The 72,089-nt window shown below is 35.7% G+C and overlaps 1 long non-coding RNA gene across 1 annotated transcript; it reads right to left on the bottom strand.

Moving 5' to 3' along the window:
* Positions 1-27,099: 27,099 nt before the first annotated feature.
* Positions 27,100-54,547, bottom strand: LOC140498498 (uncharacterized). Its single transcript, XR_011965111.1, has 5 exons — positions 54,168-54,547; positions 48,394-48,606; positions 46,657-46,839; positions 31,576-31,673; positions 27,100-28,939 (listed from the first exon to the last, which is right to left on the bottom strand). It is a non-coding gene; the product is annotated as an uncharacterized lncRNA (long non-coding RNA).
* Positions 54,548-72,089: the final 17,542 nt, after the last annotated feature.

The following is a 72,089-nucleotide window of genomic DNA, read 5'->3' as shown; positions in this document are numbered from 1 at the left end:
AAAAGCCAATGAAGAGAAGACTGCCTTTAAAAGCAGAATTTGCCAAATGGAAAAAGAGATCCAAAAGCTCACTGAAGAAAATAATTCCTTAAAAATTAGAAAGGAACAGATGGAAGCTAATGACTTTATAAAAATCAAGAGATTATAAAACAAAGCCAAAAGAATGAAAAAAATGCAAAATTTCTCATTGACAAAACAACTGACCAGGAAAACAGATCCAGGAGAGATAATTTTAAAATTATTGGTTTACTTGAAAACCATGATCAAAAAAAGAGCCTATGCATCATTTTCCAAGAAATTATCAAGGAAAACTGCCCTGATATTCTAGAACCAGAGGGTAAAATAGATATGGAAAGAATTCACCAATCACCCCCTGAAAGAGATCCCCCCCCCAAAAAACTCGTAGGAATATTGTATCCAAATTTCACAGTTCCCAGGTCAAGGAGAAAATATTGCAAGTAGCCAGAAAGAAATAATTCAAGTATGGTGGAAATACAATCAGGATAACACAGGATTTAGCAGCTTCAACACTAAGGGATCAGAGGACTTGGAATCTGATATTCCACAGGTCAAAGGAGATAGGATTAAAACTAAGAATCACCTACCCAGCAAGACTTAGTATAATACTTCAGGGGAAAAATTAGAATTTCGATGAAATAAAGGACTTCCAAGTATTCTTGTTGAAAAGACCAGAGCTGAATAGGAAACTTGGCTTTCAAATACAAGAATCAAGAGAAATATGAAAAGGTAAACAGGAAAGAGAAACCATAAGGGACTTATTAAAGTTGAGTTGTTTACATTCCTTTGTGGAAAGATGATATTCCTTTTTCAGTTTTAGGGTAGTGAGAGGGAATATATATAAATATATATATGTATATATATACATATATATACACATATGTATATATATTTATATGTATGTATGTACATGTATATTATGTATGTGTAAGTGTATATGTCTACATGTATGAATATATACATGTATATGTGTGTATCTATATCTATATATACACAAAGACAGAGGGCACAGTATGAGCTGAATATGAAGGGAGAATACCTAAAACATAAAATTTACTGCTGTGTGGAATGTATTAGGAGTAAGAAAAAGGAGGAGTTAGAATGTAGCAAATCATCCCCCATAAAATAGGCAAGAAAGAACTTTTATAATGGAGGGTAAAAGAGGAAAGATAAAAGTGAATAACTGAGCCTTACTCTTATGGAATTTGGCTTAAGGAGAGAATCACACACTGAATTCGATGTGGAAGTCTATTTTACTCTGCATGAAGGCAGGGTGGAAGGGGATAGGAGAGGTAAGATAATAGAAGGGGTGGCAAATTGGGGAAAGGAATTATCAGAAGCAAAGACTATTGTGGGAGGACAGGTCAAGGGAGAAAATGGAATAAATGGAGGGCAAGATAGGACAGAGGGAAATGTGTTTAGTCTTTCACAACATAACTATTAGGGAAATGTTTTGCATGGCTACACATTTATGAGCTATATTGAATTGCTTGCTTTCTCAATGAGGGTAGATGGGGAGGGAGGAAGGGTGAGAATATGGAACTCAAAGCTTTAATAATAAATGTTAAAAATTGTTTCAGCATGCAACTGAGAAATAAGATGTACAGGCAATGGGGTATAAAAATCTACTTTGCCCTACAGAAAAATGGAGGGGAGAGGGATGGAAGAAGGGGAGGGCATAATAGAAGGAAAGACAGATTGGAGGAAGGGGTGGATGGGTACATGCTGTCCTAGAGTGGGGTTGGACAGAGACGGCGAGATAATTTTGAATTCAAATTGAATATTGAGAACTGAAAAATGAATCAATTAAAATAATAAAAAATGATTAAAAAATAAATGTTCATTGACTGTTATTGACTGTTGACTAATAATAGCTCCAGGGAGAGAAATGATGGGTCCAAGATAACTTAAGAAATCAACAGTGAGGAACTAGTCCACTGAAATCCGTGTCTTAGTTATATTTCTGCTTTTAAATTCATGAAGGCTTCCTTAATTAATTATCAAAAAAACAATGAACCTCCTTTCTAAAACTGGATTATACTGTTTGACCAGGTTTTCACAATTCAAGTAAAGGGAGGTATGATACCATGGGGGAAAGTACATTTGCTCAAATAACTTGAATTTGAGACCTGGATCTACCATGTAATGAATGTGGCACCAAGAAAAAGTCATTTAACTGCTCTCATCTGTACAGTCTTCATCTGTAAAGAAGGAATAATAATATATTATCAGCTACCTACAGTGTTATTGTGAAGATTAAATGAGATGATGTATGTGAAGACCTTCATAACTAGAAATTGTTATAATGAATTCTTGATTACTACGATAATGATGATTATCTGAATTATCTAATTCAATTGATTGTTCTTATTCCCCCAAATTGCTAGATAACAGCCAGGCTTTCATTCCATCATGTATTGGATAATAGTGGAAATAGCACTGAATGTGGAGTCAGGTGACTTGGATTAGAATCCTAATTCTACTATCTATTTAAATATCTGTATGTTTCTGGACAAGGCACTTAAACTCTCTGGATCTAAGCTTCTTCCTCTGAACAATGAACAGAATGAATTAAATGATCCTTAGGACTCTTTTACCTCTAAATTTGAATATCTTAAGACCTCATCTCTCTGAACTTCTGCCATCTGGTGACTTTATCTGGAAATATACTAGAACCAATCTGCAACTGGGAAAAAGCAAAATAAATGTCACGAAGTACATGTACTGAAGCTTATACCCATAGAAGAATCTTTGTCTGTTGCATAGAATCTAATTACTCTTACTTTATAGGGTATCCCAATAAGGTTGGTTAACTGGTTTCTATGTCTCCTACAGATTAGAAATACAAGGTAGAGGGGGAAGAATGATCTGAAGTCAATACTAACATGTTTCACTAATATGTTTTAGTAACATAAAAATCAGTAGCTATTTTGTGGCCAACAGATCTGTTAAAAATTAGTCTCAAGACCTCAAAAATTTAATATAGAATGTACAATGGTCATCACTATATTATAATACTACCATGACTGCTTTTCACAATGACGTATCTGACACATGAAAAAAAATTGTTATGTTCAATATCCTCTCTTTAGAAAGGAAAGGAAGTGTGTAATGCATTATAGAAAGATTTCAATCTATAATGGCTAAAATAGAATTTTATGAATGATTTTGAAAAGAAGTAAACCTTTACCTGTTCTCCAAACTTGACAATCTAGAAGAGTTCAGTCCTCAAGAGTTCCTTTCAGCCTTAAAGAATTCTATCAGTCTTAGTTCACAGGAGCCTTATGTAATTATATGGTGCTTAGCTGCTGAGTCATTTCTATGTGCACAGTATCCGGCACATAGTAGGTGCTTAAGTGCTTATGGACTGTATGATTTGTTTGTTGCAAAGATGACCAATGCCTCTTTTATGAGTATTAGATGACCTAGTAAAAGTTTCCTTTTTTAAAGTCCAAATCCCTCAGTGAAGAAACCATCTCCCTATTTATATATTCATTAAGAATATCACGAGTATTGATAATTGTCCACCACTCTGTTGCCAATATCCGTAGCAGAATAACCAGAGTCACCATGAGAGTTGGTAGACCTGTCTTATAATTGCACATTTTGTAGTTCACAAGGCATGTTCATACTGATATCAGAATGTGTGGTCTGTGCCAGGGATTTTAAAAAGAAAAAATGCACCTGTTTGCCCCCAAACCTCCCCACCTTCTGCCTTGCCCAACTATTCCTCCTCCTTCATCTCTTTTTCATAGAAAGCCTTCCATTTTCCATTCCTGTGTGCTTAAGAACAGGCCTCTTTCATTCACACATTGAGGTTGGCCTCTGCCTCAGCCATCTCTGTTTTTTGTGTGCTCCTCCCTGATTCACTGTGCTGCCTGCTGTTCTCAGATCCAGTCTTGGCGACTACACTCTATAGCCTTTGTGATTCTGCCGATCCTGGTCTTTATGCTGTGTCGAATGCTGCTTTTCCATTTTCTTGAATTCTTTCCTGTAAAAGATGTCTACCACATAGCCAACACTAAGTCTCATCTGGGACTATTTTTCAATTAACCTCACAGATGATTCCAAGGCCAATTGCTCAATGTGCCAGAAGAGAATTTCCTGAAGAAGAAAAAAAAAACAAGGTCGTAAAGCACTTCAGATATATCCTTGTAGGATCCAACCATCCAAGGGAACAGAAGGAATATGGAAAATACCATTCAGAAAGCATAAACCAAAAGCTCTATGTTGCAAATTGCAAAGAGCCTCATGACCCAGGCAAATGACAACCTTTCCAGGCAACACATGGTCCTCTCTGTAGTTGAAATGACAACTTTAACTAGATGCACCACTGTTCAGGATACAATACTCACAGACTCACTTCACACATCATTTAAAGGTACTTAAGCCCCAGGCTAGCCAGCCCTCTCCAGGTCTTACTTGCATTTGCTTGCCATGTAGCCATTTTGTGGCCAGCGCAATGATTAACAAACCAGTAAGCGCTCAGAATGTTTCAAATAACCATAGTTATTGGGTCTGTTTTGATAGATGGATAGTCAGCCATTATTAAGATTGGATTGCCTTTATTTGTACTGTGCTTTTGATCAAGACCACATGAGACCACAACTAGCAAAGGCAGTATTACAAAAATTGACAGTTTCTAAGCTCATGATATACTGCATGAAAAATTCAGAAACATAAATTGGCTAAGGCATTCCATCTCGTTCTTCTAATACCTACCACTACGCAGAGAATTTATTTATATTTGAAGATTTTTAAGCACATCATTTAGCTGAACCATCTTTTTAGCTTTGCTATTTTAAGGAGAAGACTTTTAATGAAGTAAAAATATCTCCATTCCACATATGGTTTAATGGGGAAAAAACTGGACTGGAGGCAGGAGAGAACTGAGTTTGAATTTTGCCTCTATCAACAACAATCATGATAGCTAGCATTTATATAGTGTCTGCTATATGCTAGGCAGTACACTAAACTCTTTATAAATATTATCTTGTTCGATCCTCCCAACAGACATGAGAAGTAGGAGCTATTACTATCCCCATTTTACAGTTAGAGAAATTGTCATAGATTTAATGACTTGCCCAAGGTCACATAGCTATTAAACATTTGAGGCTGGAGTTGAACCCAGGTCTTCCTGACTTCAGACCCTATGCTCTCTCCATTCTACCACCTAACTGCCATACTGGGTGAGCCACTTGTCTGAATCTCAGATTCTTCGTCTGTAAGATCAGGACATTAATACTTGTGATACTAAAGGAAACAATGTTTGCCAATTACTTTTCAATTCTTGCTGTTTCATAGGGATAAACTGAGGAGTTCTGTGCATAATTGACTTAATCTTATACTTTCTGACACAAGTGATATGTTATTATTCATACAAAACACAAAACAAGAAGTTTGGAAGACTGGCACAATAAAACTTATATTTGACTATAATGCTTCCAGAAAACATTAATCTTCTCTCTAAGATTATAAAATCTCCCTCTCAACTTCTACCCAGGATCTTGTTTCAGAAAATCTAGTCATCAGCTAAAAGTACTTCATACTGCACAGAAATCTAATGAAAGCTTCTTTACCTGACTGGGGAGACAGTCAATTCACTTCAGGGCTCAAGTAATTCAGTTTGGATAGCTAAAAGGTTGAACTTGTTAGATAATTGATCACTTGACTTTGGGTATTTAGAGATCTGACGATGCTATACATACAAAGCAGTTATCACAAGCTATTTCATTTTATCTACATCTTTCATTTCACTGGTGCAAGAATTCCCAGTGTTGAAACACCCATCACCAATGCAGATTGGCAACTAGTCTGTAACATTCTAATTTGAAAAACTGTCTGGGTAGCTGAAAAGTTAAATAATTTGTCCATGGTCAAAGGGCCTTAATGTGTCTGAGTCAAGCCTGTCTAACCTCAAGGTTGCTTTTCTGTCCATTATGTTCGCTGCCTCTAACTCAGAATAAAAGAAGTCTCAAATTTAATATATTCAATCATGTAAATAGTAGGTGCTCAGTAAATATTTGGAATTTAATTAATTTACTTGAAGTATATGTAGGAAAATGTAAAAGCACTACCATGACCATTTAACTATCATATTATGACAGTATTTTCCCACAAACTAATATTAACTATGTCGCTAAAATGAAATGGATATTTAACTGACTATTCCAAAACTCGAGAGAAGCCACTTGGGCAGTCTCAATAATTTAGACAAAGATACTTTTTTTCCTGGAATACTTAAGATCAAATGAATAGCTACATCAGTTCTTCTTGTTCATTTTGTCTATATATGCAGAGAGCTGGAATGCTGGATAGAGATTATAACTTTGTAATCTGGGCAAAAGCTAGATTGCATTTTAAACCAAGTGAGCTTGGCTAAAATTTTTCAGAAAAATGCAGTACCTCATGGACTACAACATATTCCTCACTTAGTTAAAGATAAACCTATCATAGAATTAACTAAATATTCAAAGACAGGCTAATTTAATTCTATATGTATGGCATTTTTCTTCTTCTATGCTACCATGGTACACCATACTTTGACCAATTCTCTAGGAAAGAAAAATAATTAGATTAATGTGCCATTTTCCAACCTTATCTAGTTATATACCCTAAAATAAACGGCAATGACTGTTAGATCTCTGCAAACAAGACCAGTCATCATGTCTCTTCTAAAATGGTTAGTCAGAAAGAAGTGAAATTACTTTCTGCAACTAATATTCAAGCAGAGGAGAGGTTTAATAGTATCAGCACTATGATGATCAGTCAAGAAGAGAGAGCTCTGCAGTTGTTTCATGGAATTTTGGGGAAACCACCTGCCCAAATCTTCTTGACAAAGTTAAAGATAAATTGCTTAGTTAAATCCCACCTCTCATGCAGTATTATATGAAAGGCATGATAACAATAAGGCCACTTATCAATAAAATACTTTATAATTTCTATCTCAAAGAACTGAGTGGCATATTTCTTTCTGATTAAACTGAAACAAATAATAATCATATCTAGAAATGACTGACGAAAGCCTTGAAAATATTTTTTCAAAATTTTAAAATCTTCTGTAAATATAGTTTCTGTCATAGTCATTGACTTGGATTTTTTCATCACTCAGCAATTATCAGTATCGTAGTTCAGTGGCTTTTTTCACTACAACATGGACTGCACCTACATCAGTTTCTGGTGCCTAGTGCTCTCCCTTCCCAGAAAGTATCTTACATTGACTTCATGTATTTTTCCCCTATCAACTGGTAGATATTCACATTGTTTTCCCCAAGAGAATGAAAGCTCCTTGAGTCCATCACTTGGTCAAGAAGCATTTATTAAATACCTACTATGTGTCAGTCATTATGTGCTCAGGGATTCTTTTTTTTGTCTTTGTATCTCCAGCATCTAGCACAGCACCTGGAACATGGCAGACATTTAATAAGCTATAAACAGTAATTCTACCTAACCAAGGATTTTGTAAAGAGTTCACATAAATTGTGATATATGGATGTGTAGTGCTATTTATTGGACTATATAAATAAGAAAATAGATGATTTTAAAAATACATGGAAAGACTTAGATGAACTGATAGAGGGGGCAAAGAGCAGAATCAGAAGAACAATTTATACTGTAACAGCAATATGATAAACAATTTAATTAATTCTTCTTTTGCATATGCAAATATCATGGTCCCTTTCAATTCTGGGCCTAGCAAGAGGGATACCTGAGTGCAAGTCCAGCCCTAGGTACTTCCACGTTGTATGACTCTGGGTAAGTCACTTGACCTCTGTCTGCCTCTGTTTTCACTACTGTAAACTGGGGATCATAATAGTGCCTAAGTTAGAGGGTGTTGTTGGGATCAATCAAGATAATATTAATAATGTGCCTAGCACAGTTCCTGGCACAGAATAGAAGCTAGCTAACAAATACTTTCCATTCCTTTCCTCTTCTTTCTTGCTATATAATTGCCATTCAACCAATTTATTTAACAAGTTGATACTGATGTTTAGGTTCTAGGTCAACAAGTGATTAACATTATGAGTTAGTATATCATCAGTAGAACCCTGCACTATGAGTAAGGAGACCTAAATTATAATTTCCAACTTTGGGGAAGTCATTTACTGGTCTATGGACTCAGTTTCCTTATCTAAAAAATGACAATATTGAGCTAGATGACCTCTTAGTAACTTCCTAGCATACTCTATGAAATCTAACAAAAGCAAATAGAATAAAATAAGATTCACCCTAATCATAACTAAGTTAAAACATTAGATGACTAGCCAAATCTAATTGTGGTTGAATCTCCCCAGCCAAAGTGAAGTAGTGAATTGAGATAACAATTTAGATAATTCGGGCAAAATTCCTTTTTAATTCTTACTAGTGAAACATACTCATCTGATTTATTTGCGTTATTGCCTCATTTCTTCGTTTCATTCTTGCTGTGAAAACTCAGATTCTGATGTGTGTGTGTGTGCATTTGAGTGTGTGTATGTATATGTGTGTGGACACGTGCATTCTCACAAATATGTATGGTTGTGTCTTGCAGAAAATATTGATCACGGAAATCTTTATTTTTTTCCTATGTATTTACCAGTGCCATAGAAATAAATTTTAAACAGAGAAATATATTGATGCTTAGCAAGATTGAGGGACTTTGATTTATGTTGTCAAATGGCTAGGTGGCATTAACGCCACAGAAGAATTAAAAAAAAGTCTCACTTCAAAGGATACCTGATACAAACTGTACACACTGTTCAAAAAGTACTATAACTCAAATGGACAAGTAAAACTGGCCTTTCTTCATAGAAGAACAACAAAAAAATGAAATGAGACATTAACTTGAAGAATTACTTTATTTTTTTGCATATAGGAAATACCACACTACAATATAGTGCAGAATGATCGCTTTAACATCTCATAAAGTTGTCAGAGGTTATGGTAATCTCTGAATAGCTTTTAAAATTGAGATCTTAATGATATCAACCATGGAGAAAAAAGATAAAGAAAGGCTGAGCATTTTTTTCCAAAGGCAATGAAGTGATTATTTGTTTCAATCTTGACTCCCACAAAACCCACAATATGAAAAACATTATCATTCCTCAAATAAAATATTAATCCTAGGATCTTAAAAGACATGTAAAATGGATAATATAACTTAATCCGGTTTTATTATTTAGGAAAGTGAGTGAGTCTTAGAGAGACTAAATATGGAAAAGTGAGAAGACAATATAATGGAAAAATCAAGGATCCCTCAATCTCAAGCCTCTTACGTGAGTTTGTGCAACGTGGTCCTCATGTAACATACTATGAAACACCTTGGTTCAGGCCCTCATCACCTCACAGCAGACTATTTTATCAGTCCGTTGGATGATGTCTTTGCCTCAAGTCCCTTCTCATTCCAATCTAGCACCCACTCAGCTGTCAAATTGATCTTTCTATAGAAGAGACGTAACCCTATCACCTCCCTGACCCCCCCCCTTATTAATTCTTTTGACTTCCTCTTACCTCCAAGATCAAATATAAGATCTTCTAACTTTTAAAGCCCATTTTATCTGACCCCTTTCTATCTTTCCAATCTTCTTATACTTTAATTCCAACTACGTGTGATCCAGTGACAACTGGCCTCCTTGCCACTCTTTTCACATTACATTCTATCTCCTAGCCATGTGCATTTTCACATGTTTCTCCCATGACTGGAATTCTCTCCCTCTTTATCTATGCCTTCTGGCTTTCCTAGCTGCCTTCAGGTCCCAACTACCATTTACAAGAAGTCTTTCCTGATTGATTATTATTTTTCCTTCCCACAAAAACTTATCTCCAATTTATCCAGTTTATATGTTTTGTACATAATTGTTTGCTCCTATTTAGAGTGGGACCTTCTTGAAGGCATGTATTGCTTTTTCCCTTTTCTTTGTGTCCCCAATGCTTAGCAAAGTGCCTATGACATAGTACGTACTTCATAAATGCTTATTGAATTGATTTGTCTAGAAGGAAATAAATCATTAAGAAAGACATTTATTCATTAGTAAGGATGCCTTTTAAATGAGAAAATACCATAGGATGGAAACTGTAGGAAAAATAGAATGTAAATTTTAAAAACTGAAAATCAAAAGTACATGAATTACCAAAAGCAAGAGTCATGTTTAGCTTTTCCTGTTCTCACTATTTATTTCCACAGATGTGATCAAAAGCCCTGTCCTATCAATATTATCTCTGAAATATCTCTTTTATTTGGTCTCTCCCAGCAACTCCTAACCCAGCTCCTTAGCTGAGGCTATAATGATCTCTTCTGGGGACTCTTGTGATAACCTGACAATTTTTAATAGCTACTAGTCTCTCCATTTCTCTCACTCCATTGCATACATTACTGGAAAATAAATCTTCCAGATGTATGTTCTGATGACATTTGGCTTCTCAACATTTAATTGTTCTATATAGTGTTTACTGAATGCATCTTAAACATAAGTTTAAGCAGGTATTCCAGACGTTTTACCCTCTGACTTCAATCTTCAATCCGCATTTGGAGTTCATGAATTCTCTCTCTGGAAGTAGCATTTTTAATCATGCATTCTTTGGAACTATTTTGGATCACTACATTGATCAAGGCAGCCAAGTCTTTCACAGTTGATCATCATTACAATATTGCTGTTAGTAGGCACAATGATTTCCTGGTTCTTCAAACTTCACTTTGCATCAGTTCATATAGATCTTGCTATGTTTCTTTTTTTTCTGAAATTATCCTCTCCTAAATTTTTATAGCACAATTGTTCTCCATTAAATCATATGCCACAACTTGTTCAGCCATTCCCAAATTGATGAGCATTCTCTCATGTTTTAATTGCCACCTCAAAAAAGAGTTGCTATAAATATCTTTGCATTATATAGATCATTTTTCTTTTCACTTTATCTCTTTGGGGTGTAGTAATAAATATCTCATCAGAATTAGTACATTTCATAACTCTTTGAGCATTGTTGGAATTGTTGAACCAGTTCACAACTCCATCAACAGTTTAATAATGTACCTATTTTCCCTCATCCTCTCAAGTGATTGTCATTTCTGACAGGTGTGAGGTAGTACCTCAAAGTTCTTTTAATTTTCATTATTTTAATCAATAATGATTTATTACATTTTCATATGACTATAGATATCTTTGATTTCTTCTTCTGAAAACTACCTGTTCATATCCTTTTGTTTAATTATCAGTTAGGGGATAGCTCTTATTTTTATATATTTGATTCAGTTCCTTATATATTTTAGAAATAAGACCTTTTTCAGAGAAACACTGTATTTTTTTATTTTACTCTATTGTCTATGATAGCTTTTGTGAAATTGTAATTTCTCTGAATATTCTTTTAATTGTCTATTTTTGCTTTTCTGAGATCATGATCATTAACTCTGACTTTTAAACTGCAGCCAAAGCATGATAGATTCTGCTCCAGGCCTTTGTTTTAAATCTCTGTGTATCTTTGTTTCAAGTTTATCTCTCATAAACAATATAGTGTTGGATTTGGGGCTCTAATCCATTCTGCTACCTGCTTCCATTTTGTGGTAAGCTCATTCCATTCACATTCACGGTTATGATTACTAACTGTGTATTTCCCTACATCTTATTTTTTTCTCTTTATCCTTTTCTCTTTCTTTTTACCCTATTCCTCTTCAAAAGTCTGCTTTCTTTCTGACCACTATCTCCTTAATGCACCCTTCCTCCCTATCCCCAACTCTCACCTCCTTTATCTTCTATTTCCTTATTGGGCAAGAGAGATTTCTATGCCCAACTGAATGTGTGTGTAACTGAATAACTGAACAGCAATAATGTTAAATTATGCAGTCTTTCTAACTTTTCATGACCCCATGGACCATAACACACCAGCCTCTTCTGTCTTTCACTATCTGTCAAAGCCTGTCCAGCTTCATGCTCATTGTTTCCATGATACTATCTATCTACCTCATCCTCTGCCATCCTCTTTTCTATTTGCCTTCAAACTTCATTGAACATCAGGGAATTTTCCAATGAGTTCCCTCTTCTCTTTATGTTGCTAAAGTATTTAAGCTTTAGCTTCAGTGTTTGACCTTTCCATGAAGAATCTAAATTAATTTCTTTAAATATTGACTAATTTGATCTTTTTGCTGTCCAAAAGTCTTTCAGAAGTCTTCACCAGCACCATGATTCAAAAGTGTTGATTCTGCTGTGAGTAACTTTCCTTTTAGTCCATACATTGTTCCTGGAAAATCATAGCTTTGACTACATGGAATTTGTCAGCAAGGTCTCTAATGTTTTAATGTGCTGTCCAGATTTGCTATAGCTTTTCTTCCAAAGAGCAAGTGTCTTTTAATTTCTGGGCTGAGCTGTAAGTCAGTTTTTACACTTTGCTCTTTTACCCTCATCAAGAGGCTTTTTAATTCCTTTTTGCTTTCTGTCATCAGAGTCTGCATATCTGAGATTGCTGATATTTCCCCTGGCAATTTTCATTCATCTAGCATGACATTTCACATGATGAACTCTGCATATGAGTTAAATAAAAAAGGTGACACTATGCAACCTTGTAATACTTTTCCAATCTTAAACCAATTAGATATTTCATGTTTGTTTCTAACTGGTGCTTCTTGGTCTACATACAGGTTTCTCAGGAGACAAGTATGATGAACTGTGTGTGTATGGATATACACACATACATACATTCATACACATATACAAATATGTATACACATATGTTTATGTTTGTATATACATATATACATACATGTATGTGTATTCTTCCCTCTTTGTACCAATTCTGGAGATAGTAAGGTTTAAAGATCACCTGCTTCTCTGTCTTCCCCATTTCTCCCCCTACTGTAAGCTTTTCCTTGTGTATTTCTTATGTGAAAAAAAATATTTCCCTATACTATCTCTCACTTCCCCTTCTCCCACTGCATCTTTTTTCTTGCCCCTTCTTTTATTTTTTTTCCTGAGATCTTAACACAATTCACTCATAGTCATGTTCTCTGTCAATGTAGATGCCTTCTAACTACCCAAATAATGATAAAATTCTTAGCAATTGTTAAGTATTGCTTTCCCATATAAGAATGTAAGCAGTTTAACTTTATTGAATCCTTCACGATTATCCTCCCATGTTTACCTTTTTATGTGTCCCTTGAGTCTTGTGTTTGAATGCCGAATTTTCTAACCAGTTTTTGTCTTTTCATAAGGAATGCTTGAAAATCCTCTATTATGTTAAATATACATTTATTTATTTCATGTTTACTTATTCATGTTTATTTATATATCCATTTATCTATCTATCTATCTATCTATCTATCTATCTATCTATCTATCTATCTATCTATCATCTGTCTGTCTGTCTGTTTGTCTGTCTATCTCTCTGTCTATCTGTTTATTTGTTTGTTTGTTCTTTCATTTGTTTGTTTGTTTATTTTTGCCCTGGAAAATTATACTCAGTTTTACTGAGTAGGTTATTCTTTGGTGTAATCATAGCTCTTTCACCTTCTCAAATATCATATTGCAAGCCCTCCACCTCTTTAATGTGAAAAATGCTAAATCTGTTGTGATTCTAACTGTAGCTTCCTGATATCTGAATTCTTTCTTTCTGGCTGCTTATAATATTTTCCACTTGACATGGTAGTTCTAGAATTTGACTATAATATCCCTGAGAGTTTCCTCTTTCAGGAGCTGATTAGTTGATTCAATTTACATTTTCCTCCCTGGATTTAAGATACTAGAACAGTTTTCCTTTATATTTTCTTGAAATGTGATGTCTAAAACTTTTTTTTAAATCATGGCTTTCAGGACATTCAATAATTCTTACATTATCTCTCCTTAATCTATTTTCAAATTAATTATTTTTCTGATCAGATATTTTGATTTTTCTTCTTTTTTCATTCTTTTGATTTTGTTTTATTGTTTCTTGATTTGTCACTGAGTCATTACCTTCTACTTGCCCAGTTCAGATTTTTAAGGACTTTTCTTCATTGAGCTTTTGTACCTCTTTTTGGCTGACTGTGCTTTTATAGAAGTTCTTAGGCAAAATTTTGACCCTCTTTTACTGTTGGTTCAATTTTGCTTTGTAAGTAGTGTTTTCTTTAGTATTTTTTGTGCTTCTTTTACCAATCTATTAATTCTGTTTTTATGAATTTCTTGCATCACCCTCATTTTCCCCCCATTTTTCTTCTACCACTCATTTCTTCATTGTCTTCCAGGGATTCTTGTGTCCAGTTACATGTTTTTTTAAACTTTTGATTTTAGGTGTTTTCACGTTGTTGCTTTCTTCTGTTATCTTGATCTTTCCTATCACTGTAACAACTTTTTTTGGTCTTTTTTGTTGTTGCTGATTGCTCATTTTTTCAGCCTATTTACTGTTGTTGAACTTTATGCTAAAGATTTGCTCTGCTCAACCTGGGAATGAGGAGGCATTGTTGCAAGCTTCAGGCTTTTTTGTGCTGTTGTGTTCAGATCGATTTCTGGGGTCTACAAGTTTTCAGTGCTTCTAAGGAAGAGTTATGATCACTACTCTCCTGATTTGCACTCAGAAAGGTGCCTGCTCCCCTGCAGCTACAAGCTCTAGTGCTGCTCTCTGCCCTGGATTTGTGTCCAGGTTCTCTGTTCTCCTGCAGCCACAGGTGCTAGAACTCTTCTCTTCCTTGGAACTGTGACCAGGGCCTCTGTTCCCTTATATCCTGCTGCAAGAAGGCTTCTCTGTCCTGAAATTGCAACCCAGAACTGTATATGGGCAATAGAGTTGACAATCACCACAGACGCTACTGATTACCAGCAAAGGGTCTGATATAATCTTTCTGTCCAAGTGACTGACCTCCTTCCTATCTCTGGACTGAGACCTCATGAAATTGTTACCACTACCTCTAAAACCTGCTGCTGTTTCTGACTCCCTCCCATGTTTTCCCTGCCTGGGTATCATAACTCTCTCCTGAAGACCTCCTAAGTTGTCTTAGACTGGAAAATTTCTCTCTCTGCCCTTTTGTTAGCTCTAGAGCTCTAAAATTGGATTTGCAGAGTTATTTTAAAGTTATTTGGAAGGGAATTATGGGAGAATTACTCTTTCCACTACACCACAATACAGTGGCAAGAGAACTGATTTTGGATAGCTTGCCACATAAAAGAGTTTAGATCTATCTGTGAAGACAGATGTAGACCAATAATCAGTAAATACTGTAGAAAGACAGAGTTTGAGTTCGTTACAAGGGAGAATTTCTCAACAGTTCGTTAGATTTGTCCAAAAAAAGTAGAATGAACTCTTGGATGAATAGTGAATTCTCTGTATATGGCCACTTGTCAGTAACACCATAGAAGGAATTCCTGATTGTCTGTCTTTTCCTTCTCCTTTCTTTTCTCCTCTCCCTCACTCCCCACAAGATATTTAATTTAAGTGATTCTTATTAGTCATTTTTTCTCCATGGCTCTCTACCAGGTTTCACTTCTCCTCTCTGTTAGTTTTTTGTTAAGCTCTTCAGCAGTTTTTTAACTAATACCTTCTGATAGAAGCCGTAGTTAGTAAATCTTTCCCCCTTATGGTAGAGCTATAGGTATTTGTATTTTTACCACCACTTATAGGCTCATAGATACAGCCTTCTGCTGAAATAGTATCTTCAGCACTATTTTACATATAACCTATTCTCAATCTATTGGGGGTATGAGAATTTTGGGTATGAACATCACAAGGGCTAGGCTGATTAGTTAAATGACACTATGAAAGCTGATGATCTTTGTCCTATTCCCTCCTCCCTTCTCCTACATCAAGCAACAAATAATAGCTTCCTTGTCTGGATTCTTAATAAAACTATAGGTTGGATTAGTTAACCGCTAAGATCCCTTCCAGCTCTAGCATTTTTTAATTCTATCAGATCATAAGTGTTTTTAAGTACTTAAATGTGTATAATTGGGGGAAAGATTTCTTTCTTTGGTCCACATTACTGCATGAGTTTCACACACACACTCATATGATGGAAACCCCTATAATAATGGGGTATGTATATAATATAATGTAAAAATATAATGTATAAATATTTATTATGTTTGATAGAATCATGGATTTTATGACTGTGTGTATATATATGTATATATATGTGTGTGTGTGTGTGTACATGGATATACATGGATATATAGATATATATTTATCTATATATTTGTGTGTGTGTGTGTATGTGTGTAGACACAGGGCACAGGGTGAGCTGAATATGAAGGTATGATACCTAAAAAATAAAATTAAGTGTTAAAAGGAATGTACTAGGAGAAAGAGAAAGGGAGAGGTAGAATGTAGTAAATCATCTCACATAAAAGAGGCAAGAAAGAGCTTTTACAATGGAGGGGAAGAAGTGGGAGGTGAGAGGGATTAAGTGAGCCTTACCCTCATTGGATTTGGCTCAAGGAGGGAATAACACATTTAATTGGGTATGGAAATCTATCTCACCCTACAGGGAGGTGGAGGAGGGGGGAAGAAGATAGGAGAGTGAAGATATTAGAAGGGACAGCAGATTGGGGGAAGGGATAATGAGAAGCAAACACTATTGGGGGGGAGGGACAGGTCAAGGGAGAGAATGGAATAAATGGAGGTCAGGATAAGATAGAGGAAAATCTGGTTCATCTTTCAAAACATGACTGTTATGGGAGTGTTTTGCATGGCTACACATGTATGACCTATATTGAATTGCTTGCTTTCTTAATGAGGGTGGGTGGGGAGGGATGAAGGGAGGGAATAAGATACTCAAAGCTTTAAAAATGAATGTTAAAAATTGTTTTTCCATGCAACTGGGAAATAAGTTGTACAGGCAATCAGGGTATAGAAATCTATCTTGCCCTACAGGAAAATAGAGGGGAGGAAAATGGGAGAAGGGGGTGATAGAAGGGAAGGCAGATTAGGGAAAAGGGTGGTTTTGGCGTGAGGGAGGGGAGAAATGAGGGAGAAAACTGGGAACTCAAAGTGTTGTGGAAGTGAATGCTGAAAATTGAAAATAAATAAATAAATTATATTTAGAGAAAGATCATCAGCTTAGAAGTAGATTAGAAGAAGTGAGGATCACAGATCATAGATTTAGAGATGGAAGAGACTCTTCGGCTATTTGTATAGCCTAACCCTACCTTTTAGGGTTGAATAAACAGAAGCTCAGAGAGTGGTGACTCTCCCAAGGTCACGTAAATAGGAAGTGGCAGAAGTTGGATTTGAGGCCAAATCTCCTGACTTCAGGTGCTGTATTCTTTCTACTAAATCACGTCTCAGAGGCCAAGTAATTCAACTCCCTCATTTTACACTTGAGGAAATGGAGGCCCAGAGAGGTAGAGTGACTTGTCCAGGTTTCTCAACTTGTTGTTGTGTTTGTCCTTAGTTCTCTAAAAGGACCATGACATCAAGACAATGACATGACTTTTCACTGAGGGAGGGCTGTGCAAGGTCATCAGCCTCACTTTCTTCTCCTGAGCCATCTGGATCCAGTGTCCTGATATTCATCAGGACAACTGGAGATGGCCCAGGATGCAATGTGAGACCCTGGCCCTTTCAGGCTTAAGGTCTTATAGTATTCTCATTTTGAGTGAGACATACCCATTCAATGAATAGGCTTCTTTAAGTCTTTAAGGCTTTAACCTTTTAAGGCTCAAGGGATGGCCACTTTAATCCAAAAAAAAAAAAAAAAATCAAACTTGTAGAACACCCTCAAGGGTTCTGGGTAAAAGAGAAACAATTACTATTTGGTATTTAAATCCACTCTCTGCTAGGTGGGTGGGGACTAGTTGTCCAGTCTATGAGCTCCAGAGCAGGGATTTGAGGCTTGATCTTTGAGCAAAAAGGAAACTTTTGGAGGTGGAACACAGGATGAAGAGGAGGAGGAGGAGGAGGAGGAGGAAGAAGAGGAAGAAGAGAAAGAGAGCTGCTACTCACTCACAGGTTGTGTTGATCACTTAGGGAAAGCCAGGTGGCTCAATGCTTAGAGCATGGAACCTGGAGTCATATGGATGTGAGTTCAAATCCAATGTCAGATATATATTAGTTGTGTGATCCTGGACAAGGCACTTTACCTCTTCCTGTCTCAGTTTCTTTAACTGTAAACTGTGGATAAAAATAGCACTGACTTCCAGATCAAATTAAATTAAATGAAAAATCAAATGAAATAATATTTGTAAAGCACCTAGCACAGTGCTTGATGTGTAGTAGGTGCTTAATAAATGTTTGTTGTGTTCCCTTTGGTCTCATCCCTTTTAAATAAAACTTTCCTATGTATTATCACAAAAAAAAAAAAGAAAAAGAAATAAATCACTGGATCAGTTTCAGTGCAGTATGGTCAAGCCACGTAACTTCTATCAATTTCTATGAAGTAGAACAATGATATCTTTAGCTCCTATAGCATGCAGTTGTTATAAAGAAGTCACGGAATTAAGTATGCAAAGCTTTTTACAAATATTCAAGTCCTATATAAATGTCAACTATTGGATTCTTAAAAATACAAATAAAAACACAAAGACTAGTTGGTTGGTTGGTTGTCTTTTGTTCTCCAAGAGAATCAAAATGACATCACCATGCTAAAGTCAAGTTTCAATCTGTTCCGACTATGACTGATCAGACCAATATGAGTTTTGAATACTCTACCACAGGTTGGGTACAAATGGTCCATGTGAACATTTGGGGTAGATACTACAAATTTGCCCATCCTGCATTTCCTTTGAGTTTTGTCACTTTCTGCTTGCTCACAGAGAATAGAACCTTCTCTGATGTTGGCACCCCAATGCTGAGTGGTCCTGCTCTAGTTTCTCCCATGTTATACAATCAATTCCAGAGAGACCTTGAGAGTGGCCTTGTATTGCTTCTTCTGACCACCAGGTGATTGCTAACCCTCTGTGAGATCTCCAAAAAATAGTCTATTTGGCAAGCATACGTTTTGCATTCACACAACATGGTCAGTCCATTGAAGTTGCACTCTCTGAAGCAGAGTCTGAATGTTTGACAGTCCAGCTCATGAAACAACCTGCCAAGTGATCATCAGAATCTTCCTAAGACAATTCAAATTGAAGCAATTCAGTTTCCTGGCATGGCACTGGTAGATTGACCAGGTTTCACGGACATACAACAATGAGGTCAGCACAATGGCTCTGTAGACCTTCAGTTTGGTAGTCAGAGCAATGCCTCTTCTTTCCCATACTTTCCTTCAGAGCCTGCCAAACACTGAGCTAGCTCTGGCAATATGTGTCAACCTCATTATCAATGTGTACATCCCTGGGAAGTACACTACCAAGGTAATTAAACTTATCTACAGCATTCAAGACATCTCCATTTGCTATAATCGATGGTTCCATGTATGGATGATGTGGTGGTGGTTGATGGAGCACTTGTGTTTTTTTGATGTTGTTAGGCCAAAATTAGCACAAGCAGCAGAGAATTGATCCATACTTTGTTGCATCTCAGCTTCAAAGACTGCATTGAGGGCACAATCACTTGCAAGCAGAAAATCTTGCATTGTCACTCGTTCCACTTTGGTCTTGACTTTTCAAATGGAAAAATTTACTATCACTGAAGTAGCTAACCTTGATGCTGTATTCATCCTCACTGAAAGCATTTGGAAGCATGGCTGAAAACATCAGGATAAAAATCATAGGAGAAAGCATATAACCTGATTTTACTCCGTTAGTGCCTGGGAAGGCACGAGAGAATTGTCCATTATCTAGAACCCTGGCAAGCATGCTGTCATGAAATTGACGCACAATCCTGATGAACTTCTCTGGGCAACCAAATTTTGACATAATTTTCCATAAGCCCTCATGACTAACAGTGTCAAAGACCTTGGCCAGATCTACAAATGTTGTGTGCAGACCTCTGTTCTGCTCCTGGCATTTCTCCTGGAGTCATTGAACAGCAAACAGACTGTTCCCTGACCCTTTCGGAAGCCACACTGACTTTCAGGTAGATGACTGTCTTAGAAAGTGATGTATCAGTCTATAGTCATTGTGGGCAAAATTCTTGTCAGAGTCCTCCTTAATAGGCTAGAAAGACTATACTTTATACAGAGAAGATGTTTAATAAATGATTGTCAGATAAGACATTCTTGATTGATTTGAGGCTAAAAAGGTATAGAGGTAGGATATAAGTGAAATTAAAGGAACATAGGGAAGAGAAAAAATTATATGGAAAGGAGAATGGAAGAAGAATGATGGGGAAAAAAGAAAAGAGAAAGAGGCAGACAAATTCTCTGACTGAATGCAGGGTGGGGGGAAACTCCCAAAACACTGAGATTGTTAAGTCACATTTTACACTTGGGAAGTATGTTGAAGGTAATGTACTCTAACCACTCACTCATACAGGAATTATTTCCGTAAAATCTCCTCAAAAATGGTAACCTAGTCTCTCCTTCAGTACTTTCAAGAATCGAGAATATCTCCAAGTACTCCAAGTCCCTGCTTGCTGCGGCTGTCTGTGCTATTGTTGGACAGCTCTATTTGTTAGAAAATTCTTTCTCATTAGGCTGCAATCTGCTTCCTTATGGCAGACTTCCCATGGAATAACACAGAATTCATCAACTCCTGTCATATGTAAACCCTTCAGATATTTCCAGATAGCTCTCAGGCCTCTCATTAGTCTTTTCTCTTAGCTAGATTTCCCTAGCCTCCTCCTTCAATTGTTCCTCATGTGATCTGGTTTCCTGATTGTTTGCCCTCCTGGTAACTCTCCTGGATGTACTTCAGCTTATCAATCTTGTTAATATCCATCTTAAAATAATTGAACACAAAACTTTAGATGTGATTGGAATAGAACAAAACCTCTCATGATTTACACACTATACTTCTATTTATGTTAATTAAGATTGCATTAGTTATGTTAATAGTCATATCACACTGTTGGCTCATATTAAACTTTCAGGCAACCCAAACTCTCAGTCTTGTCCTTTTTATTTTTCATATCAGCTACAGTTAAACCATGACTCTGCCATCTTGGATTTCTGCCACATCTTTTTAAACTTCAATTTAGTAGTCTGCATTAATCTCTGATATATTTTATCTTGTTGGCTTAGACCTACCATTCTTCCTATGCCATATTTTATTCTGCATAGTATCTATGATTTTATAGCTTTATTGGCATCATCTTTCTATTCTTCTTAAGTCTCATTCTATCATATTTTATTCTGCATAGTATCTATGATTTTATAGCTTTATTGGCATCATCGTTCTATTCTTTTTAAGTCTCATTCTATCTTTTGTCAGGCTTTTATGATTTTGGCATTACAAAAAGAATTGGAGAAGAATCATCAGAATCATTTAAAAGAAAATAATGGAAATGGAAAGAAATAAGCTGAAAGGAAAATACAGAATTAGAAAAGAAAAACAATGATTGGAAGAAAACAGTAGCTTAACATTTTAAATTTATCCATCAAAAGAAATCTTTGTCTTGGATAAACAGGGAATTTGGTTAAATATAGGGAAAAATATCTCATAAGAGCTACCCAAATATTACAGTTAGACTTGAACTCTTAAGAAACTCAGGATCTTCACTTGTTGTCTACCCCTCCACTCAGAACTCAGAAAATGGAGTAGACCAGCTCAACTTAGACTTAGAATAGGAACCTAGATCCTATATTTTTAATTCTATTCTCTCCCATCACCTCAAGGACCTTACTCCACTACCCTATCTCTTATTTTCAAACTTCTAGTCTCTACAAACATGTTCAGGTCTTCTGGATTCTAAACACACACACACACACACACACACACACACACACACACACACACACACACACATACACCACCACCACCACCATTACCACCACCATCACCACTACTACCACTACCACCACTACCAACATCAACAACAATAACAACCCCAGAATCTTATCTTGGACCTGCTACCATGCCAAGCTCCTATACTTTCTTATTTTCTTTAATAAAATTCTTGAAAGGGTAATTTGTAATTACTGTCTTAACTAACTATCCGTTCTTAAAATCTGGTTCATTCACCTTTCTAATCAAACTATTTAATTAAAAGTAACCAAGGATCATAAAACCCAATGATGTTTTCTTAAGTTACATCCTTCTTGGCTTTTATTTTGCATTTGACACTGTAGACGAAATCCTTTTTGTTCATTTTTGTTCCCTTGTTTTCTGTGACATCTTTGTCCTCTGCTTCTCCTCCTACGTCCCTTCACTCATTTTTTAATCTTATTTTTAATTGCCCTTTTTGAGACTCTTTTGCTGGTTCCTCTTCCCCTTCCTAACCAAAAGCTCTGTCATTAACTTTCTTACCATTTCATAAACTTTCTACCTCATTCCAATCTGCTGGCTTTTATGCAAATGAATTCCAAATCTTTACCTCCAGTTCTTGAGCTCTTCTAGCCTGAGTTGCTGTTTTGAATCTCCAACTGCCTACCGAACATCTCAAACTGCATGACCCCTGATACGTAAACTGATTCTTATATCCTGCAAACCTGTAAGGAGGAGCGAAAGGAGAAGGAAACTTGTATTCAGAAGACATGAATTCTAACTGATGCTGATTTTGGGGGAAAATAATAATAATTATAAGTAGCTGTCATCTATTAAGTATTTACTATATACTTGATATTGTGCTAAATACTTTACAAATATTTTCACATTTGATACTCACAAAAACCCTGGCAGGTAAGTGCTATTATTGGGTTGTGGGTTCGGAGCTATGTGTATGTGCGTCTTTCTACTCCGCCATCTTGGCTCCGCCCTGGTAAGTGCTATTATTATCCTCATTTTAAAGATGAAGGAACTGAGGCAGTTTCAATGACTTGCACAGGGTCATGTAGTTAGCAAGGATTTGAAACTGGATTTGAACTTGGATCTCTCTATCTCCAGGCCCAAAGCTCTGTCCACTGTGTCATATACCTGATCCAAAATTTGGAAATGAATAATGGACCAATACAATCCACTTCAGGTTTTTATTTTTTTTAAAATGGGAATCCTGAATGAACAATCTAATCTCACTCAGATGTCTGCAGCTGACTCAGACATATGCCATAGGTCAGGAGAGGGTGGCTGTTCCCCCGTGCGATATCTGTTCTATCAGATAAACCACATGTAGGAATTCGGGGGATGGGGTGGTAAATAAATCTCACTCCTTAAGACCCCTTCGTTTATGAAGTGTAGACAATCTAGTAACTCTAAGGATTGCAAACTCTACTGATATTTTTTAGACTAACATTTATTATATGCCTACTAAGCTTAAGGCACAAGATCAGGTGATGAAAGCACACAGAAAAAAATAATTCCTGCCCTCAAGAACCTTAAATTCTACCAGGAGATACAAAAGTTAAACAAGAGAAGTTTATAATATTTGATGATTTAAAAAGAGATCATTGACAATTAGATGGACCATTATATATGATAGTTTTTTGGAAAATAACAACCCTATTCAAATGTCCTGTTGTGAAAATAACTATAAATCTAAGATATAGATTTATAACTTTGATTTTACAAAAACTGAGTTTAATCTTGGATACATGTTACAAATTGTTATTTGGTTTTTGCTCCCACTCAGGGTTTCTTGAAAAGTAGAATATAGCTGGTGTACACTAGTACTCAAATACTTCTATGGAAGAATATATCAGAAAAGGGATATAATGCTAAGAAAGAGCAAGGTTTAAGTTTGTGATGGGCTTATCTCCTGCTGCTCCTTGGACCAAGAATTCAGTAGAGTCCGCCAGGAGGCTAGGTCAAAGAAATTGTTTTTCTTTTTCCAGGAGGTCTGGTTTAAGAGATCCTTTCCTAACAAATCATTAGATGATGTCCTAAGTTATTTTCATCTTTAAAGCTTAGGATTCCTTTCTGTAATATTTTAAAAGTTACCGTTGAGTGCCACAAAAATTGTGTTATCTCCAGTGTGAATTTGTCTGCATTGACAAAACTTCTCTAAAGAAGGCTGACAGTTATAGTCAACCATTTTATCCCATCTCCCACTTTGATAGAAGTGTATCACTCTGTGAACAGGTCAGGCGGATCCTGCTGTAACTGCACACCCTATTGTCTTCTCTCTATTTTTTTCTTACTTCTCTCTATCCCACCTTTCAGCATTTATTCACTTTTCTTCCCACAAAAGTTTTATTTATCATGAAAACAAAGGTGGTGGATCCCACGCAAAGGTGGTTGGGCCAGCTAGCTCAATCCTGTGGCTTGGCCCTGAAAGCCTTGGTGTTGGCCCAAAGAACTGCTCCTAGGGATGGGTATAGTCGCTACTCAAACAGGGGTCTGGTTGCCATGGTGTCTGCACTCATCTTTGTCTTGCTTTTCTTGGAGAAACCTGTTGACCAGGTGCCCCAGGAAGCATCCAAATAGGTGCTGAGGTAAATGGGATTCAGCTCTTCATCCTTGTGGCTGTCTTTCTTGCTCTTGGGATAAAGGGTCAGCTCCTCGTGGCGATGGTAGTGACACTCCTTGGCCTCCTTCCTCTCCAGCCTTTTGTATCTGGGATCTACTGATTTTAACAATGATTCATAGGCAGTCTTTATTTCCCTCACATTTTCGTGTTATCCTTCCCATCCTCCAAACCTGTGTCACCAACTGCTGGAGGTCAGAAGCTATGTACCAAGAAAACTATTATAAGATTAGTTATCCATATTTTCTTTTACTTTATTAGATGTGTTCACTAATCTTTCCCAAAATAATGAATACGAATTTTGAATATGTTTATATTCAATATTATAATAAGCTCCTTGGGATAGTCTAGGTCTTATACTTCTCTATGTATCCTTCCTAGGGCCCAGTACAAAGTTTCTTAGTAAATACACATAGATAAATTAATTATATAGAACTGAACACATCAAACTGATGGATTCTCATGTTTTTTACTTGAGTTCTCTTAGGCACAAAAGATTCTGGGGTCACAACTGTTAGACTTCACACAGAACCTTCTTTGCAACTATCTAGAAGCATCGTTATGTAAGTATTGTGTATTATAGTTATTTGTGTTGACATCAAAAATGTTCAAAGAATGTGGGCTGAATGAGTTAGCACACCTTCTAAAGCAAGTCAATTGACCCTTTCCCTCAGGCACACCCAGCTCATGGTCTATGAGTGCTGATGGCTGATATCTTATCATAAATTTTATATTCTCCTGAATGCTTACTATAGGGGTCTTCACAAAGTAGGCATTTTATTAATATCTGTTGAATAAATGAACAAAATGTTAATAGGCTTTGAAAAGAATATGGGGTTTCAAAAAAGTTTAATGGTACTTCAAGGGATTGATTGAAATCTGTTTGCAATTTTGTCATTCAATTTATTGTGACCAAAAGGGTTTAATCACTTTCATCCTCAAATGATTTTTATTTAAAGTACTCCTGTATTGGAATACAAGTGTCTAGGACATAACTTTCCATACATAGTATAATTACCATCTGCTTAGCTCAATGGTTTGCTTTGTGAATTTCTATTTCACTTTTAAATCCAACATAATCATATTGTATTTGAAAGATTCATAAAATGCATACTGTATACATAGCAAATCTCTCAGGATTATACCACTTGTGTGGCATAAGAACAGGCTTAATCCTGGATTTGCAGGTTTCTGTGATGTCATCCCCAACCAATCAAAGATGGGGAATAGGAGCAGGAGGAGGCCATTTTCATGGATGCAGGTGTGTTAGTGTTCAGATGGTTGAGTCATAGCATTCACTCTCCTTATCTCCAGGTGGAAGGATTTTTTGAAGCATTCAAACTGTGCTTTGCTTCATTGATATAAATATAGGTATATGTTGTTCCCTACAAGCTACTTTCTAGTGCCTCTAGAGAAACAGCTGCAACTTACTCAAAGATTTTTTAAAATGAAGAAGAAAAGTAGGTTATAAAACAAATTCTTATTTTCCAAAATAGATTTTGCTTTGTTAAAAAAATTGACAAATTGTTGATAATTACATAAGATGATGATGAAAATGTGCTAGAACTTTTCTGTACTTTATGTCTTTGTGTTTGATGATTCATAGTTGTCTTGTATTGACAAATCTCTCATTCCAACTCTGACAGTCATAGGGCTGTGCCTCAGTTTCTTCTTCTGCAGTGTGGGGATAATAACATTTGTACAATCTACCCATAAGGTAGATTATTGTAAAGAAAGAATTTATGCAAATTTTGAAGACTTATAAGCTATTGGGAATTTTTTTTCTTTCTTCCACTCTTGTTTTTTCACATTGCCATATTTTCTATTCTTATTTTTTCATTTTGCCCCCTTTTGCTCAGGCTTTTTCTCTGCTCCATGAACCAGATGTTATAGTATTTATAAAGAAGAATTAATGTTTATGGTACAGAGATAATATAGATAGTAGATAACATAGAATCATCTATTGTATGAATACCTAGCAAAGAAGTTCACAGACAAAACTCTTTAAATAATTTTTAAATTATAAATGACTACACAACTAATCCTGAATAATGTGTGCTAAATGCTAGTGGAATATCCTATTCCTTTTCTCTCTTACCTCTTTCTCAGTCTTAGCCCAGTGACATCCAGCCACCCTTTGAGATCTAACTCAAATGCCACCCTTTTCATGAAATCTTCCCTTATCCCCTCAGTCAGAAGGGGTTCTCTTCTCAGCATTCATAATTCAGTGCTCATTCATTTCTTATCACATCCAATTATGTATTATAGGTACCTGTGATTGTAGCTTACCTCTCCTATAGGAGAGTGTAAGCTTATTAGCACGGACAGCTAGCTACCTAGTACTTTGCTCAAAACAAGCATTCATCAAAATGTTATTGAATTTTAATAGAAGAGAATAAAGAATAATGGATAATCTAAAATGATTTTGATGTGTCTTTGGAATAAAATCAGCTACATTTAGAAAAACATACACTCATGGAGTTATGTATTTGCATATTCACTTGCATTTATATTAGGGTTCTACCTTCTCCTAATTTAATATTAGAATTGGTAAACAGGACCAGGTGGTTCATGGAGTGGAGAAAAGCCAGAACAAAAGAGAATAATATGAAAGACTATTCAGTTATTCATGGATAAGATAGAGCTGAATAAAGAAAACAAATCCTAACAGCTTGCATTCATATACAGCTTTGAGATTTATATAAGTACTTTCCTTACATTAGCCTACTTTATAGGTAGATTATGCAAGTTATCATTATTCCCATGCTACAGAGGAGGAAATTGAGGTACAGCCTTATAACTGTCAGAGTTAGGATCAGAACCCCAGATTCTTAATCCAATCCAGCCTCCTTTTCACTCTGAATCCTGGGTTCAGAGTTTCCAGTGATAAGGCACAACTCAGGTCATTATAAATCAAATGATTTTCACTTCTCCTGAGTCCTCCCTATTTCAAGTTTGGACTTCAGAAACTTAATAGCAGTTTTCAAAAAGAATCAGGCTAATTGTTACTTCTGCATCAGTTTATTTCCTTTTTGGAATGTTAAATTATTCTAAGGTTCCTAATGATGAAGTTAAAAACAAATAGAATTTGTCTTTCAAATTAATTATTATCTGGAAAGACAAATCTGACCAATCAAATATTACACCATGCCCTCCCCCATTTTGGTACTGAAATGATGATTTCTGCAAAATCTCCTCTTGTGATCTGAAATCTATGACCCCATATCAGCTAAGACTGGGGCTGTAAGAAACCATGCACAGTTCTGTAAATGAGCCTGGCAGTTCTCTTCTCCTTTGACCACAAAAATGACAACTTTACTGGGGAAGTCCAGACTAAGGGTTAATGAGCAATCCTATGTCATGTTGGAATGAATAAAAAGCTGTCTCAGATCTTTCCTTGATCTACAGTGCCTACTAGCAGGAACTGGGAGTGTCTCATAGGCATGCAAGCACTCATGTTGATTTCTTCTGCCCATTTGAGCATTGCTGACTATCTTTAGAGACTGTAAATGCTTTTCCATGGCCATGAAAAAAATATAAAAAAAGATCTTATTGAACACAGGGAACTGCGGTGATTGAACTTCAACTTAAAAAAATTTGACACAAACTGCAACCTTACATGTCACAGATTCAAAAGGGGCATAAACATTTTATCTCCAGCTTATGTGTTTGTAGCAACTTGGAGAATAATAATTATATTTATAATACTATATGCCAGGAATGGTGTTAAGTATGTTATAATTATTATCTCATTTGATTTTTACAGCAATGCTGGGAAGCAGGTGCCATCATTATCCCTATTTTACAGATTAGGAAACTAAGGTAATCAGATGTTAAATGGCTTGCAGTTAATAAGTGTCTGAAGTTGGATTTAAATTCAGATCTTCCTAACTCCAGGTCTGGTACTCTTTAGTAATAAGCATAAATTTCCTTGCTTTAACCTGCATAATAAAAGCTAAGACTTTCTTTGCTCCACAATTTAAAAGAAAAATGACTGAATTTAAGAGTTTAAGAGGACCTTTGTGGCCATGTAGCTCAACATTTATAGGAAAAGAATTCTCGCTATGAAAGATATTACAAGTGGTTCTTCATCCAACATCTACCTGAAATTCTCTAAGGAGAGGGAACCTACCATCTTTAGAAGCAGTTCATTGCATGTGGGATATAACAAAATTTTCTTTTGTATCAAACCTAAATTTACTACTTAATAACTTCCATCCAGTACTCTTGGTTCTATACTCTGGGTCCAAATAGAACAGGGCTAAATCTCTCAAATATGACAGATTTTAAAACACTTGAGGACATATGTCGCCCCTCAGTCTTATACCTTAGGTCTTCTCTTTTCTAAGTTTTCCCAAATAGGATGCTTTCTAAATGGGTCCTACTGATCATTTACAGAAATGCTGGTTTATAATTGCATTGAATAAAAATCTATAGATTCTTCAACTTTTTGTGTTGTGGATTTTTTCTCTGTTTGGTGAAGCCTGTGGATCCCTTTGAGGCAGCTAGCTGCCGGAATGGATAGCGAGCCAGTCCTGGAGTAAGGAAGAATCATCTTTCTGAGTTCAAATCTCTGGGCAATTCACTTACTCCTGTTTGCCTCAGTTATTCTCATCTGTAAAATGAGCAAGAGAAGAAAATGGGAAAACATTCCAGTATCTTTACCAAGAAAACGCCAAATAGGGTTATGAAAAATCAGATACAATTAAAACATTACTAACAACAACAATAAAATTAATCCCTTCTCAAACTGATGTCATTAACTGAATCAAATAAAATACTAAGGATTGCAAAAGTTGTAAGTTCTAAGAAGAGTTCAAATCCTGCCTCAGGTACTTACTACATGTATGATTCTAGTTGAAGTCCCTAAACCTCTCCTAGTCTCATTTTCATCATCCTTAAAATGGGGAACATAGTAACACTTAAGTCACAGGGTTGTTGGGAGGGGAGCAAATGAAATAATATGTGTATAGCACTTTGTAAATCTTAAAAAGCTCAGTTAAGTCTAGCTATTACTATTATATTGAAATACAACCAGGAAAAAGATAAAGTTGAAGAATCTCAGGCTAAGAATCTCTTTCTTTATATGCTATTTCTCTTATACATGAAAGTATTCCTTTGGAGTTTGTTTTTTAAAGAAAACAGAATTCTCCATTTTTGTCAGTTTAGAACTGCTAGTATTAATCCCAATTATTGAGATAATCGAGCAACTATTCAAAATACAAGCATTTCAACGGTGGCTGCTTTATCACAGGCATTGTTCTAGGGGCTGGAACAAAAGCAATTTAATGACCTATTTTCTCCACATTACCCATTTAGGACACTAATCTGGAAAATATAAGACTACAGTCTACTTAGGTAGAACAAGGCAATTCGTTCCCAAACAGCGCAAAGATAAAATGCCTAGATTAATGAAGGAAATTATGATGCTTTTTGACAAGGCAGGAAAGTCTGGGTTTAAACCTTGCCTATGACATCACTGATGAAACTGGGGATGATTAGCCTAGAAAATAGCAGACTTTCAGGCACTAAAAAAGTCTTTATTTAAAATAGACAACTAGAGATTAGATGTCTTCATTTTCTAACTTTAAGTAAGAAAAATGGAGATCACTTAGTAATAAATCATTGATTAAATTTCTTTCTTCCCCTAAATTTATAGGAAAATCTTGGCTAACTCAAAAACATACTCAAATTCAAAAATTTAAAATATTTTTCGGACATCAGAATATGGCAGAAAGATTAGATTAGTATCAGTACTACTTTTTCCTCAGCAGGTGTATTTAGGAGGAACTGGTGGAAATTGCACAGAATCAGATTTAAATTTGTTGTAAGGAAACATTTGCTAATAATTAGAGAAATTAAAAAATAGAATGACCTGTCATTGAAGGGGATAGGTTCTTTTTCACTAAAAGTGTTCAGGCAATGGCTGGATGATCATTTGGTAGGTATATCGTTGAGGGATTTTTGCTTTTGACATGTATTAGATTAAATAGCTACTGAGATCTTCACTTCAGAGATGTTGGAATTTCCGTGATGTAGGAAAAGAGGTAAACATAATAGAAGCAAGTCTTGGTGGGGAGAGGTTGGGAAAATAGGAAAATAACTAAGGAAAGAGATTTCAGTTTAAATTTCAGGCTGCTGCACAACTCCACATTTAATAATCATTCTTCCAATAGTCAAAACCCTTTTGCATTAAATCTGAGGACAGATATTTATTCATTTATTTTAATATTCATTAAAAGAACAATACATATGAAGAGTTGCTTTGATTTAGCAACTTTGTGCAAAGAGATCCAAAAGTGCTCTTTCCCCTGAAACAGATTTCAATCCTTCCATAATTTATAGCCTGGGATTGGTGCCTGAGGCTCAGAAAGATTTAATGCTTTGCCCTTGGTCACAGGGGTGATGTGTTAGAAGTGGAATTTGAACCCAAGTATTTTTGACCACAAGTCCAACAATTTTTAATACACACTATTATTTCTCTTATTCTTAGCATACACTGAAAATACATCTTTTAATAAATGATCCTTGATTGAATGAATATTGAATAAAGAAAAGATATGGTAAGGAAAACAGAGAACAAAGACACATTGCAAAATGCACAATGATCTTATAACAATGTGCTTTTTAACTACTGAAATTTCAAAACTCACAATTTTTCAGTCTGAAAAAGAATGATATATGAAAAATGTCTAATCTTTATTCACTAGCTTAAAGATTACAACATATTAATCACTGTCTTATGCTAGTCAGTATATAAATGTATAAATAGAGAACAGGACTTTCCCCACCATGAAATGTAGTTTTTTCATTCAATTACAATATTAATTTAATCATCTGTCAAATGAAATACACTCTGCTACTCACTAAGAACCTACATGTGAAGAAAAGATCAGTCCCCACCCTCAAAAAGCTTATAACTTAGGAGACAAATAGATATGTATAATGAGATATGAATATTTATCTTTCAAGTTAAAAGCTATATTCAAAGAAGTCAAACATGCACACATAAATGAGATATTTGGGGGAAAGTGGACCAGAAAACTAGGTCTCTGAGGTGAGGTGGAGGGAGCGACTTCCACCAACTTGGTCCTTGAAGAACTAGTAGGATGTTAGCAGGGAGAGATATGAAAGTTGACAAGAATTCTCCTCTTTCAAAAACAATTCATTTCATTTTGAAATAAGTTATTTTAGAAATTCATTCTTCTTAATAATGAATTCCTTTAATGTATATAAATTAGAGCTACATACCCATAGTTAAGAAAGGAAGGGTTTTCTTGCATCTTCAGAAAGGTGACAAATGACGGTCTATTTAAAATAGACAACTGGAGATTAGATGTCTTCATTTCCTAAATTTAAGTAACAAAAATAGAAATTGCTGAGTAATAAATTATTGATTAAATTTCTCTCTGCCCTTAAATTTATTGGAAAACCTTGGTTAATTTGAAAGAACATATCCAGAATCCTGAATAATAGTTGAAAAAAAAGACATAGACAGAACACTATGTTTGGCATTGAGTAAGTCAAGACTTGTACTGTGAAGATAGGAGAGCAAAGGAGAAAGGTAGGGAGAAACTAGCAAATGATGAGTGGTAGGAAAGAGTAAGGGGAGTGGGTCCAGGGGAATTAAGAAATAATAAGGACGAAGTTATCATGGATTTGAGTAACCCAAAAGGAGCAATTTTGTTTTTCTTTTTTATGAAGGGGAAACTAAAGAGAAAAGACAAATACCATGTATACATGTAAATGGGAAGAATGATAAAGATAAAAGAATAGTAGCCTCCATGAAAATTCAAGCTTCAAAAAGAGAGGTAACTTTAATGCCCTGATAACCCTGAAGAATTATTAAATCATCAAAGCAAGGTTAAATTGCAGGAGGCACATTGTAGTTACTAAGTCAGAAAACTGTTTCAACCATTTTGAGAAGAGTATTCAAGAACAGTTGAACCAAACTAAAAAAAAGATGTTTAGATTCATAGAGCTAATTCTCATGCCATTTTTCTTCCTTTTTCTTCAGAGCACCCTATTCCCAGAGCATTCTGGTTGATTAAGGTTATATAGCACATAGCTGGGTACTTTCAACTTTGCAGAAGTCATGAGTGGTTTGGGGACTCTTGCAGAGTTTTTATGTCTGGGAAAAAAAGTGATCCTTCTCTCTATTTCAATATCTGTTAATTACCTCACTGGGACCATGTCATCCTTTACTGGAAAACTGCATTTTGAAATGTGTCTTGAGGGAGTCATTTAAGAATTTTTTTTGTTCCACACAAATTAAAGGGTCTTAGGGGAAGATCTATCTTTATCTTGCTAGCTCCCAGATGTCTTTTTTTCCAAGTGAAAGAAATTTAGATCATCTGCAAGGGAAAGCCTACCTTAAGTCTAGTCACTTTTGAAAGCTCAGAAATAAGTGGAAAGTTATAGGAGATGTATCTTCATTCATTCATTCATTCACTCATCCAATGAGCATTTAAGTACCTTAAGGATGCTGGTTCTTGAGGGGAATTTTTAAAGAGATAGTCCATTCTTTCAAAGAGCATATAAACAACTTACTGAAATATGCACAAAATGAGAGAACATATAAGTTCCTCATAACTTAAAAATATTTACTGCATATTTAAAAATCAATTTTAAGTACAACAAAATCTATGAGGAGCTGTTTTGCACTTAATATAGAATTGACAAGGATGTTTCCTCCTGCATTTGCATCAGGGATGTTTTGAAAGATTAGGAAGTATTGAAAATATGCATTCATTCATACATACATATTATGTTCAGCCAGTAAATGAGCACATGCACGGTTGTGTATGTTATAGTGAAAGGCATTATTAATTAGGATCTTATTTGTGCTTCTGAGGTTAACTAAGAGAATTTGTTCATTTAAATAATTTCTGTGGCCATTGTTCCATGTTAGTAAAATATATGTGATTTAATTTAAAGAGTATTGTGGACTTTAACATTTTTGCTGGGATTCTGCTTCAGTCAATAGTTTTGCATAATTATAATTCTCCATTACCCATGGGTTCTTCGTTCATCTAATAAATGATGAACTTTCATAAAATATCTACAATGAATTTATGAATAGGATAATAAAACTTTTCTACTTGCATGCATTAGTCTAAATTCCATCTTTCTCACTGGTCTAGGTCTTAGGATCATAGATTTAGAAATGAAAGTACTTTAGAGGTGATCTATAGTTCAACTGGCTAGATCATTCATGTTGTAGATAATAACAAATCTGAAGGCCAAGGGTACAAAAAAAAAAAAAAAGATTTGTCCAAGGTCTCACATGTAGCAAGCGATAGAAGCAAGATTTATACTCAGTTTTTTTTATTTACTTTATTGTACGTGTTTGTGTGTGTGTTAGTGAGTGTGTGTGAGAGAAAGAGACAGAGAGAGAGACAGACAGACAGACAGACAGAGAGACAGAGACAGAAACAGAGAGACTAATAGACAGACAGACAAAAAGACAAGAGATTTTTGAATGAGGACCAACCTTAATGTCCCAAACAAAATATAATTAGGAAATTAATCTCTTGTGGATCTATTTACATGTTTATAATTTACCCTAATCATCTCTGTCCATTGTCTTCATTACAGTCAGTCAACACACATTTTATTAAACATTTACTGTGTTCCAGGCACTGTGTTAAGCACTGGGTGTGCAAAGACAGTCCTCAAAAACTTGTCCTCAACTTTGTTCTCAAAAACTTCACAGTATAATAGGGGAGACACAATACAAATAACTTTTCATGAACAATCTATATACATGACTATATGTCATATTCCAGCCCCTGTGATCCTTAAGGAAGATGCTGCTAGATTGTGTGTTATCCTTATTGTATTTCCATAATACTCTAATTGTTTCTTTCTGGCTGTTTACAATATGTTCTCCTTGACCTGAGAACTCTGGAATTTGGCTACAATATTCCTTGGTGCCAGGCCTAGAGGTCTGTGGGCTACCTGAGTCTTCCCTTACCTCTATCGGAGGTCTTCGGTTGGCCAAACCGGATGCTCGTATGAGAGAAAGGACGTTCCAGAGTCGAACAAGGGTTGAGCTTTATTTCAGGGTCTAGTTACAAGTGCAGGGGAATTCTTCCTTAGGAGGGAAAGAAGAATCTCCCAAGGAGGCAAAGATCTTACAATAAGAGATTGGAAGTAGAAGTGTAAGTGGGGAGAGAGGGGGAGGGGAGAGAAGAAAGAGGGAAAGCGGAGCCTTGTGTCCTGTCCACTCCGTGCCCCTCCTCCCAAGAGAGCTTTCAGGCTTTCCTGATCCTACTTAAGTTCTCCAGTCGCATAGTTTGCATCTGAATACCGTGCCTGTTAGGTGTGCCCAGATCCGGGACAATCTCGAGGGCGGGGAGAGCTCTCTCCCATCATGTTTCTCGCGGGAAGAGGCAGAAATACACGAGATAGCTCGGTTCACCTCGATTCCCATTCGTTTCCTGGGGGGTCTCGTGAGAACTCTAAGATTTAGAAGTTCCCACCTTTACCCGCCCGAGACTGTCCACATGGAATTGAGCTTCCATCCCCAGCACCTTGGAGTTTTCTTTTTGGGATCCCTTTCCAGATGTGATTGGTGGATTCTTTGAGTATCTATTTTATCCTCTAGTTCTGGAATATTAGGGGAGTTTTCCTTGAAGATTCTTGAAAGATGATGCTCTTTTTTTGATCATGGTTTTCAGGCAGTCCAATAATTTTTAAGTTATCTCGCCTGGATCTATTTTCCAGGTCAATAGTTTTTTTCAATGAGATATTTCACATTGTCTTCTTTTTTTTATTTCTATGGTTTGCTTTATAATTTCTTGATTTTTCATAAAGTCAGTATCTTCTATCTGCTCCATTCTAATCTTTAAGGAATTATTTTCTTCAGTGAGCTTTTGGACCTCATTTTCCATCTGGCCAATTCTGCTTTTTAAGGCATTCTTCTCCTCATTGGCTTTTTGGATCTCTTTTGCCATTTGGTTTAGTCTATTTTTTAAGGTATTATTTTCTTCAACATTTTTTGAGTTCCCTTAGCAAATAGATGACTCAGTTTTCATGATTTTTCTTGGATCACTCTCCTTTCTCCTCCCAATTTTTACTCTGCTTCTCTTACTTGATTTTCAAAATCCTTTTTGAGCTTTTCCATGGCCGGGGACTAATTCACATTTTTCTTGGAGGTTTTGGATGGAGGAGCTTTGACTTTGTTGTATTCTTCTGTTTGCATATTTTGGTCTTCCTTGTTACCAAAGTAAACCTATAGTCTGATTCTTTTTCCAGTTTTTGCTCATTTCCCCAGCTATTTACTTGACTTTTGAGCTCTTTGTCAAGGTAGTTCTCTGCTTACAATGTGTGTTGGAGGTATACTTTCAGCCACTGGATCCTAACAACCTGTTGGTCTAGAGCTCCAGAAACAGCCACTGCCACTGCCCCTCATGCTGCTGTTGTTACCTCAGCCTCCTCCACCTCATCTAAAACCCTGGGGTTGGGGCCAGAAAATTCTAGTTTCTCATACAAGTCCCACAGGTTTTTTCCACTGACCTTCTTATTTGTCCTCTGCATTTTGGGGTTGTGAAGTCTGAAAACCACCACAGGTGTAAGAGATTCAGCTATCTCCCTGTCTCCAGGTTTGTTCAGGTCCCACCTGTGCCAGTATGACCCATGCTGGACTGCACTCTGCTCCCAACACAGCACAATAACTGCTTCTTTGCGATCTTTCAGGCTGTCTTGGACTGGAGATTTGCTTCACTCCATCATTCTGTGGGTTCTACAGCTCCAGAATTTGTTTAGGGTCATTTTTACAGGTACTTGACTGGGTTTAGGGGTAGAGTTCTAACAAGTCTCTGTGCCCCCAAAGGTAGAATTTTAACCAGAACTTGAAGGAAGCCAGGGAAGCTAGGAGATGAAAATGAGAAGGGAGAGTATTTCAAGGAAAAGGGAAAATCCGTGAAAATGGCTGAATTGGGAGATGGAGTGTTATGTGAGAGGAACACCAAGGATGCCACTGTCACTGGATCACAGTGTATGTCGGGGAAGGAAGAGAGAAAGATTTAAGAATGAAGAACACTGGAAGAGTAGAGATGAGGGTAGTTACTTTGAATCCTAAACATAGGATTTTATATTTGATCTTGGAGGTAATTTATTGGGTAGTGGGATGATGTGGACAGACCTGCATTTTAGGAAGATCTCTGACAGCAGAGAAGAGTATAGGCTGGAGTAGGAAGAAACACACATGTCTGTGGACAGAAATACAAAAGGATTTCACAATTTTGGTTGAATTACATACATTTAGTGCATAAGAACTAAAACTCAGTTAAATTTTTGGAAAAATACACTATTTTTAGAGATAGAAAGGACTATTGTTTAATTCAAAGGCTTCCTTTTGCAGATAAAATGTTAGAATTATAGGATATTAAAGCAAGAAAGGGCTACTAGAGATCATTATATTCATGCTCTTCATTATATAAATCAAGAAATTGAGGACCAAGGGTTAAAAGGACTTGTCAACAGTCACATGGTTTTATAATAGAGCCCAGAATAGAATCCCTACCTCTTGAAACTGTCACTAGAGTTTGTTTTTTTCCCACCATACTTTGCTGCAAAGAGATTAGTTGAAAAATTATTACCTTTTCTAACAAAATTATATACGAATGTTGTTCTTGATTCTACTATTCCTCCCTCCCTTTATTATAAATGTTTTGCATTTTTATCTTTTGCTGTAATAAACACACAGAAGGGTTAAAAAATTGTCTAATTGAGACTTGAATTCAGTCTTCCTAACCTTCAGAATTACTGGACTGCTAGACCTTGACTGGTAACCTGAAACTAAAATGATCACATTTGCAGGTGTCCATATGTGGTTAACACTCTAAATTAACAGCTTCAAATAAGAATTTAAATTAGATTTAATGGGATTACTATGGTAAGCTAATTAAATACCAAATGATTCTTTAAAAGGTATTTACTGTACTTTAACACCTATGTAATAAATGTAAATAGCTTGCATATTGTGTTTGCTAAACTTCAGTAAACGGATTTTTAATCATCAATTTAGGTGTAGTTTGTGGAAAAGACAATGTATTACATTTCAGTTACATTTAGACTGACAGATAAAATACTCCAGGTAAAAACTAGCAGGAATTAAGCATTTTATGACATTATTACCATGAATAATAATAAGAAAAAAATAAATCCTTCCTTTCTGAATGAACCTATTCAAAACTTAAATGTTGCTTTGCAATTCATTGATTGTCTCTTCAGTTATTTTCTTTGTGTTACTTTAACGAGCAATGCCTCATTGGAAATTTGACATACAACTTTTTAATTTTTTTTATTCAGGACAAATGTCAAGGAAATGACATTGACACTGGATGTCTTTTTGAATAGGAAAATATTCTATAGGATCTCCTACCACTTTTATTCTCATGAGTCTATTTAGGAGAGACTAAATGCCCTTAATCCTCACACAAACTGAGCCTACAAACATTTAATTTTCCTAAGTGGAGTGCTAAGTGGCCACATGGTGTAAGTATAGAGAGATCTGGGTTCAGGTTTTGACCTGACAGATATCAACTGTATAACTTTTCAGTGCTTTGGCAATTCTTTAGGAATATTAGTTGTAGAAGGTTCTGAGATTTATTAGTAAAGGGAATTTCTATATCAGAAGATTCCTATACCAATGAAATAAAAACTTCATTCCAGTCTATATGAACTTGACCCATGGTCCTTTATGGAAGTCCTATAGCAGTCTAGGGGAATATTCTGCTGGGGTCCAAGTTCATTAAAAAATATTATAGAATTTAATGACAGACTATTACTAGCTGTATCATTTCACAGAACAGGGGGTGAGTAGTCCAGGAACAAAAACAAAATTGAGGAGAGTTGTGCTTGAGATTTATCTAATTAGCTTACTGTCAAGACCATTTGTAGGTGAAACCAAAAGAATTGTAACAAAAATTTTTAAATGATGTGGACATGCAAGTATCATTTTTAGTAAAAACAATAAAATTGCATTATATTGCTAAGCTGTTTATAGTTTTTAGAAAGTATCCTGTGCATGTTATCTCATTTGATCTTCAAAATGACCCTACTAGCTCTCTTCACTAAGTTAGTTACCCATTGTGAGGCAACAGCTGATCAGATGAGCACATTGGAGCTCTCTGTGGATGTCTTGTATTCAGGTGATGAGGAATAAATGTTTGTAATACTTGTCTTTAGTCCTCAGTGTTTTAAGTCAATCAAGTCTTGAGAAATGTCTCAACACTTTCAAGGAAAAAAAAAACTAATCTATGTTGTATTGGAGGAGGAATGAAGGCATTGTTCCTACTATAGTAAGTATCATGAGTATCCCACATGGAGGATGTGGAACCTGAGTCAGCTATTAAAAGCAGGAAAGGATTCAGTAGATGGATATACAGAGTGTCTATTTGTAGATTAGGTGGATAATGTTCAACAAAGACAGAGGGTTAGGAGAGAGAAGGATCAGAACAGAAGATCATGGTGGTCTAGTTTGACTTAAATGTGAAAAACAATGATATGAAAAGAAGATGGAAAGATTGGTTGTAGCCAAATTGTAGAAGGTCTTAAATGACAGGATATATTGAGCTCAAGGTTTCCAAATGGAGAACTGGAGTGAAAAAAGTGATACTTTAGGAATGTTACTTTGTCATCAGTGTTATAGATGAATCAGTGCAGGTGTGGCTGGAGTTTCATAAATTGGTTCAAATGGCTGAAATGATCAAGCATTTCACTGCAACTGAGATTTCAGCAGTGTTTGTTATAACATTTGACTAGATTGTAAAACATTGTTATCTTCTCATCCTTGCATAGTTCTTGTCTATGTGCTCCCATAGATGTCCTACAAAGGACGAACCCATAGTGCTGGATTTTTGCCCCTCAGCCAGGGTTTCTTAAATGTTTCTTCCTATACCCTGTCAGCAGTCTGATGAAACTTATGTAACACTTTTTCAGAATCATTTTTTTTAAATGCATAAAATATATAGGATTACAAAGAAAACTAATTATATTGAAACAGTTGACAAAATAATAAAAACAAACATATCATAAATATGCATGACTTTTATGATTGCATGAAGCAACAAAACAATATATTTAAAATAAAGAGAAGTTAAAACTAAATATAAAACTAAATTATATATTTTTTGAAAACAGGGTGAAGAACATTGTTGCTTAGGGTGAATAAGAATATTAAACTATGGATTGGTCTTTGACAAGACTATATTGAACATCCAATACATTTTGATTTTTTTTTTGTTTTGATGAATACAAGCTGAAAATCCCTATTTGTAAAGTTATGTTCTTGCAAATGGAATTAAAACTTTCCTAGCTTACTTTACAAGTTGAGTATAAACTTTTCTTACAAGAATTCCCTAGTATTTTGTGAATTAAACTCCAATGGTAATACTTTTTTTCTCTAACATCAAGAATTTTATCTTTGGCTAGGTCAATATTTGTAATACAGTTTATGTCAGAAAGGAAAAGAATCTCAAATCTTTTGTTCAACTTTAATGTCATCAAAATAGAAACAGTTTTTTTTAAACTTCTAAGTATTTCCAGGTTTTCACAAATTTCTCTCTTCAAATAAATTGAAGGAGAATTTTGTATCTCAACTCCACATTGGTAAAACACTTCCTTAAGCATTTGAAAGTTTTTAAGGATGTCAATCTCTACTTTCTTCTTCCATAATGGCCATTTAACCTGGAATGTGTGGAACTTTTGAGAATCATCCATAATGTTTAATTCACAATCTTGAAAGATTTTTCTCATTTATGTGATTAAAATCCATCATGTAATCCAGTCCATAAATAAAATATTATATTTCATTGTGTTTCAAGAGTGCATATTCTTTCACTTTTAGAAAAAATAAAACATCACCTTAATTAAAATTCATATTTCAAGAGCTTTTCTAAGTCAACTATCTTCTGTGTAGTAGAGAAGTGCTTCAAATTCTGTTCCCACTTTTAAAAAAGAGATCATTCAGAGACCTCTTTAGATAAAGTTGGTGAATCTTATGGCTGTCCACATTACTGTTATTAGGATTATTAGAAGATATTTTGTGGTACTAGCTAAGAAGTAGAGGGGTAAATCAGTGGAATAAGTTAGGTACATAAGAAACAGTAATCGATAATAGCAATCTTTTTGATAAACTCAAGGATCCCAGCTTCATTGATGAAAACTCACTAGCTGACAAAAACTGCTGGGAAAACTGGAAAGCAGCATAGCAGAAACTGGGCACAGAGCAACATCTGACACCATATACCAAAATAAAGTTCAAATGGGCTCATAATTTAGATATAAAGGCTGATATTACAAACAAATTAGAGGAATAATGAATAGTTTTTCTGTCAGATTTATGTTAGAAGGTGGAAATTATAACCAAATAAGAGATAGAGAACATTATGAAATACAAAATAGTCATTTTGATTGCATTAAATTGAAAAGTTTTTGCACAAACAAAGCCAATACAACCAAGATTAGGAGGGAAGCAGAAAATGGGGAAAGAGTTTTTATACCTAGTGTCTGTGAGAAAGGCCTCATTTCTAAAATATATAGAGAACTGAGTCAAATTTACAAGAATACAAATCATTTCCCAATTGATAAATGGTCAAAGGATATGAAAAGGATGTTTTCAGAGAAAGAAATTAATGCTACTTGTACTCACATGAAAAAATGCTCCAAATTGCTATTGATTAGAGAAAGGAAAATCAAAACAACTCTGAGGTACCACATCACCCCTATCAAATAAGCTAACATGACAAAACAGGGAAATAACAAATGCTAGAGAAGATGTAGGAAAGTTAGAACACTAATTCATTGTTGGTGGAGCTGTAAACTGATCCAACCATTCTGGAGAGCATTTTGGAACTATGCCCAGAGAGCTATAAAAATGGGCATATTTTTTTGACCCAGAAGTACCGCTTCTGGGGCTGTATTCCAAAGAGATCACAAAAAAGTGGGAAAAGAACCCACAAGTACAAAAATATTTATAGCAGCTCCCTTTGAGGTGGCCAAGAACTGGAAATTTAGGGGATGCCCATTAATTAGGGAATGGATGAATCAGTTGTGGTACATGAATGTAATGTAACACTATTGTGCTATAAAATATGAACAGGTAGATTCCAGAAAAGCCTGGAAAAATATATATGACCTGATGCTGAATGAAGTGAACAGAACCAGGAGAACATTGTACACAGTAACAGCTACAGTATGCGAGGACTAACTTTGATATACTTAGCCCTTCTCAGCAATACAAGGACCTATAAAACAATTCCAAAGGACTCATGGTACTAAATGCCATCCACATCCAGACAAAGAGCTATGGAGTCTAAGTGCACAGTGAAGCAAACTATTTTCCTTTGTTTTGTTTTATTTTTTTTTTCCCTTTCTTGTGGTTCCTCCCATTAGTTTTAATTCTTCTATATAGCATGACTAATATGAAAATATGTTTAATAGGAATGTATATGTAGAGCCTATGTCAGATTGCATGCTGTCTTGGGAATGGGAAAGTAGAGTGAGGGTGAGAAAATTTAAAACTTGTGGAAGTGAATGTTGAAAACTAAAAATAAATAAACTTTAAAAAAGCAAATGGGAAATGTTTAGTGAAGTAAATAAAAATATAACACACACACACACACACACACACACGCACACACAAATACATGCACACAGAAGATGCTTTGCTTCCAGTTGTGCCGGATTAAAAAGCAATGAGTGACAGTGATATGAAGAGCTTCCTTTCTCACTAAAGTAGCAAAACCAGGTTCATCATTAAGTTTCTGTCCATAACTCAATGAATATGAAGTAATTCTATCCATTCAAAATTTTATTAGACAAACTAGAACCCTCCCCGCCAAAAATTATCTGTTTCCAAAACATTGACAGCCTTTTTAATTCACAAAAGGTAATCTAATTTCCAAAAGGTATTCTAAAACATACTGCATCCTTTAACAATGAAACTCCATTCAGTATTTATTTTCCTTCTATCCCAATCCACAAACCAGTTCAATCATTTCCAGTATTTATGACTTAACTAAAGCTTCTCCAATTGTATGAGGTTTCTTTAGTTTGGTTATCCAACAAGCAATTTAAAAGGATGATTAAAGAAAAGGTTTTTGTACCATGACAAATATGACTGGAAATATTCTAGCTTTTTCAAATTGATCTTTATTTCATACTACTCCTCAACCTCCCACCTACCCTTGATGCATACACTCTCTGACATTTTAGAAGTGTTTTCAGCATGGACAGGCATAAAGTGCTCCTTAGGTTTTTCTAGTTTCATACTCCTGTTCACAAGAATTTTCTCACCCAAATTAAAATGAAATAGAACAAAAACCAAATAACTGAAAAACCACACATTCCATCATATTCATTATCACAATTAAAATTATGTAATACACAATCTTCATCATACTTCTTTTTCTTTGACATTTCAACTTAAATTGATTCTATAAAATGTAAAATAAGCTAAAATAAACTATTTGATTCAAATGACATTTTAAAGTTAATTATTTTGCACATTTAAAATCAGTTGCTTGAGAAATCTTCATAGAAATTTGTAATTTGTATGTCAAGTAAAGTATAAGATATTCAAGAAATGTGGTTGTCCAGTAAGTAAAATAAGGCAGATTTTATAATTCATTTGAACTTTTAACAATTTTAATTGTTTTAATCCTTCCATGACTCAGACATTACAGTCATAGCCCAGGAATCATCATTTTTTGGAATTCAGAGTATGGAATTGCATGACTGCCTTATTGTTACTACTATTAGCATTTTATGAAAGCAATCAGGGTTAAGTGGCTTGCCCAGGGTCAGATAGCTGGATTGAAGCTGGATTTGAACTCAGATCCTTTTGACTCCAACACCAGTGCTCTATCCACTGTACCACCTAGCTGCCCCCACTCCTATTTTTTTAAAGAGGTAATTGGAGTTAAGGACTGTTCTTTTTTTAAAAATAATTGTTCTCCCTTCATAGTAATTCAAGTACTTAAAACATTTCCAAAGGACTCATGATGAAAAATACCATCCATATCCAAAGAAAGAACTATGGAATCAGAATGCAGAATGAAGCAGGCTATTTTCTCTTTTGTTATGTTTCATTTTGCTTTGACTTTTCTCATGGTTTCTCCCATTCATTTTAATTCTTCTGTGCAACATGACTAATGTGAAAATGTGTTTAATAGGAGCATAAAGCCTTTATAAGACTGCATGCCATCCTGAGGAGTGAGGGAGGAACAAATTTGGAATTTATGGAAGGAGTTGTTGAAAACTGAAAACAAATAAATGAATAAATTCAGAAAAAAAGAGCAAAAATAGAAATAATTGTTCTCACTTCTGATATCCATAATCTTCTTGAGGATTTATTTTAAAAATACATGTTATCTTCACACAATAATGCTGCATGGATACCACTTGTACAATACATTATGTATGCCTGCCTTTATTTCATAACAATACACAAAAAGAGATTAAGAAGAAAAAAATCTCTTTTTCCCCAGAAAACTGTTCAGGACTATGGAATTTGTTCAAAGAATAAAAAAAAAACCTATTTCAGTCATCAAATGTGTCTTAAATTGTCTGGTCTATGCTTCTAGCCTGTGTGTCTATATTACAAAAGGCCATATAAGTTTATAGATCATTGGGGATTCTCATCGGAACTATTAGTTTAATAAAACTTATAAATGTGAAAAATTTTCACCTTTTTCTACATATTGATCAACAAATAATCTTGGATAGAAGATGTTAGAAAACAATATAGATGACTGGGCCATCACTATTTGATGAGCTATTACTAGGCACAGAATTGCCTACTATATCCCTTACTTACGTGTGGAGAAGAAGACTGTGACTACATGTACTTTAGTGTCGGGTCTAACATCATTGGTAATTTTGAGTGAGTGATAAGCATAATGATATTTTAAGATACAGCATTAAAATATCTGCTATTTCTATATTGCTAATGCTTCTATGAATGGTTGCTCATATTCATGAGTGAAGGAAATGGTAAATTCCAGTTAGAGGTTAATAAAAAAAAGATATATGTTTCCAATACAAATTCACAGACTCTCGAAACTTATCCTCAGACCGTTTGAGGTCAATGGTCTCCAGAGGAAGCATACCTGCTTTACGTCTTTATGCATTCTATGGTTACCAGTGCAGTGGCTATACATTGGTTCCCTTACTCTCATTATATAATCTGTCCAGTCAGTCTTTTTTTTTTTTTTCTGACAGTATAGTTACTCAATAAGATGCTTTGCTTCCCTTCTCTGCATTATATTCCTTTTGAAAGCATGTTGCAGCTACTCAGTCAGTCAACTAGTATTTATTAAATAGCTACTGTGATCCAGGTACTATAGACTATTGTGTACATAATACATTTTCCCCCAAGGCTCTTTGGACCACCAACAACTTTGATTCATTGTGGATTGTGGTGTTGCAACCAGGCAGAATTACCAGGAAAATATTTGCTCTATAAAGATGGGTTTCACTTTTCATTGTTTTGAAAGTCCTTGTATTAAAGTGAAAGTTTCAAAGAAGCAAATTATTATGCTTGACATCAGGAAGAGATTTCTAATGATAAAAGCCATCCAAAAGTTGAATGGGTTCCTTGAGAGGTGCTGGACTCACTGGAGGTCTTTGAACAGAAGCTAATGACCATTTATCCAACACAGACACACATACAGACACACATGCGCACATACACACACACTATATGTGTATGTATATATATATATATACATATATATATGTATATATATATATATAATATGTGAACTAGATGGTTGCTGAGGTTTCATTCAACTTGGAAATTCTGAGTGTGTCATGATGTGTGATTGTGGAAAGATTTTTTCCTTAGCTCAGTATAGGGGCACATACCTATAATCTGTGATACTGGGGAAACTGATGTAGGTGGAAAGAAGGAAGGAAGAAGAAAAGAGTGAAAAAAGGAAGAGAGAGGCAGGGAGAAGGGAGAAAGGATAGAAGGGAGTGAGAAAGAGACTTTTTCTTTTTTTATATAATATTATACTTTTATTATACAATATTATAAAAAGCAATTTAACCCAGGAAAAAGTAGATGAAAATAAGGCAGAAAGGGCAAGCCAGGGATCCAGAGTACTGTGTATAAACACAGATGAACAAACAGGGATACACAAACAAACCAGAAAGGTATACATGGGCAAAGAGGGCATGTCTGCCAACATTCCAATTGGCACAAGTCAAATGTGCTGAATTAACAGAGAACTGATGTTCTCTTTCCCTGGCTGCTCCATGTGTGCCCTCTGTATGTTTAACAAAATCCAAGTAAAAGCTACTTAAAAAGAAAAAGTTTAGGTTGACTGAATCTACTGAAGGATTTGTTTTCACCCATGACATCCTTGAACACATTTAAAAATTAACTAGACATATTGCCAAACCAAAACCACAGCTAGATTTTCTCATCCTGACATGATGAAAAAAAGGCATTTTTCCATAGCCAGTTATTTTTCCAATAAAGCTGTTTTCTACCTTAGGGCTATTTCTTAGCCAATATTATATTGGAATTTGGATAATTACACTCAAGTAGAGTGTTCGTTGGTTTGTAAACTTACATCAGATATGACAACGGCTTTCTTTTTGTGCAATACTAAAATAAGCTATTTTTTTTTTTTACTAATAAAGCTTTCAAATTCAGTGAACATTAAAAAATACTTTGGATGATTTTCCCATTGGCAAAAGGATCAACAATTAAAAAAACCTTCCTGACAGCTAATTTTGAAGATGAAAATGTTAAGCTCATAATTATTATGGCATGTTCAAACAAGATGTCATTAAAATGAACACTTACTTAAGACTATTCCTTTCACACAAAGGCTGCCAACCATAATTGTTAAACTGCTCTGAATTGCATTTAGTGTCTTGGCAAAGTCATATGAGTGTAATCCAGTGTATATTTTTTTATATTACAAGTTGATTTTTTTAAAAAAAATGACATTGAAATAATTAAATTGGAATGTTAACGAAACAGTTTCATTCTTCAGAATGAATTACATTGTCATTATTTTTTCTCCCTTCATAATTTTACCTACGAAATTATGGAAGTCTTCAAATCTGAGTTGGAGGGTAGAACTATAATTTTAACTTTCCAAACTTAAAATGATATACAAGCAGCAGAATACTCCAAATTTCATCATAATTATGCCACATATCATTGAGATTTTAATAACAATAATTCAGTAATAGCCAGGTTATAAAACCTCCTGAAAGCTCTCCTTCTTATGAGAACGATTGTGTGATTCCCTGATCAACTAAAAAGTATGGATAGCTATGTGTACTCTACATGGTACTCAATACCTTGATGAATGGGTCAGGAGGGAAGAAAGAGGCAGAGATTCCTCTATAGTTCTCCAATGAAAGTCAACCTCGCAAAACATTTACAGCACTTGTATGAATCAAAATGTGAAAGATTACGTTGTCTCCATTTGTGCATTAATCCTTTCTTTTGTTTCCCCTTGTAGTTTTTTCTTGTATTGTGGTCTGCAAAATAGATACATATGCATACATACACATATATGAAGATGTACTTATCTATCTATCTCTATCTATCTATCTGTCTGTCCGTCCATCTGTCTGTTTGTCTTCCTGTCTGTCTGTCTGCCTATCTTTCTGCATTTGTGAACATTTTATGCCCTGGAACATGGTCAGGTGTTTTATGTTTTTTTTGTTTTTTTTTTTGCAAATTTTATGAATTTTCATGTAAAATTTAAATGTCGGCTTACTTATTTCCATGCAGGATTCAGTTCCAATTCAGCATATCTAACATCCTGCTTAGATCCTTTCCTTCTTTCTTGTTTATTTTTTCATTAGATTTGTCTAGGTTTAAAAGAAGCATTTTGAAGTCTCTAAATTTTTATCATTATTACTATTAGCTTAGTTCTCACTATATTTCAGTCAGATTTTCTTTTATGTGTTTAGATTCTATATTGGCAGTGTCAAACTCAAATAGAAAGGGAGGTCATTAAACCATACATAAGGGTAACTGTGGGTTGCATATTGACTTAGAAAACCACATATTCATATTAATGATGTTTTATTGCATTTTTATTTATTCTGTTAGATATTTTCCAATTACATTTATATCTGATTTAGGCCCCACACAGGAATGTTGTGGACTCCATGTGACCTGTAGGCATTTGACACCTCTATTCTATAACATTTACTACATATATATTTAATAATAAAATTTTCATTATCTTTGGAACTTCTAAGCATCATATAGTTTTTCTACTATGCTTAACCTTGTCTATGTTTACTATTTCTTTATCCAAGATCATGATTGTCATTTAAGCTTTTTTTTAGAATCTGTAGAGGTAGATCTTTACTCCAGTTACTCGTTTTAATTCTGTATGAAGCTTTAAGTGTGTTTCTTATATACAAGAAATGTTCAAATTTTACTTTCTTATTCACTGTTCATCTCCTTTTTATGGGAGGGTTTCTTCCATTCATAAATATGCTTGCCAGATTTGTGTTTTCTTACAAAATATCATACAACTTTCCCTCTATTTTGCCACCTTAGACATTTAAAAATAAAGCAGCACTTTTGAAGAGACAATGATCTTTTTTCATCCATTTTTGGGAGGACGAGTAGGGATGGGGAGAAGCATTTGTTTATCACTTAGCTTTTTCAGATCTCTCACACTTATTTACCTTTCTTTTTGTTGTTTTATTTTTACATTTCAGAGATTCTATTCAGTTTGTGTTCTTTCAAAACAGGAATACTTGAAAATTATCAATCTATCAAAAATCCATTTTTCCTATAGCATTAAATTTAGGTAGGCCAACTGTTCTTCTTTTATATAAGCACTTTTCTATTGTCTTTTGGTATATTGTATTCTTTTGTTTTCTTTCCAATTTATTCAAATTTTCTGTGGAAATTCATTGGTAGATAAGATGTCCCTTCCTTTCTTACTTAGAGATCATGATTTTTACCAACTTTTTTTTCTTTTTGAATTGACCCACTCCAACCAATCCTATGTAAATATTAAACTCATTAATCAAGTAGGTAAAATCAATCTTAAATAGCTTTCTTACAACACATTCTTGTTGGGTTTTATTTTCTTCTCACAATGCTTTTGTAACTTGGGAAGAAGATGACATATTTGAAGTGTTGACTCCTTCATGAATTCTTTATGTATTCTTTATTCAGAGGGTTCTTTCTTTTAAGATCACCTAGAACAGTGTGTGTCCTCTCTCAAAGTCATAAGCAAGACTAGAAGCTCTCTTCTTAAGGTCTTACACATAACTCTAAAATAAAAATAAAAAGTTAAAAATAAATGTAATTATATTTCAATGAAGAGTAACTTCCTGAAATGAAAGAAAACTGCAAACTTTAAAAAGCATATTCTCATTGGCAAATGCATCTTTGGGAAGAAAATAAATGAAATGTACTTTTCAACAAGAACCTTGTAGCACAACAAGCAATTCCAACTTTTTTTTGGATGGGGGATCCCAAACCATCAAGGAGAAATGCAATTTATTTAATTTTCTTTGGAAAAATAGCAATAGCAATGGATACTGATATTAACAGTTAGCATTTACATTGCAACTTTGTGCCAGGCATTGTGCTAAGCACTTTGCAAATATTATCCATTACAACCTCAGAATAACCCCGAAAAGCAGGTGCTATTATTATCTTCATTTTATAGATGAGGAAACTGAAGCTAATAGAAATAAAATGTCTTGCCCAAAGTCAGACAGCTAGTAAGTGTGTGAGGCCAGTTTTGAACTGAAGTCTTTTTGACTCCAGGCCCAACATTTAGCCACTGTTCCACTTAGCTGCCCCATGAAGTCATGAGCAAAAAACCAAATGTTACCCATTGTAAATTAGTCTTAATTGGTCTTAAGTCTCACTGAAGATCTTTTTTTTTTATCAGACACAATTGACAGTTGGTAAATATGTTTTCTTCTACTTAATATTAAATGTTTGGATTTATTAGTGGGATTTTTTAATTTCCTGAAAATAATCTATATGCTGTCCCAGGATTTTGTTTCATATCTGCCCTTTCTTTTGTTCTAGCATGAGTAATTTTAAAAAATGATTTACTTTTACACTTCAGAGATCTGAGATGTGATAGGTGATGGAACAGCTTAATGCTTCATAACCTGGGCTGTAAAGTATCTCCATTGACCCTTGTGAACTGAACTGGGGCAGCACAGCTGAATCTCAACATTAATACCTCAATAATTAATGATTAATCTATTAAAGTTTAATGATGAGTTGATAAGTAATGTTTTAGCTGCCATGTTATTTGATTGTAAATATAACAAGTTGCCCAGAAATACTCTGAATTTTTTGTTTTTCCATCAGAGTTAAGCCAAAGAGAGACAAAGGGAAGCAAAGGATGAGAAAAATTGAGAGAAAAGGAAGCACTTTTAGTTACACAGATCACTTCCCCCCAAATCCACTCCTGAACTTTTCTATTTCTGTTGAGGGTACCACCATCCTTCCTCACCTAGGTTTATAACCTCAGAGTCATCTTTAACTCCATTTGGTTGTTAAATTTAATATTTTGACCTCCATAACATCTCTCACATTCATTCCCTTCTGTCTACTCACACAGCTACCACCCTATTCCTGGCACTCATCACTTGTTACCTAGACTATTGTGAGATCTTCATAACTGATTTCTCTGCCAGTCTTTTCTCTCACATTTATGATCTATCCTCCACATTGCCACTGAAGTAATTTTGTTATTGTTTAGTAATTTCAGTTATGTCTGACTCTTTCTGATCCCTGGACAAGTCAATTAATCTCTGTCTTCCACAGTTTCTTCAATTTTAAAATAAAGGCAAACAATGGCACCTGACTTCCAGACTGAGAGGGATAAAATGAGATACTACATATGATTTCCATATCATTCAGTCACATCTGATTCTGTGGACATTGATCCATGGGGTTTTTTTGGCAAAGATACTGAAGTGGTTTGCATTTCCTTTTCCAGTGCATTAAGGTAAACAGAAGTTACATGACTTGCCCAGGGTCACACAGCTTAGTAAGTATCTGAGGTTGGATTTGAACTCAGGTCTCCCTGGCTCTACCTACCGAGGCACCTAGCTACCTCTCAGAATGATTGTTCAGTTGCTTTTAAGTCATGCCCAGCACCTCATGACTCTATCTGGGGGAATTTTCTTGGCAAAGATACTGAAGTGGTTTGCCATTTCCTTTTCCAGATTATTTTGTAAATGAGGACACTGAGGCAAACAGGGTTAAGTAACTTCCCCAGGGTCACACAGCTAAGTATCTGAGGCTGGCTTTGAACTCAGGAAGATGCATCTTCCTGACTCCAGGTGTAGTGCTTTTTGTACTATGCCACTTAGTACTTGCAAAGTGCTTTACAAACCTTAAAAGCCTTTTAAGTGTCAGCTATTGATGTTCTTGTAGATTTTCCTGTAGCTTTCTCTTCCAGATAATTTCCAAATTCAAATTCACATGGGAGATTTGGGTTCTCACATTGCAGTTAACTGCAACTTTCTTTGGAGCTGTTGGGGTAGTCCTGAGAATTCCCAGAATTTTCTATTGCTATTCATTGTGAGTCCACTTGTGTGTTTTTTGTTGATTGTTAGCCACATTTAATTAGATTTTTTTTGAAAAAAATTACTAAAGTAGAATGGCAAGGAGTATTATTAAAGAAATAACAGTTCCTCACCCTCAAACAGGAGGTGTAGTTTTCCCTTGCAGACAGAAGGTCCCTGGGTAGAGTGAGCTCAAGCTTATACTAAAAATGGTAATTGGGCACATTTGAATAAAATCTGTTTAACAAAGGGGTAACTCAAAATTTCTTTTTCCTTAAAATCCCTGTAGTCTCATAAAATTTCCCTTAAGTATTACCTCTCTCTTGGGTTCTTAGGGTCTGTGCTTTTGCAGAACCCTGAAGCTGCCTTTCTTCAGTGTATCTATTGGTCCCCACTACATCTTCCAGTTATAGATATTGCTGTCAGTCTCTCCTGCTCCAAGATTGCTATCACTAACCCCAGTGGACACTGCCACTAACACTAAGGGGATCTCCAGGTTATCTGATCTTTCAAAGTTCCCAAGGTCATAATCTTGTAAATTCCATCTCTTTACACCTGATTTCCCTTTTACAAGACACCTTCTGTCTAAAATAAATTCAAAGTTGTAAAAAGTTTCTCTCTCTCTCTCTCTCTCTCTCTCTCTCTCTCTCTCTCTCTCTCTCTCTCTCATTACCTTGGCTCCTACTCCCATAAAATTAGGGGAATCTTTTTTCCCATGACATTGTTCCTTCTCACTTCATCTCAAACCACAAATTTATAGATTTGGAAAAAAATATTACCATTAGTGATGGTGTAATATATTGCCAGTATCAGGTAATGAAAAATAAATATATGCTTTTGAGCAAGTTATAGAAGGCTGTGATAGTGCTCTCAGGCAGGGTCACCTCTTTCCCTGCCATGCCCTCTCCCTAGTCAGTCTGAAGAAGGGTTGCTGAGGAAAAGAAATAAAATTTGAATCCAGGATGGAAATTTCCTCAGAATTGTGCACTGGGAAAAGCAAGGAGAAATCCATTCCTCCCACTATCAACAAATTCTCTCTTCTTCCTCTCTGGAGCAGTTAACTAATTTTTACTTTATCCTCCTTTCTTTGCTTTCCATATACGATGGTCAAATGTTTTGGGGAAAGTCTCTTCTTCAAGGCTGTTACAATACCAAGTAAAATGAGCTCTCTTCAATGCCTGTAATTGTCAATCCCAAGGATTCTCTATCTTCCTGGGATGGTCTTCCAAAGCTTCTGTAAATATAGAGAGGTCATCCTTAGCTTGTCTCAGACTTCAGAACCCAGATTTATAGTCCTCTGTATTTTCAGGGAAATTGGTTTTACTATCTTGATTGGTCTCAGTAATGTCAGTCTTTTATATCACTTTCCTATTCATATAAGCTTTAATAATTTAAAACTGCACAAAGACTTTGGACACCCTATATAAACACAATCAGTTTTCCTTAAAAATAAAAATAAAAGTAGATAGCCTGTACTTATGTTCTATATATTCTCATGCTTTCTGTTTCCCTAAGCCAAGACAGAAACTACTTATGTCATAAAATAGGAGTTATGAGAGAATGAAATTCAAATTCTTTATTATTAGAGATGGCTTAAAAGAAAATGCTTTTCATTAAGGTGAATAAGTCCAAGACAAAGTAATGATGTTATAGTCTTATGTCATCAGAGTCAAAGAGACAGAGAGAGAGAGAGACAGAGAGAGAGACAGAGACAGAGAAGACAGAGGTACAGAGACAGAAAGACAGAGACAGAGAATGAGAATTGGCTGGATTAAAGGCCAGTTGGACTCAGATGCCACTGTTTGAAAAGTAGAATGCAGATATGTGCAACTGGGTATTTCACCTGCCATACTGGTACCCCAAGTGATTAAGCTGGTTGATTCCTTTGTGTAATGTGACAAAAATAAGAAGCCAAAGGGATCCAGGTTTGATAGCGCCAGCTGCACAAGAATGTCAAGTGTATCTCTAGTGGTAGATTTCTAATTTCTTCACTCTCTTCCCTATCTTTAAAGACTTAAAATTATTAGGACTCAACATATATCTTTTTTTAACATCTCAGGAAAAAGTCAAACTTCTTTTGATAGCAATTAAACAGAGGGATAGATAGTACCCTGGCATTTTAATCCTGCATAATGAAGATATAATAATGTAAATAGTTATATTATTATTATTATTACTATTATTACCATACATATACATAACCCAAGTCTCATAAAAATGTCATACGTTGATTTAGAGAATACCGTATATTCTCAAATTTTATTGAGAGCATAGTAAACCCTCTAATGTGAAGAAATATGAAAGCTTTCTTTCCATTTATTTGTTCAATTAATAATCATTTATTAACTACTATGTGAGCAGTACATGGTGTTAGGTATTAGAGGGGATATAAGGAAGGGCATAATTTTATGTGTCAAAATAAAATAACCTAAAACTTTTAAAACTATTTGCTTTTTCACATAATTAATGCCCTTTGATTTTTCATTTCTTGAGTTATATTAAAGGTGACCCCTTTGTATCTCTCAAAAATTAGTTTCAAATAATTTGTTTCATGTCAAAATATTTTTATTGCCCCTGTTCCTAAATTATCTAAATGAAGCTATTTATAAATAGTTTTGCCTCAGATCATTGCCTTGGCTATCTATTAGTTGAAAAGAATACTTTAGAAGGTTTACGAATGCTTTACATAGACTCCCTTTTCTTTGGGGAAAAAAAAAAGTTAATTTCTCCTCTTCAACCTTAGGGTGATGTGAATCACTTTGACCTTTGATCCCTGAGATTAACTTGGTTCCTAGACAATACAGAGTCTCAGTTCCAAAGCCAAAAGTCCCTTCAAGCTCAAATAACAGACATCCTGGCTTCTCAGCAGTTCCCTGATAAGCTATTTGTTTGCAGTGACCACTTACAAGCACCATAGCTCCAACTCCAGGTCAGTGAGGTACCTGAAAGTGAGAAGGACAAAGAACACAAAACACCAAACTAACAATCATTTCTTGGAGCCAGTGTGAAAAAGCAAGCAGGGGAAGGAATTTCTTCTCCCCTCACTGGTTCAATTCATGGCACCAGTGGAGTGATCTTCACCTTCTGTACTCTGAAGGAAAGAGTATGAGTCAGAAAGAGGAAGACTTTCAGTCTGGCCAATTTTAGAGATGTTCTGGCTATACAGCCATTCAAAGGAGGCTATCCTTATCTCAGGCAAGGGGGTGAAAGGTGCCTCCATGTAGGCAATCTGGGCACACCTAGACTAGCCCTGTTACAAATGGATTTAATACCTCTCCATGCTGGTGACTTACCTATAAATGTGTTCCAAATATACTCTGACTAGGTTGGAATACAGCAGAATGACTTCTTTTCCAGTTGTGAATACATTTGTGTACTTTGTAACTGTCAGTGTGGCATCATGGATAGAAATCCCATCTCATTTCCTAACTATTGTCTCTGCTCAGGTAACTTATAAACCTGTCAGAACTCTGGTGCTTATCTCTAAAATGGAGAGAATAACATTATTTATCTCACAGGATGATGATGAGAATCCAATGAAATAGTGACTTCAAGTTGCTTTCCAAACACTAAGACATGACGTAAATGTGATGTAATATTTTGTTTTCCATATCATATTATTGACTCATACTGAACTTGCAGTCCACTTGACCTTTTGCACATCAAATGTCATCTAGTTCCATTTCCTCCATCCTACTTTTCTACAGTTGATTTTGAATGAAGGAGCATCAAAACAAATACATGAAAGACTTACTGTGTGCTGAGCGAGGAACTGACAATTCAGGATAAAAACCCCAAAGCAAAGACAATCCTTGCCCTCAAGAATTATCTACAGCATACACTTTATCTGATCCCTTTCCCTCTCTCCAGATCTTAGCACACATTCTTCTACTTATATTTAGCTACTTTGTGTGCATTATTTTTACTTGGTGAATTCCTTTGGACATTCCCTTTTGTGGAAAGTTCCTGAACACTTCCATTCTCCCTTCAGGCCTGCTCATGTCTTCCTAGGCTTTAAAATCATGTCTGCTGCAGTGCTTACTCATTCAGGAACTTCGATCAGCACATGGGGCCTCCTTGCCTTGTAATAGCCTCCCTTCTCTGCTGCCTGCTCACCTAGAAGTATCGTTCCCTGGACTTGCCCAGCTTCTCCTCTTGGTGAGTTTCTCCTGGGGCCTCCATGTTTTAGAAGGGCTCAATTTCACCTGGTTTCATTCTCCTCCCAGCTCTTTTCTTGACTTTCTGGCTTTCAAAACCATACCCCTACCAGGAAGACCTTTATCCTTTGTTTCTTCCCCCTCTGACTTTCTAGCTCTCTTTTATGAGTCATCTTCTTCCATTAGAATGTAAGCACTTTGAGGGCAAAGACTTTCTTTTTGCTTGTACTTATCTCCCTAGTGAATCCTAGCAGACATTAAATGCTTTATAAATATATCTCGCCACACACCCAACCACCTACACACTCACATGTGTGTGTACATGTATACACACATGTGTATGTGTACATATGTGTACACACAAATATATATGTATATGTATGTATGTATGTATGTATGTATGTGTACTTGTCTCTCTCATTAGAACATGATATCCTTTCATTCTTTGTAGTTGTATCCCCAGTGATTAATATAGTGCCTGGCATATCATAAGAAATTTACAAATATTAGCTGATTAATTGATTGAAGAGCTTACCATTTATTGGAGGAAATAGGAGATAAAGAGAGTGTTGGCCTGGGAAGGACACTTTGGTTCAGAAATTTATTCATTTAATATTTTTCCCAATTACAAGTAAAAACATTTTTTATCTTTTCTTTTTAACATTTTGAGTTCCAAATTGTCTCCCTCCTTTCCTTGCCCCTTCACTGAAAAGGCAAGCAATTTGACATAAGCTATACTTGTAAAGTCTTATGAAATGTATTTCCACAGTAGTCATTTTGTGAAAGAGGATAAAAAAAGGTAAAGTAAAAAAAAGTGTGTTTTAACCTTCAGTCAGACTCCATCAGAGCCTTCTCTGGAGGTGGACAGCATTTTTCACCTAAGTCCTTTGTATTGTTAAGAACAGCCAAGTCACTCACAGTTGATCATCATACAGAATTGCTGTTATGATGTACATGCTCTCCTGGTTCTTCCAATTCCCCTTTGCATCAGTTCAGGCAAATCTTTCCAGGTCTTTCTGAGAACATTCTGTTCATCATTTCTTATAGCACAATACTATTACATCACAATTGTGTACCATAACTAACAAAGACATTGCCCAATGATAGGAATCCCTTAACTCTCCCATTTTTTTCTCAGCACAAGAACTGCTATAACTATTTTTGTACATATAGGCTCTTTTCCTTTTTTTGTTTTTTTATATCTTTGAGATACAGACCTAGTAGTGGTATTGCTAGGCCTAAGGGTATGCACAGTTTTATAGCCCTTTGGGCATGGTTCCGAATTGCTCACCAGAATGATTGAATCAGTTCACAACTCCACCAACAGCATACTAGTGTCTTAATCTTCCCACATCCCTTCCAACCATTGTCATTTCCTTTTCTTCTATTTTAGCCAATCTCATAGGTGTGGGGTGGTACCTCAGTTTTTTTTTTAATTTGCATTTCTATAATCTCTAATGATTTAGAACTTTGATTATATCATAAAACTGTTCGTATATATCCTTTGACTATTTATCAATCGGGCAATTACTTGCATTTTTATAAATTTGATTCATTTCTCTAAATATTTAAGAAAGGAGGCCTTCATCAAAGAAAGTTGATGGATTTTCCCCCATAGCTGTGATTACTAAGTGAGTATTTTCCTCCATTATATTTCTCACCTGTTTATCCTATCTGATCCTTCCTTTCACACTGTTCATCCTTATCTTGATTACTTCCTTCCCCAATCTGTCCTCCCTTCCATTAGCAGCTCACACCTTCATTTTTACTTTCCTATAGCATAAGATAGATTTCTATACCCAATTACATGTACGTGTTATTCCCTTTTCCACTCAATTCTGATTAAAGGAAGGTTCAAGTGGTCCCATGTACACTTCCCCCCATCTTCCCATGTACTGTAAAAGCTTTTTTGTACCTCTTTTTATGTGAGATAATTTACTTCATTCTACTTCTCCCTTCTACCTTCTCTTCTTTCTTATCCCTTAATTTTATTTCTTTTTTAGATATCAACTATATTTAGATATATTAGATATATTCAACTCACATCTGTGCCCTTTGTATATGTATATTGTTTCTGACTGCCCAAATAATGATAAAGTAATTAGGAGTTACAAGTATCACCCACACAGTTTGACCTTATTGAACACTTTATTTTTTTCTTTCCTATTTACCTTTTTCATGTTTCTCTTGAGTCTTGAACTTGAAAATCAAATTTTCTATTCAGTTCTGGTCTTTTCAATGGAAATGCTTAAACTCCTCAATTTCATTTAATGTCCATTTTTCCCCTGAAGGATTACATTCAGTTTTGCTGAGTAGATGATTCTTGGTTATAATCCTAGTTCCTTTGCTTTCCATAACATCATACTCCAAGCCATCTGATTCTGTAATGTAGAAGCTACTAAATCCTGTGTTACCCTGACTCTGGCTCCATGATATGTGAATTATTTCTTTCTAGTTGTTTTCAATATTTCCCCTTTGACCTGGTAGCTCTGAATTTTGATGAAAATACTCCTGGGATTTTTCATTTTGGAATCTTTCAGGAGGTGATCAGTGGACTATTTTTTAATGATTAATTTATTTATTTTTAGTTTTCACATTCACTTCCATAAGATTTTGAATTTTAAGTTTTCTCCCTCTCTCTCTCCTCCCCCCTCCCTAAGACAGTGTGTAATCTGATATAGGTTCTACTTATGCATTAATATTAAACATATTTTCACATTAATCATGTTTTAAAGAAGACTTAAAACTAATGGAATTCATCACGAGAAAGAAGAAACCAAAGAAAACAAGAAAAGAAAAGGAGAGCAAATAGTATGCTTCCATGTACATTCAGACTCCAAAGTTCTTTCTCTGGATGCAGATAATATTTTACATCATGAGTCTTTTAGAGTTGTCTTAGATCCTTGTATTGCTAAGAAGAACTAAGTCTGGCAAAGTCAGTCATTGTACAATGTAACTGTTACTATGTATGGTGTTCTACTGGTTCTACTCATTTCACTCAGTATGAATTCACATAAGTCTTTCTAGGTGTTTCTGAAGTCCACTTGCTCATCATTTCTTATAGTACACTAACATTCTGTTTCATTCATATACCACAACTTGTTCAGCCATTCCCCATTTGAAGGACATCCCTTCAATTTCCAATTCTTTGCTGCCCCAAAAAGAGTTGCTCTAAATATTTTTGTACATGTGGGTTCTTTCCCCCTTTTATGACATATTGGGATACAGCCCTAGAAGTAGTATTGCTGGGTCAAAAGGTATACACAGTTTTACAGCCCTTTGGGTTATTAATTTACCAATAGTAACCCAACATAGAAGAACTGAGGTTTGACTTTTATCATTTAAATGATACCAAATATCTCACCTTGTAGGTATCCAGATAAAGTGGGAAATAAAGTAAAGTTTATGCTTTAGGAAAAATAAATTTTTTTCCATAGTCAGACAACTGGAAGAAAAAAACATTTCATTTTGAAGTATATTACAATTTAATAAATTTTAGAAAGAGTGTAATATGTGGAAATAAAATAATAGTAGATGAATTTTTCAGATAAGCTAAAGAAAGAAACACCTCATTGCCAGAATGGTGTTTGTGAAAAATATTTTCCATTGATTGAATATTTTCAAGTTGTTACATATATGAACTTGAAAGAAGTTTAAAAGATAATTATAGGAATTCTCTAAGTGAAATCAGACATTCCTTATATTATAGAATTTCAGAGCCAGAAGGAACCATTCAGAGTCAGCTACCGAACCCAAACCCCAAACATGGAGTTTTTCTCCAGCATCCTCTTCAGATGGACTTCAAGCTCCTTCTATTTAATTATGTAAAACATTTCCATATTAGTCATTTTGTACAAGAATACTCAAATAAAGGCAAAAATGAAAGGAAGCATAAAATAGCCTGTTGCAGTCTGTATCAGTCCTCATCCCTCATCCCAGGCAGAGAGTATACTTCATTATTAAACCTTTGGGATTGTCTTAGATCATTGTATTGCTGAGAACAGCTAAATCATTCACAGTTCTTCACCAAACAACCTTGTAGTTACTGTATACAACATTCTCCTGGTTCTTTTCCCTTCAATATGAATCAGTTCATGTGAGTCTTTACAGATTTTTCTGAAATCATCCTGCTTGTCATTTCTTAAAGCACAATAATATCCCATCACAGTACTATTCCACAGATTGTTTAGCCATTCCCTAATTTATGGGCAACTCTTTGATTTCCAATTCTTCACTCCCACAAAAATAGCTGCTTTTGGGGGGGTGGAGCCAAGATGGCGGAGTAGAAAGACGCACATACGCTACCTCTGAACCCACTGCCCATAAAATACCTGTAAAAAAAAAGAACCACCGGTGACTTCTGGAGCAGCAGAAGCCACAGAATGGAGCAGATGAGATTTCTGCGCCAGAGAGCCTGAAAACCTCTCACGAAAGGTCCCTCATGCCCCGGACCCGGAGCAGAGCCCAACCCTGCCTCAGCAGCGCAGCGCCAAAAGGAGCAGATCCAAGCAGGCTTCAGGGACGGAATCTCCAGCAGCCATGCGGGTCCCCCACCCCCAGGTGACAAGGATCGGTGAGAGGGTCTCTTTGGCGGGTTGAGAGGCGAGTGGGGTGCCACCATAACTCAGGCCCCCTCGGGAGGCAGCAGTGGAGGCGGGAGCAGACCGGGGCTCCCCAAGCAGGCAGGACCCTGGATCCATTGTTGAAGGTCTCTGCATAAATCCGCTGAGGGAACTGAGCCTATGAGGCACCCCTGCCCTGACCTGAGCACCTAAACTTAATGAACAGCAGCCCTGCCCCCGCCCAAAGCCCTGAGGCTGGGAAGCAGCATTTGAATCTCAGATCCCAAGTGCTGGCTGGGCAGATCTGGAGGTGAGGTGGGGGTGGAGAGGACACTCAGAAGTCAAGTCACTGGCTGGGAAAATGCCCAGAAAAGGGGAAAAAAAAAAAGACTATAGGTTACTTTCTTGGTGAACAGGCATTTCCTCCCTTCCGTTCTGATGAGGAAGAAAAATGCTTACCATCAGGGAAAAACGCAGAAGTCAAGGCTTCTGTATCCCAGCCCACCCAATGGGCTCAGGCCATGGAAGAGCTCAAAAAGGATTTTGAAAATCAAGTTAGAGAGGTAAAGGAAAAACTGGGAAGAGAATTGAGTGACATGCAAGCAAAGCATGACAAACAAGTAAACACCCTGCTAAAGGAGACCCAAAAAAATGCTCAAGAGAATAACACCTTGAAAAATAGGCTAACTCAATTGGCAAAAAAGGTTCAAAAAGCCAATGAAGAGAAGAATGCTTTCAAAAGCAGAATTAGCCAAATGGAAAAGGAGATTCAAAAGCTCACTGAAGAAAATAGTTCTTTCAAAATTAGAATGGAACAGATGGAGGCTAATGACTTTATGAGAAAACAAGAAATCACAAAACAAAACCAAAAGAATGACAAAATGGAAGTTAATGTGAAATATCTCATTGGAAAAACAACTGACCTGGAGAATAGATCCAGGAGAGACAATTTAAAAATTATGGGCCTACCGGAAAGCCATGATCAAAAAAAGAGCCTAGACATCATCTTTCATGAAATTATCAAGGAAAACTGCCCTGAGATTCTAGAACCAGAGGGCAAAATAAGTATTCAAGGAATCCACAGATCACCGCCTGAAAGAGATCCAAAAAGAGAAACTCCTAGGAACATTGTGGCCAAATTCAGAGTTCCCAGGTCAAGGAGAAAATATTGCAAGCAGCTAGAAAGAAACAATTCAAGTATTGTGGAAATACAATCAGGATAACACAAGATCTAGCAGCTTCCACATTAAGGGATCGAAGGGCGTGGAATAGGATATTCCAGAAGTCAAAGGAATTAGGACTAAAACCAAGAATCACCTACCCAGCAAAAGTGAGTATAATACTTCAGGGGAAAAATTGGTCTTTCAATGAAATAGAGGACTTTCAAGCATTCTTGATGAAAAAACCAGAGCTGAAAAGGAAATTTGATTTTCAAACACAAGAATGAAGAGAAGCATGAAAAAGTAAATAGCAAAGAGAAGTCATAAGGGACTTTACTAAAGTTGAACTGTTTACATTCCTACATGGAAAGACAATATTTGTAACTCTTGAAACTATTCAGTATCTGGGTACTGGGTGGGATTACACACACACACATGTACACGCACATGCACACACACATAGAGACAGAGTGCACAGAGTGAATTGAAGAGGATGGGATCATAAAAAAATGAAATCAAGCAGTGAGAGAGAACTATATTGGGAGGAGAAGGGGAGAAATGGAATGGGGCAAATTATCTCTCATAAAAGAGGCAAGCAAAAGATTTATTAGTGGAGGGATAAAGAGGGGAGGTGAGAGAAAAACATGAAGTTTACTCTCATCACATTCCACTAAAGGAAGGAATAAAATGCACACTCATTTTGGTATGAAAACCTATCTTACAATACAGGAAAGTGGGGGATAAGGGGATAAGCAGGGTGGGGGGGATGATGGAAGAGAGAGAATGGGGAGGAGGGAGCAATTTGAGGTCAACACTCATGGGGAGGGACAGGATCAAAAGAGAGAACAGAAGTAATGGGGGACAGGATAGGATGGAGGGAAATATAATTAGTTCTTACACAACACTACTATTATGGAAGTCATTTGCAAAACTACACAGATTTGGCCTATATTGAATTGCTTGCCTTCCAAAGGGAAGGGGTGGGGAGGGAGGGAGAGCAGATTGGCAGACAGGGGAAATTAGAACGCTCGGTGTTTTGGGGTGGGGGGAGGGGACAAAAGGGGAGAAAATTTGGAACCCAAAATTTTGTGAAAATGAATGTTAAAAGTTAAATAAATAAATTAATTTAAAAAAAAATAGCTGCTTTTAACATTTTTCATCCAATACGTCCTTTTCCCTCTTTTGGATACATTTAAGATACAGGCCTATTAGTGGTCTTTCAGCTTCTATTTAAAGACTTCTAATGATAATTGGCTATTCCTTAAGGAAGCTAATTTCATTTCATGAGAGTTCTAAATGTTAGGAAGAATTTCCTTATATTGATCAATAAATCTACCCATGTACCACTTCATTGTTATCAGTTCTACCCTAAAGGCCAAAACAAATAAACCACTTGAAGTCCTTTCACATATGGTAAATATTCAGTTTAAAAAAAAAAAATGACTCCTTGTTATATTTCTTTTTAAAGATAAGTTTTATTGGTATATTTTTATACTGCCCCAGTATCACTCCTTCCTCTCAGAGAGAGCTACCCTATATAACAAGTAATATACTTTGAAGACAAAAGGGGGAAAAATCAGTATTACTTATCAACACATTCAGCAAGTGTGAAAATTTATTCAATATATAGCACACGTGGACCTCACAACTCTACAAAGGGATAAGGTGGGTATGCCTTCTCATATTTGCCTTACTCACTTTTGATTTTTTTGTACTTTTACCTATTTAATTTGTTTTTGTCATTACTTTGTTCTGCGAACTTCACTCTCCATCAGTTTATGTACATCTTTCCATGTGTCTCCATATGTGTCACATTTAACAATTTTTTACAGAACAGTGATATTTTGTGATGTACATATAATACCATAATTTATCTAGCCATTCCCCAATCAATGATAATCTTCTTGGTTTCTAATTCTTTGGTATCACAAAAAACTATTGAATATTTTAATGTACATGACATTGTTATTAATGTTCTCCTTGTATAAAGTTAGAAATGGAATCTATGGTGCAAATGATATGGCCAATTTAGTCCTTTGATTTGCATAATTTCTAATTGATTTTTGAAATGGTTATACTGATACACAATTTCAATTCAATAATTCAAGTCATTTGCTAGCCTACAATGTACCAGGCACTGTGCTATGCACTGAGGATACCAGATAGATAGGTAGATAGATAGATAGATAGATAGATAGATAGATAGATAGATAGATAGATAGATAGATAGATAGATAGATAGACAGATAGATAGATAGATAGACAGATACATAGATACATAAATAGATAAAGATGTAAAGAAAATAAAAGAATCAAAAGACAATCCCTGCTCTCAAGGAGTTTACAATATAATGGGAGAGACAAAAAGCAAACAGATATGTACAAAGAAAGCTACATAAATAGGAAATAATTAACAGAGGGAAGGCACTGGAATTAAGGAAGATTTGGGAAGGCTTCATATAGAGTATGTTCATCCTTTTTGCAGAAGAAGACCATGCCATCAGAGAAATAATGACATGACTTGCACTTGACTTTGTTTTTGAGTGAGGGAGGGCTGTGCAGGTCACCAGCCTCACTTCTCCTCCAGAGCCATGTGAATCCAGTGACCAGATATTCATCAGGATGACTACAGATGACCCAGGATGAAACAACTGGGGTTAAGTGACTTGTCCAAGGTCACACAGCTAGTGAATATTAAGTGTCTGAGGTGAGATTTGAACTCAGGTACTCCTGACTCCTGTACTGGTACTTTATCCACTGAAACACCTAGCTGCCCCTTCATATAGAGTATGGATCAAAGAATATATTGGGAGGTATAAGGTGTAAGAAAACTGGAAAGCTAGCATGCTTATGTGAGGAAGGGCTAGTTATGAAGGGCTTTGATCAACAAACAGGATTTGTGTGGAGTGTTAAGGGCTCACTAACAAATGGGCTCAATTGTTTCTTCCTTTAAAATATAGACAAGATTCTTCACTTAGAGAGGGAGGGGCAGAGAAGCCGTGGGAGGTTTGAGGAGGAAGGAAAAGATTTAGAAGAACCACTGTGGAGAATAAGATAGTGAGTTGATTAAAGAGGTAAAATAGAATTGCCCAGCAGCAATGAGGGCCCAGTTGAGGTTATATGATGTAAATTTATAGTGGATCCAGTTGGAATAGTTAAATGATATTCTCTATCAACACATGTGTAGGCATGAAAGTAACAAATTGGGGAAACGGTCCAAAGATGAGTCTTGGCTAGGCACAATCAATGATATGATAAGGAAATGAGGGATTAGAGAGAGAAGGAGAGTGTAGAGTTGAACTGGTTCATCAAGAAGTCAAAATTGGTAAAAGAGAAGACGATAGCAAGTGCAGAATAGAAAGCCTGAAAAAAAATTGAGAGATCAAGGGATTGGAGGTCATGATGATGATGAAAACCATGGCTATGTAGGGGAAGGCAGAGGGAAAGGTGAAAGGCAAATAGATTAAAATCAGATGAGTGAATCTCAGAACTCTTCAACATAGAAACCTTTTTTTGTAGGTAATGGAAAAATCAAGGGTAAGATCATCTGTGTGTGACTGAGGTGATGTGGGGAAGAGTAAGTTGAGCAACTGAGTTGTTACGCTTTTTGAGGGAGAATCAATATACATGTTGAAGTCCATTAGTATGAAGACCCAGAGCTGGGGAGAAAAGAAACATTGTAAGCAAGGTATCAAATTCATTGAGGAAGGAACAGAAGACCTTGGGGTCTTTAGACAAATGCTACCAGGATTTTGATTGGATGCTAGACATGAATAGCATGAACTTCGATGAAAAAGAGGTTAAGGAGTGGAGGTAGAATCTGGAAGAAGAGAATCTAGAAATGGCAATGAATGTTTCAAGTCCTACACCTCAAAGAGAGCCAAAGAGGATGAGTGAAGGTACAGCTAGGACTAGAAAGTGTGGCCAGGGAGGCTGTCTTATCAGGGACAAGCCAGGTTTCATAAGAGCTACTAGATGGAAACATGGGAGAGGCATAGATTTAAGAGGGCACATAGTAAGCACTTAATAAATACTTATTGACTAATTGGATAATACTTTTTTTCCAAATTAGTATTCTTTCCCTCTTTTTCTGTAACAGTAATACAATGCTCCATGACTTATTTTAGCTTAATGTATTTTAAATCAACCCTATTCCTGCCAGCACTCTTCAAATCACCCTCAAGCTTCCTCTCCCACTCCTCCCCTAAGCTGCTTTGTTCACTATAATTTTTTTTTATTTTTATTTTTATTTTTTTTTAATTTTGTAATGTTTAACAGTCACTGCCATACAATTGTGATTTTATCCCCCCCACCTACCCCCCACTCCCCCCCTCCCTCCCCACGACTGCATACAATTCTGTATAGATTCTACATATACTTTCCTATTGAGTATATTTTCACTATAGTCATGCTATGTAGTCAGACTAAGATAAATGAAAGAAATCGTATAACAAATCAGAACATGATACACAAACACATACACATACACAAACATGATCTGCTACAATATGTGAGTGACTTCCATATTTCTCTCTCTGAGTGTGGCAGGCATTTTGCCTTGAGATCCTCCATTGGGATTTTTTTTTTTTTGGTAAGAAGTTCTTGTGTTATTACAAAAATCTAAGTCTACCAGAAAAAACTCTCACACACTGTGGTTGTTGCTGTGCATAAAGTTCTCCTGGTTCTGCTCCTTTCACTCAGCATCAGGTCATATAAGTCCTTCCAGGCCTCTCTGAAGTCTTCTTGTTCATCATTTCTTATGGCACAATAGTACTCCATTACATTCATATACCATAATTTATTCAGCCATTCCCCAATTGATGGACATCCCCTTGACTTCCAGTTTTTGGCAACTACATAGGGTGCTGCTATAAATATTTTTGTACATGTGGGATCCTTTCCCATTTTTATGATCTCTTGGGGATATAGTCCTAGTAGCGATATTGCTGGGTCAAAGGGTATGCACATTTTTGTAGCCCTTTGGGCATAGTTCCAAATTGCTCTCCAGAATGGTTGGATGCGCTCGCAGCTCCACCAACAATGAATTAGTGTTCCAACTTTCCCACATCCTCTCCAGCATTTATCATTTTCTTGTTCTGTCATGTTTGCCAATCTTATAGGTGTGATGTGCTACCTCAGAGTTGTTTTGATTTGCATCTCTCTAACCAATAGTGATTTAGAGCATTTTTTCATATGATTATAGATAGCTTTAATTTCTTCCTCTGAAAATTGCCTGTTCATATCCTTTGACCATTTATCAATTGGGGAATGACTTGTATGATTGTACATTTGGATCAGTTCTCTATATATTCTAGAAATGAGGCCTTTATCCCCGAGCTTAGCTGTAAAAATTCTTTCCCAATTTACTACATCCCTCCGGATTTTGGTTGCATTGGGTTTGGTTGTGCAAAAACTTCTCAGTTTAATGTAATCAAAGTTATCCATTTTGCATTTCATAATGCATTCTATCTCTCCTTTAGTAAAGAATTCTTTCCTTCTCCATAGATCTGATAAATACACTATTCCTTGCTTCTCCAGTTTATTCATGGTATCAATCTTTATACCTAAATCATGTACCCATTTGGACTTTATTCTTGTGTACGGTGTCAGGTATGGGTCTATGCCTAATTTCCGCCACACTGTTATCCAGTTTTCCCAGCAATTTTTGTCAAACAATGAGTTCTTATCCCAGAAGCTGGGGTCCTTGGGTTTATCAAACAGAAGGTTGCTATATTCCTTGCCTACTGCATCTTGAGTGCCAAGTCTATTCCACTTGTCTACCTCTCTGTTTCTTAGCCAGTACCAAGTGGTTTTGATAATTGCTGCTTTATAGTACAGTTTGAGGTCTGGTAGCGCTAGGCCACCTTCCCAAGCATTTCTTTTCATTAGTCCCTTTGATATTCTGGACCTTTTGTTTTTCCAAATGAATTTTGATATTATTTTGTCCAGCTCTAGAAAGTAATTGTCTGATAGTTTAATTGGTATGGCACTAAATAAGTATATTAATTTGGGTAGAATTGTCATTTTTATTATATTAGCCCGGCCTACCCATGAGCAACTAATGTTTTTCCACTTACTTAAATCTGACTTTATTTGTGCAAAAAGTGTCTTGTAATTGTGTTCATATAGTCCCTGGGTTTGTTTTGGCAGGTAGACTCCTAAGTATTTTATACTGTCTACCCTAACTTTAAATGGGATTTCTCTTTCTATCTCTTGCTGTTGGACTTTGTTGCTAATATATAGGAATGCAGAAGATTTGTGTGGGTTTATTTTGTACCCTGCAACTTTGCCAAAGTTGTTTATTAATTCTAGTAATTTTTTACTTGAATCTCTGGGATTCTCTAGGTAAATCATCATATCATCTGCAAAGAGTGATAACTTAGTTTCTTCTTTGGCTATTTTAATTCCTTGGATATCTTTATCTTGTCTAATTGCTACAGCTAACATTTCTAGTACCATATTAAATAATAGTGGTGATAATGGACAACCTTGTTTCACCCCTGATCTTATTGGGAATGCATCTAGCTTATCCCCATTGCATATAATGCTTGCTGAAAGTTTTAGATAGATACTGCTTATTATTTTATGGAAAGTTCCCTTTATTCCTACATTCTCCAATGTTTTTAGTAGGAATGGATGTTGTATTTTGTCAAAAGCTTTTTCTGCATCTATTGAGATAATCATGTGGTTTTTGTTAGCTTTGTTGTTGATGTGATCGATAATGCTAATAGTTTTCCTAATATTGAACCAGCCCTGTAGTCCTGGTATGAATCCTACCTGATCATAATGTATTAATCTCGTGATAAGATGCTGTATTCGTTTTGCTAGAATCTTATTTAAAATTTTTGCATCTATATTCATTAGGGAAATTGGTCTATAATTTTCTTTCTCTGTTTTGTCTCTTCCTGGTTTGGGTATCAAAACCATATTTGTATCATAGAAAGAATTTGGGAGGACTCCTTCTTCCCCAATTTTCAAGAATAGTGTATGTAGTATTGGAATTAACTGTTCTTTAAATGTTTGATAGAATTCACTTGTGAATCCTTCTGGCCCTGGAGATTTTTTCCTAGGGAGTTCATTGATGGCTTGTTCAATTTCTTTTTCTGAGATGGGGTTGTTTAAGTAATCAACTTCCTCTTCTGTTAATCTGGGCAATTTGTATTTTTTAAAATATTCATCCATCTCATTTAGATTATCGAATTTGTGGGCATAAAGTTGGGCAAAGTAGTTTCTAATTATTGTTTTAATTTCCTCCTCATTGGAGGTGAGTTCACCCCTTTCATTTTTAATATTAGTAATTTAGTTTTCTTCTTTCTTTTTTTTAATCAGATTGACCAAAGGTTTATCAATTTTATTAGTTTTTTCATAAAACCAACTATTGGTTTTATTTATTAATTCAGTAGTTTTCTTAATTTCAATTTTATTAATCTCTCCTTTGGTTTTCAGTATTTCTAATTTGGTATTTACTTGGGGATTTTCAATTTGTTCTTTTTCTAGCTTTTTCAACTGCAAGCCTAAGTCATTGATCTCCTCTTTCTCTATTTTATTTATGTAAGCATTCAGAGATATAAAACTTCCCCTAATAACTGCTTTTTCCGTATCCCATAAGTTTTGGTATGTTGTCTCACTATTGTCATTCTCTCGAATGAAATTGTTGATTGTTTCTATGATTTCTTCTTTAACCCAACCCTTCTTTAGAATTAGATTATTTAGTTTCCAATTGATTTTTGGTTTCTCTTTCCATGGCCTTTTATTACATGTAATTTTTAATGCATTATGATCTGAAAAGGATGCATTGATTATCTCTACCTTTCTGCACTGGATTGTGAGATTTTTGTGTCCTAGTACATGGTCAATTTTTGTAAATGTTCCATGTACCGCTGAGAAAAAAGTATATTCCTTTCTATTCCCATTTAATTTTCTCCAAAGATCTATCATATCTACCTTATCCAGAGTTTTATTTACCTCCTTAACCTCTTTCTTGTTTATTTTGAGGTTGGATTTATCGAGTTCAGAGAGGGGGAGGTTGAGGTCCCCCACTAGTATAGTTTTGCTATCAATTTCTTCCTTCAACTCCCCCAACCTCTCCTCTAAGAATCTGGATGCTATACCACTTGGAGCATACATGTTTAGTAATGATATTGCTTCATTGTCTATGGCGCCTTTTAGCAGGATATAGTTTCCATCCTTATCCCTCTTTCACTATAATTTTAGAATTTTCTTATTGCTTCCTCTTGCTTTCTTACTTTTTCCTAGCTTTTTAATTCTTTCCTCCTTTCTCATTTAACTATTTCACCTGTGTGTAAATAAATTACATGTGTTCCTTAGAGGAGAAATTACTAACTTCCTCAACCTTTTCTTCTCTATGATTGGAGGCCTGGAGGAAAAAGCACAAAACTCCTCCCAATGCCTTCCTTTATAGAGGGCAGAAACTGAACTCTGTGCTCACTCTGCTTTATATATGTGCTGCTCTACATGGTTTCAGCTTTGTGGAACAAGACACTCCCTAACATCTCCCCACCCCGTTTTTTTGTTTCCTTTCATACAAAATATCCCCCACTAGGCTGTCAGATCCTTGAGGTCAGTGACTGTCTTCATTAATAGTATCCCTCACATTTAGTTCCTGGCACATGGTAGATGTTTAATAAATGTTTATTGGATCTGATTGGGTTCCTTCTTTCAAACAGTTTATATGTATTCTCTAAGTATTGCAGCTCTTCTCTCTAGTTTTAAATTAAGGGCATGGAAAGTTATAAAACAAATGCATTTAACTCTCCATCTGAGGAAGCATTGTATCTGTCTCTCCATTGGACAGAGGAGTAGCATGCTCTCATAGTATAAAGCAGATACTTGGCTCTCCCACATTCTATGGGGATTCCTTAGAGAGAAGTCCTCTGTGACCAAAAAAAAGTTCTGTTTGCACTGTTAACCACTGGCTGCTCTGAGTATGTAGCCTTCTACCAGTTCAATAAAAGCCTACTTACTTAAAATATGAATTCATTCCAAGAAGAGAATATGGGAGATGGCCTAAGGTAAGGGTGGTTTCTATTTCTGTATCTTGAGGAACAGCTTATTAGACAGTGAACAGATGAGATTAGAACACCATGAAAAGACCTGCCTAACCAATTATTGTATTCACATTAGACTGTCTTGTTATCAGGAGTTCTGAACTTTTTTTGCGCCATGTCCCCATTTGGCAGCCTAATAAAGCATGTGAACCCCTTCTTAGAATATTGTTTTTAAATGTGTAAAATAAAATGTATAAATTAAAACACACAAGATTACAAAGAATACCAATTAATATTGAAATAGTTATAAATAATAAAATTTTTAGATCTAAGTGATGAGAACTTCTGATTTATAACATCTTCTTTCAAAGGAGGACCTCAGGCTAGGAATGGGGATTGTTGCAAAGATGAAATAACATAGCATATAGGAAATTCACTGACAACATATTAAGTTATAAAACTAAGCATTTATTTCTCCCGTTTTAGAAATGCTGGGACTGAGGCATCCTGGGAATGTTAAGTTATTTTCTTAAAGTCACTTGGGTCATTAGGTACAAAGCTGGGATAAGAACTCAAGTCTACTGATCCAAAATTATTCCTTTGACTATATTAGTACTGTGCACAATAAAAAGTATGTAAAAACACATGCAAGTTGATGATCAGAAAAAAGCAAGGGATCATGCTTGCCAGGCCTTTGTTAAGTCTCCTTTCAGATCCATGTGGTTTGATTTATTGTGGGATGCTATGTCACAAAATAGTACTGTGGAATAGAAAGGGGATGTGGGCAGTGTAGGGTGTGCTTTTCATGACTTTCTAGTAGCTGGACCACCTTATATTACTCCATTTGTGGGGAAAGCAGATTTTTTTCTTTAGATACAAGTATTCATCAGTTTGATGAAATTGAAGTGAGATGAAATTCAATAGGAGCAAAAACTAGATAAGAAAACCACTGTCTAAAATCACTGATCAGAATTCTGTTTTCTATTCATTTCCCCTTCATTGTGGCACAAAAGAAAGAGGGCTATATTGGAGTCAAAGGACTTTGGTTAAAATCCCAGTTCTGTCATTTATTATTTGACCTTGGACAAGTCAAGTAAATTCTATGCACCCTTATTTCCTCATTTGTACCTCTAAGGTAATTTCTAGTTCTTAATTGATGTTCCTATGAAACTTGGTTATTAAATAATTATTTTCAAACCATTTTTGTCTGTTCCATTAAAATATACAAGATTTATACCAACTCTCATCTATTTAAAAAGATATAGAGAAATTCTCACTCTCAAACATCTTTTTACAGAGTGTAAAATGCAGATTGAACATATTTTCCAGGATATATAATATATAAGCAAAGGTTTCATGTATTACACAATTCTTGTCCAATGGGTCCTTGTAGATAAATTCCCAGGGGCATAAAAATGTCCAGTAGGTTGTTTTAGACAGATAAGAGAAAGGCTTTTATTGCACACTAAGTACTTACTCACTTATCTAATGTTATCTCTGAGATGCTTCTGCCCCTTGACTTGTTACTCTTTTCACCACTGATATATTTTCTCAGTGTTAAGTAAAAACAAGCCTCTTGCAATGTCTTATGATTTTTCAGGAGAGAGAGAGACAAGGAGGAAAAAGGAAGATAAAATAGAGGGAAGAAAGGAAGGAAGAAGGAAGAAAGGTGAGAGGAGGAAGGAAAGAAGGAAGGAAGGAGAGAGAAAAAAGAAAGGAAGGAAGGAGAGAGGGAAGGAAAGAAGAAAGGAAGGAAGGAAGGAAGGAAGGAAGGAAGGAAGGAAGGAAGGAAGGAAGGAAGGAAGGAAGGAAGGAAGGAAGGAAGGAAGGAAGGAAGGAAGGGACAAAATAAAAGAAGGAAAGCATCCCATTTTTTCCCCTAGGCTGAGTCAGATGCCTAAAAACACCACCTCCACACCTTCCTCATCTCTTTAATGGAGGAATCTGGATCTAGATAGTTAACTTCCTGCCTGCCCCACCTCTTTAGCAGACTAAAGATCATATTTTATCCACAAAAAGACAACGCCATATGTATCAGCACGCCAAAGAAAAGGGCAGTTTTGATAACTCAGGAGTGTTCCCAAAATTTGCATAGAAAATGAGATTCCATTTTTGAAAGAACAACAAGACCATTTAATGTGGAGAACAAGGGTTTTAAATAATAGAAACTCCTATTAAGTGAATTTATGAAGAAACTGTGAAAAGTTATAACAATAGTATGTACTCTTCAATACATTCTACTCAGTGAATATGTAAGTGGCCCTGAATCATTTATGCCAACATGCAGGAAACTGATAAATTTTGAACCAATTTAATTGAAATCACCCC

The sequence above is a fragment of the Notamacropus eugenii genome, chromosome 4, assembly GCF_028372415.1.
Source record: "Notamacropus eugenii isolate mMacEug1 chromosome 4, mMacEug1.pri_v2, whole genome shotgun sequence".
In the NCBI taxonomy this organism is placed as follows: Eukaryota; Metazoa; Chordata; class Mammalia; order Diprotodontia; family Macropodidae; genus Notamacropus; species Notamacropus eugenii.
This window is presented reverse-complemented; position numbering and strand designations above follow the sequence as displayed.